Genomic DNA, 72,089 nt, shown 5'->3' on the forward strand with positions numbered 1-72,089 from the left:
CTGACAACAGGAAAGCACTCCCTTTCCAGGGAGACAGGTGTCTGCTGCTGCTGGAAAACTGCCTCTCTCCTCTCCTGCTGACAGTGGTGACAGTGTCTCCAGGGTGTGAAGGCTGCATTCATGTGACACATTGCATCGTGGACTTTCATCAAAAGGCTCTTCCCTGGTCTGCAGCCAAGCACAATTCATGGCAAAGCCTTGTCCCCAGTGAACAGAGTTGGCTTGAGGGGTTTGGAGAGAGCCTTTCAAGGAGCTTAGACAGACAGCTTTTAATGTTTCATGTGTGAAGACTTGGTATGTCTTGGAGTGTTCCATATCAGACATGACATTCCAGTGCAGTGTCTTCTGGGAGCACAGGAATCCCCATGTTGGAAGGACAGGTTCAGAGTCCTCTTCTGGGAGCACAGGAATCCCCATGTTGGAAGGACAGGTTCAGAGTCCTCCTCTGGGAGCACAGGAATCCCCATGTTGGAAGGACAGGTTCAGAGTCCTCCTCTGGGAGCACAGGAATCCCCACACTGGAAGGACAGGTTCAGAGTCCTCCGTGCTGCACATGCAGCCCAGGATGTGCTGTTGGTTTTGAACATCAAAAATAGATATTTTAATTGATTGATTTATTGTATTGGTGCCTCAAGTGAGTCAGCACTTTGAATCTGAGATTGTTATTATTATTATTATTATTATTATTTATTACTAGGCATCATGATTGTAACATAGCCTTTAGGAAGTGGTACATATATATATTTGATATGCCAGTATTCTATCAAGCATAACCAAAGTCCACATATCTGAGTTACTAATATTTAGCACTTCAGTGGTATGTGATTACAATAATTGCAGCAAGAGTAACAAAGACATGTATGGAATTTAGTTAAATAGCACTGTAGTTCCACCACTGAGCTAGTAGTCCTATTCAAGCAAGCTTTTTATTCAGAAAAAAAAAAACAGTAGAAGTGACAGATACCATTGTGTTTAAGATATATTACTTCAGAAGCTATCTGTTTTCAAAGGAAAAGCTAAAATATATTAATCCTTTTTAAAGGATATATAATGTGTAAAATATTTCATGCATTGGCTATATATGGTGGATTGTCATAATACTGTACAATCTTTTCTTTAATAATGATCAATTAATCTGGTGATTTTAACTGAAAACAAGAGATGTCAGAAATATTATAACAGACCTGCTGCCAAATGCCCAGAAACACAAAGCTGCTTTGTTAGCATATGTATTTTTCTCTTTTATTTCTTTTTCAATTTAAACAGGTTTTGGAAAAATGTGGGAATTATTTTTGAACAATATTCCTTTGATTATGTAAGACATTTATTAAAATTTAAGAATTCTAAGGCATTCAATAAACTACTATTTTCTAATTGAGTACGTAAGGGAAAAAGTAAAGCAATTCTAAAGTATATTTTAAGAGAAATAAAAAGAAAGATGACAGTAAAGTACTCTTATTTTTTATGTAACAATGCACTTGACCCTATAAAGCAGTGAGAAGGCTATTTCTGGTCAAACTAAGCATATAAGCATGTAAATTGGCACAAATATAATTTTCTTTGAAGCTAACAGTTCTATTTCTATGCTGAGAATTAAGTACACACTCAACTGTTTTGCAAAATCAGTGTTGAGCTGTCAGCACATTGAGAGGGTTTTTCCCACCATCCACAGTGAGGAAGGAGAGTGTCTTGTTCAATCCCACTGAAGTCAAGGAAAGATGATGCTGCCTAACAAATACAATGTTCTCTTACCTCCTGCTTTTAATCTCTGGGGCCTTTAAGATGCTCTTTTTTTTTTTTTTTTCCTTTTCTTCCCCCAAAGGCCTCTGTGCTTTGCATCTATAGTTCTGCCTGTGTTTAAATTGAATGTACTATAATGGTTTTGTCTTCTTAGTAAAGTATTTGTACTCTCTTCAATTTTGTGTAAATACAGTATTTCAGAAAAAAAAAAAAAAAAGTTGTCTGTGGAATCTTTTCAGTTTAAATGTCTTCCTGTCTCCTCATGCCTCCCCCTCTTCCATGCTGCTAGAAAAACCTGATGTTTCAGTCTCTCATTTCAGCTGTAACATAAGGACCTGATAACTCTGTGGGGAGTGGGAGTGATGCTAAATTTTCAGTAATTTTTTAGTCAGTTTTGTGCCAAAAAGTTTTAATAGCCTACAGTAGCTGTCCATGAATAAACATGAGCTTAATGATACCTACAGTTGTTAGCTTACCCTTGGTTTCCTAAACAAAATGGTTCTTACTTTGGCAAAAGAATATGCTACATACAGTTAAGTGTATTAAATTGTCACCTTCAAGACATGCAAATGAAATAAAGCATTATTATTATTAGAGAAAATGGTAAAGGAGAAAAATAATAATAAACTTTTAAGCTATTAGAGTATTAAACTTCTAAAGCTAATAAGCTATAAGCCACATTTTTAAGGTACAAAACAAAACCTAGTTAAAATGCTACCTCTGCTATTAGGTTAATTAATGATGCTTACATATGCCAGTTGAGGGTGTACACTTTACAATACCTCTCTATCTCACAAAACATTGAGTATTTCTGGAGGTACTCAGATCTAGATGGGGAAAAAAATATTTGAGCCTGCACTAGGTGTTACAGAACATCTTTTAGATTTAATTTCCACATGGAATCAGGAAGCCAAGATCTGCAGTGCTGCAGTCCAGAAACTGAGCAAGGGCAAGGAGAGCTGTAGTGCTCTCAGTCCTGGTTTGCAGTGAAGTTCAACAGCCTTGTTTAGCACCACCAAAAGGCATCTCCCCCTGTGCAGTATACAGGTAAATTTGTCCTTTCTCTCTTCTTCTCACCACCCACTTCCACCAGAAAAGATCTTGCTCTACTTTTCTAACAAAGCTGGAAACATTCAGTGAGAGGTCTCACTTTCATTCCCTTGCCTTCCTGACACAGGCAGAACTCATGAGGTTTGTGCTCCATTCTCCATGCTGGGGGTTATTCAGAGGCAGGAGGAGCTGGAGGAAACCACACTCAGTGCCCACTGCTCTGGAATGCCACAAAACGTATCCAAGGATTTAGTGCTGCATATATCTTACATGATGGGAACATTCAGCACAGGTTGTGGATTCCCTCTTACTGACACACTGACATTTTAGGTAAAACAGGGGGTACACAGTCCTGACAGCAGGGTTTTGTTTGGAGCAGAAGATTTCCAACAAAGCTGAAGTGTGATATCCAAAATGGCCTCTTGCCATTGACACACTCTTGCCAACTCAAAGGTGGTGCTCTAGGAAACTTCATCTGGATTTCCTGCCCAAGGGCCTGGGGCACCTTTGCTAAGAGACAAGAGATTGGCAAATACTCAGTAGGTGTGTTGGGGAGGTGGAAATGCCACAGAGGTGAGCAGGAACTGCCTGAAACTGTGATTTCCTTAGCAGGAGGTGCTGTCTCACCCACTTGTGGCTGAGAGGAAAGGATGGCAAGTTCTTAAGAGTGTACAAGAAAATTTCTCAAAGCACTAGGGCCCCCAGAAATTTCCTGGGCTGTGGGTTTTCAGCTCCTGGCTGCAGTTCAAAGTCACAAAGTCCTCTCCTCTTCTCCAAACTTGTATTTTGTCTGCAAAGACTGGAGCTGAGAACTGCACCTCCCCTGAATGACATCCTCCACCTAACGGTAGGCAGGGTATAAACTGTGCAGCACAAAAAACCTTTAATCAGTCCATGCAAATGAGGAGACACTAAATTTTAATTGTTAACACACGTTCACCAAAATATTTCCAAGCCTGATGATTTGGATATTCTCAGGTAAGATCCAGGATGGCATTTTGAATCTGCCTTTTCAGAGGAGGAAATGGAGTCTGTGTGCCTCATTTTAATAGGTGAGTGCTCTGATATTCATTTATGAAAAAGAGGGTCACCTCTTCAAAAAGAAAATAAAGCTTTTTTTTTTTTTCCATGTAAGCTCTGAGACCGACACACTGAGTTTCTGAGGCAATAAAGTCAAAGTAGTGCTTAGTCTACAGATTCCCAAAAGGTTTAGGTATGATCTGGCTCCCAGTCTGCTAAATCCTGACAGGATGGATGTGCTTCACTACAAAACTAGTTTTCTTGGATGAGAACTTTAGTGTCTCTGAGTTTAGATGGCAGCTGAGCATTGAGGACCTTGAATTCGGTGAATTTTCTCTCCACAAATTCCTTAGCCTCACTGAAAAGCAGACATGTAACTCATCTGGGTAAATCAGCATCTAATAAACTTCTGCAAATAATCTGTGCAGCTCAGTGATTACTGAATACATATTTACCTTGTCTTAACGTGAGTAATGCTGGTCTTGAACTTAAATTTCAGAGCTAATTGCAATGTTAGCCTTGTTACATGGTTAAATCTGTTTACAGCTGCAGTCCATGAGCTCAAAAGTAATTTCCAACTTAAATGGCTCTATGATTTCAAGTGACAATCCAAGTTTCTTAATGCAAGTCCTTGGTTATGACCAGAGACTGATCATGCTCTTTTATAACTGCAGGCTAAAATATGAGCTCTTTGATAAATTTAGCAGCATTGTGCAGCATTGAAAAAAAAAATACCTATAACAAGATATTCAAGTCCCTCTATGTGAAATGCTTAAAAAAAATCAAACACAAAACACAAACTGAAGAGATCTAGTGTGAGTGGGAAAGTTTGATTACATCACTTAGAGGGCATATTTTCTGTTGTATTTGAGGTGCTTTTTCCCCCCAAATAATTACCTGCCCTTGTGCAGATGGAATGAACAAGCAACTGTGTGTCTGTCTCAAAAGCACATAGCATATTTCAGTATTGTGAAGAGCAAATGGCTTGTTCAGTCTGGTTCAGGAGGACACCTGGTTTGTGGGAAGCGTTAATTACACAAGTAAATCAGAGATTCTGGTTTTTATTTTTGGAAAGTAGTCCAATTAATATTTAATGGCTCAGCTGGAGACACAGCAGAGATGACCTTAAGAAAGGCTGTAAATATATGAATATCTTTCAGTAGCAGAAGCCTGGGGGAGCAAAATGTCACCTGGCACAGTATATGCAGGCAGCTCCTTCTCTGAGCTGGAGCTGCTTTTCCCTGTGGCTTATGAATGGGAAACAGGCCAAGTGACTGGTCCCATTTCTGCATATCCCTGATTCTTCTCCCTTTAATGTCAGATTTTCCTTGCCAGGACAGAGGGTGCGTGATGCAAACTTGGTGCTTCTGCTCTTTTCTGTAAGTGAGCAATGCATGAACCACGAGCTGCTCCCAGCCAGGCTTCTCATACATTCTCTATGCAAATGAAACATATTGCAAAGCAGGTATGTTGGATGTCAGAGGATCCATATGGTTTTAAAGGTAGCTTTAAGTGTTGAGAACTACAAATCATTCCAGTCCACTGACATCACTTTTTAACTAGATGCCTTTAGCCATAAGTGAAGCGCCTTCATTTCAGGGTCCAATCCATTATCACAAGACTGCAAATTGTTGAGCAGTCCACTGTTGACAATAAAGATGCCAAAAAACCCCAAAAATATCTCCTTTGGGACAGAACCTAAGTTTTGTAGTGCATGTTTCATGCATCTCACTGCATCTTTCTGTGTCATATACAGGTTTGTATCCAGCAAATTTGGAGCAAATTATCCAATATATCTTTAAGTTTCCAAGTTTCCTTTCCTTTACCAAATGGATTGAAATCTTCAAACACTTTCCAAGAAAGCTCTTCATGCCTAACATTAGAGTGCTTTTACTTAACCCACTTTCCCAATTTGATTTTTTTTCCAGCCAAGGTGTAGCACTCAAATTGTACTTCAATGAAGCCTGACCATAAGTGGCAGACTCATTACCACCTTCTTTTCACTCTTATAATTCCTGTCATTACATATCCAACCTCTCTCTTCTCTTTTCTTGCAGCTGTCAGCTCTGATGCACATTTTCAGAATGTTCTCTGAAACCCATTTAACTGCTCAGTGCCCTTGCTCCATGGCATGGGACTGGAGATTGGGTTTGTGTGGTTTCTGTGTGTGCATCCATGGAAATATTTAAACATGTTTTAGGTCTTATGTTTCATATTTGTCTTTTATCATGGGAAAACAAAATGTTGATTGATGACATGTGGCTTTTGTGTTACAAAAGGCTGCTGATCACTCCTTGCAGTTCTTAGCTCAGACTGGCTTTCAGCTTCAAATCTGGCTTTTCAGCTAATCAGACCCTTATTGTTATCATTGTTAATGAAGCCTGCTTTAGGCATTTAAAATATCTTTTGGGCTTCTCACCCAGAAGTCTGAATACTTCATTATCCTTTTATTCTTAATACCTTGCTGGAAGCCAGATAAGTATTAAAACTGCTAATCTCAGGACACCTGAGGCACAGACAGATGAAAGACCACACAGCCAGGAAAGGATCAAATTGCATGAAATGTGGTTTAGAAGACACCTAAGAATGAAAGACAAGTAAGTTCATCCTGAATCTGTCTGTTGATCTTTTGGTGAAAGTTTCTTAAAAATGCGCTTGTCATAATGGTAAGCATACCTCAGAGCTGACAGTGGAGATGAATTTTTGGGAGAAAGATATTTAGGATCACGAATAGGATGTTCCTCCTCCTCTCATCCTGAGGAGCTTGCTGTGCCAGCACCATGCAAAGAGGGGAGTGGCAGACACCCCTCACTCATAAAACACAGCTGCATGTTGAAGTTACAGCTCCCTTTTGAGCTTTTCGAGATGGAGTGTCAGTGTTCTTCTCTGGGTGTGACAGCTCAGGCTGGGATCTCTCTCTTCTTGGAGAACACCACTTTGGCCAGGCTGGAATTTTGGTAGAAATTTGATCTGCTGTGTATGAGAGAGAGCAGACTCCATGTAGAGGATGGTGAAGTTCAGTGGGTAGGGCATTTATCACAAAGGAGGGAGGATGACTCTGCCTCTCTTCTGAGAGCTGCTTATATCCCATCTGTGTATAACATCCCAAACATTTTGTGGGCAGAAAATAAGTTACCTGAATCAGAAAATAAGTTCAGGGGAAGGTCCTGACTTTACTGACTTCCACTGGAGGTAAACCAAGATTTTTCTTGAAGCTTTTCATCAATAGACTCCAAGTCTAAATTTGCAGAAATCCTTTGAGAAGGTCATGTAAGATCACCTCAGTTATAAAGTCTGCTCACTGAATGAATCACATTAAAGTAAAAAAAATAGTTTGATTCTTGTATACCCTAGTGAACCACCTTAACAGCACTGAAGGGAAAAGTAATCTAAGGTGTACATTTTTCTAAAAGTGACAAAAAAGATGTGAAGCAGACTGAAAACAGAGATGGTGTGGCTGTGGAGGAGCCTGCACTGCAGTGCTCTGACAGCCTCTTACACCCCTGAGCCCTTTTCTCCCTGAGCTTCCTCAGGCTGCTGTGCACATTCCTGCTTTCCCCTCTCTGCTGAGCACCTTGTAAGCTCCTTTCTTCCAGATCCAAAGGAACACAGGGACATCTAAAAAATGATTCAAACCCAGGGTATGTTCCTTCCTTCTTAAACCCCCTGTTTATTCTTCCTATTCATAAATTACCTCCTACTCCATTATTTTAATCTCTGGCCTTAGAGCTGAACAGAGACATGAACAGCATTTGCTCTTTGCATCTCTGCCAGCCTGTCTTCCCTTATCTACTGCTGGAAGCTCAGTCAATTCCCATGCTTCCTCCACCTTCCTCAGCTTGTAAAGTTTCTACCTGCCCTCTGGTTTCTCATGTCAGCTGAAAGGCAAGCTGTTCTTCATCTTCAGACCCTTCTTTCCTTGATGCATCATTCCCTTGGGCTATTGTGATGGTACTCTCACTTTTTCTTTTCTTTTTTTTTTTTCTTTTTCCTGTGGTTTTGGTTTTCTGTGGGGTTTTTTTGTTGTCTTTAATCAGTTTTCCACTGACAGCCTTTTCAGTTTTTAATTTTGGACAGCTGAGCAGGATTGCAAAATGCATATTAAACAAACTAGGAAGAAAGCTGTGCCCCTCACTTTTTTGTGCTCAAGAAAGCAAGCTGATAAAGGAATAAACCCAAGAATCTTACTGAATCTACTTTGTCCCTTGGGATTACAGCCTACCAATTTCTGCAGTCAGTGGTACATAGAGTAATAATATGACTACTGTCACATTCTCAATTTCAGATAAAATTACCAGATATCCATTTATGGCTGAATCAAGGTATTCAGCATGAATTCCTCATAAAAATAAAATTCGTATTGTTAGAGCTTCCATAAATCTTCCCACCTACTGTCCTAATAAGCATAATGAAGGGAAGATTGGCTGGAAATGCAACCTACCCCATGTGGATGCATAGTGGGTTTCTCCAGGCTCTTTCTGCAATGGCTGAACGTCTGTAATTGCCCTGGCACTTCAGAGCCTCTATGACCAAATCTGAAGCTCTCAGGTTCAGCCCTTGAGTGTCAGCCACCTTTGGATTTTCAGTTGATTTTCATATCACGATATGAACCTGCAAAAAACCCAGATAAATGGATCCCAGGACCTTCAGCTTTGTAATTTCCCCCACTGCCATGACATTGATTTGATGAGCCCTGGGGGTGGCTGCTGGAAGCAGAACAGGACCAACATAAGCTGGAGTATGTAAATAGTTTACTCTGAGACCCTGGGTTCCTCACAGAAGTTGGACTTGCCTTCTGGTACCATGCAGTTTGCTCCAGGGAAAAAGAAGTTGAGATTCAAGCTCTGTCTAGCAAAATAATCTGCAAGGAAATAGAAAAACTCAGGAATTTCTTGGGATATCTGTTCTCCAAATTTGTCCTGCTTAGCAGTGCTTTAAAGGAAGGTCCTTACTATTAAAAATTTTGACCACAAAGTTAGTCTTTTTAATGAGACACTAGTTCTTTTTTGTTCTCTAATGATAGTAAAAGATAACTTAGTGATATGAATGGTTGAGGGAAGTTAGAAAAATACAAATTCCCAGTTTTCATAGGGATCTCAGTGTCACAGTAGCTCAGGTTGTTAATGGTGTGACTAGAATGGCCAATGACAGTCTTGGAGCTGCTAAAGGTCTTGTCCTGAAGCCTTGTAGACTGAAGAAATCTCTTCCATAGAGTTCAGTTTGATATGTGGATAAAAAGGCATTTCTCACACTTGTTCAAAATTTATCAGTTCTGGGTCAGCTCTTTAACCAGGGAAACATGATGATATCAGTAGCATTGGATTACTTTACCCTGGCAGAGGTTTTATTCCAGAATGCTGGGTTTTTAGAAAAGCAGAGAGGAGTTTTAGACTAACTGATGGAGCTGTTCCCAGAGTTTAGCCCATGGTATTGTTCTCACAGTTCAGCCTGTGGCTAGTAATTAAGACCTTCTAACTGGTTTTTTTACTCTCCCTACTGCCCTGTGGTGATTCTCTTGACCCTTCATAACTGTGTCTTGGCCTGCTTTACTCGATTTATTTTTTCAGACTCCTGACTATCAAATTATTCATTATTTGGCCAAGAAAAAACCAAATTCAACAGCCCAAATTATTTCTCATGATGAGTCAATGCTTAAGCCCCCATCCACTTTGTTAACTCTCTGCAAATCCTTTCCAATTTGTTCATGCTTTTCCCAAAATGGGAATACTCATGCTTCTCATGTCATTGAATGCACAATAGCCTGACTGAAGGATGGCACATGGCAGTGCTTGCAGGACTCTGTAGCTCTCTGCTGGACCCTGGGACAAGCCAGGAGCAGCCCTGAAAGTGACACAGCACCACCACCCTGCCCTCCCCACACAGGACTCTGTGCAACCTACATTTGCAATAGAAATCTAGAAACCAATGAGTTTCTTACAAAAGGCTTGGAGAGCCAGGATGCTGCACGTGGGTCTGGCATGAGTTATGCCCATGTAGATGAAGCTGAGATAACAGCACTGGGGTCAGCAGGCTGTTTGTGATGGCTCTGTGGGGCTGGGTATTGTGCTGCTGAAAATCCTGGCAGTATGGGGTCCTGCATGAGCTCCATGACAGCCTCCAGCCTGGTCTCTGCCCCTCTGATATCTCTATCCAGTACCTTTAGTGCCCGTGGGCAATTCAGCACATCTTTAATCTGAACATGATGAGTGGAGCATGCCTGAATACCACTGGCTAGAGATATTGTCTTCCAATGATTTTCTTGGGAAAAAAAATGATGGTTTTATATTTGGTCTGAAGTTTCCACTGGTAGATGTTTTGATACTCTAATAGATGTTTTGCAAATTCTTTGAATAAATGCAGAAAATAAAATTTTAACTAAAACCCCTTATCTTTTAAAATATTCTCTGTTTATTTTTTATAGGCTATGCCACTCTGAAGAGTTGGAACCATGTTATAAAAAAAACAAATATTAAGACACATCATCATGGCACAGATATTTAGCGTGATACAGATTCTCAGTATACTGCTATGTAATTTTAAACTGCTTAAATATATTTTTAAACATTTTATATTGACTTATTTAACACCATTTTTCTCCTGGTGTTAAGTCAGACTCATGTCTCAGAAGTGTATTTCTGAAAGATAAGTTAAAATCCTCAGAGCTGTCATGTCAGTATCATCTGAAATGGCTACTGGTTCTTGCTATCTGAGATGAACTACCTGGTTTCTGGGGAGTGCCAGCCTTGGAGGAACTTCATTTTTCTTTGGAAAATGCCAAGGATCTTCTTTGAAAGCATCAGGGTCTCTTAAGTATTTCCCCCATCGGGTATCTACAAACTACAGCACTCCAAATCACTTTTTCAAAACGCTTCCCAGCACCTCTGTGAATGTGAAAAGCAAGCCCCAGAGAACTTCTTTTGAATGTTTTGGCATTAATGTTCTGTGAGACAGGGAGAAGAGATGAAGTGAAATGAGTCTCAAAATAGGACTGTCAAGTTCTTTTCTGGTAGAACTTACATTAATTTTTAATACTCCATCTGTGATCAGAAGAAAAGAAAGATCTTTAGTTCTCAGCACAGATCTTTTTTGAGCTCACATTTTTCCTTGTAGCTGTTATATATTCAGTTCTATGATTCACGAACATATTTGTATTATTTTTCTTGCTTTATGGGAGTCAGGCAGAGTCACCTTTGGGCCTCATCTTGAACAAAAACAGCAAAATGCATCACCAGTAACCCCTCAGCAGCAATCCTGCTTTGCTACTTTACATGTGGGAGTAATAAGAGGCAGGATAACAGGGTCCTTATGTCAGCCCTTTGAGAGGATAACAAGGTCCTTATGTCAGCCCTATCTCTTTAATGATTAAATTTAAATAATATTGTGTGCTTATAGCAGGATCTGGTGATCAGTGCATGCTATTTTGCACATGTTCTGCTGGATATAGAATCATATTTATTACTGTTGTCCCTTTGTGGTCTCGTTCTACCATCTGGTGCCAGGTTCCTTTCCAGTCTTTTGTATCATTGGTGCCTTTGATCATGGATGAATTTTAACTAGATATCATTTTCTCCTGTCATCAAAAGAAACTTTCTGAGCAGCTTCATTTCTTACTGATTAACTGAAACGAGCACAGAGACCACATGAAGGGTAGGCTAAAGGAAAGGTATGTAGCCAGTTGAATCTTTTGGGGATGGTAGGGTCTTCTCCAGTTTTAATTGTGTTCTTCTGCATTATGATAGGATCAGCTCAGTGAATCACCTGGATGTGGTATAAGCAACTAATTTTGTGGGTCAGTGACTTAGTTAATCTGTGACAAGTCAGAAGATAAAACCAGAATTTAATTATCACTGACAGTACTTGTATTGAATTTAAATAATTTAAATATTTTTCAAGAGCTGCATTTTTTAACATGTATTATATGTAATCAGGAAGGAAAGATGTGTCTGTGACTATAATATTAAGTGAGGGAAGTAAACCCACCCACTCATTGCTTGCTTTTGTTTCCAGCTTATGAGGGAAAAACTGGGGGAAAGAAATTGGCAAGACATGTCAAAATAAAATTAAAAAAAAAATTGCAGGAAATTTAATTTTTTTAGTATGGTGAAACTGGTTCACACTGAGGTTTATTGGAGCATTATTCTTTCTCCCTTAGTGACTTGGTACAAATATGTACTTGATCAATAATGATAAAAAATAACTGGTAGAGTCTACAGGGAATTTTGAAGTATTTGAGACATGCAGGCAGTTGCAGTCCATGATCCATTCTAGGTTAAAATTTTAGAGTACAATGTGTGGGAAAACAGGAGAACTTGTTCTTGTGGTCTTTTCTTTGTAGTCTCTCAATCAAATTTCCAGCACTTAATGTTTATGTGTGGCAGTTTCTAAACTGAAGTTTTTAATCCTGTGGGTCATAAGGGGAACAAATTGAAAGTTGAGATAAAAGGTACCACTGAAAAAACTCTCAATGAGAAAGTTAAAAGCTCCCAAGTATAATGTAGATGGTGCCAGAAGGCACAAAGAAATATCCCAAAATATCTGCTTAAGTGCAAAGCTCAGAATAGCCTGTGTATCTTTAGAAGAAATTAGCCATCTCTCTTATCCAGATGCATGTTAATTTGAATTAGAAATCTTTGTTTGGAGAAAAAATTTGTTTTCCTTTTTTAACTTAGCATCTAGAAGCTGAAAGAGAAGCCCTTGTGGGCCTTTTCCAGTTCTCTGCTGTTACATGAAGCTCAATCCATTCATAGGGAGATAAGGTCTTGCAAAGACAGGTAGAACAGGGTTGGATTTTTTGAAATATTGCTATTGCTTTGTAGGAATTTGCTGATTTACTCCCTGTCTGTCCTGAGACCAGTTCCTCTTCTCTGCCCTGTTTTTCAGAAACTGAAACAGGGAGGAAAAAAAACCAAAAATAAACAAAACCCACAGAATGCAATTGGCTGCCTCTGTGCAATTAAAATATCTCCTGGATTAATTTAAACCGCTGTAAAGTCCTGAAACCACAGCTGCTGACTTTGTGCTGGAGCAGATGTGATGTGCTGCCAAACACTTTCTGCCAGCTTCACTAGCACCTAGTAAGGGAGAGAATAACAAGCCATGAAGTAGCATTTTCATCTGGTCTCTGTTTGTCCTTCTGAAAAGTTATCTAGACAACACTGCTTCTGTTTAATGTTCAACCTCCTCTCAACAGAGTCAAAATAAAAAAGAAACAGGTAATGAAAGCCTGTCTAAATCTAAGATATTCCTCTGCTAAATTTATCTTACAAGAATAAGAATCATGAGAATGCAAGCAAGTTAAATGTACTGTATTTAATCCCACTTTGAGTACCTGCCAAGGACATAAACCATTTTTGGTATTTAGTCCAGTCTGAGGATTTCTGGATTGCTGCTGTACTGTGGACTGCAGGCTAACAGAAAGGTCAGATCAGGAAAACACAGTCAGCAACAGCAGCTAGTGAAATTATCAACCTTTATTGATTGCAGTGATTCAAATGCAAATGATGGAACCCCGGTGTTGTTGTTACATCTGCTTAACAGTCTGGGATTCACTGGTTCATTTTTAAGATTCTTTTAGAATTGGGGTGAAAATAGTATATTTAACCCTAAGTCAGAACTTGTTTTCAACTTCCTAAGATGAGAAGATTTACTAAACACAGCAAAGAAAACAGAGAGGTCAAGAAATCCCTCTATTCCCAACCATCCCTGTCCTAGGTGCTTTTAATGCTTTTAGGTTTGGTCATGCAGCTGTGCAATTCCTGCTAGTCCCACAACAAAAATATGAGAAGGGCAAATGATATACACAAACTGCTTACAATGGGCAGAAAAAAACCCACACAAGTTAGAAATGCTGGAAGGCTGGAAATATTGTATAAGTGGTAAGAACAGTATCTGAACTACTGCTCCCCTCAGAAAGGTGCAGGTCTACAGGGGAACCTAGTGGTGACAAACATGCCAAACCTTCACAGAAAGACACACTGGGATCAAATCCCTTGGAAAGGAAGAAAAGAACAGGCAATCTAAGCTAAAAGTGAAATATCCCTTCCAAACCTTCTGTTTTCTGTACCTTAGGGCATGAAAGCATGAAAAAAATTATAGATGGTGGTGACAAACTGATAAATTTACTTTGTTTTTAATTACCTGAATGTCATTCTTAGGCCCCATCTATCCTACTTATGCTCTAAATTTTTTATCCTGGTATCAAATAGACACCCTGATTGAATGTCAATAGTCTCTGAAAGCTGAAGAACAAAGAAGCTTGGAGCTTGCCAGCTACTGACAGCTTTATTTAGTTGATGCAGTGGAGCTTGTGAAGGATGTGACGTTTCTGGTGTCATCCAGGCAATGGGGACATGTGCAAGTTCATACCACAAATGAGGGTGAGTCCCACAGTGGCAAGCACACACACATGACTCCAGACAAGCTGGTTTGCCACCAGCACTCACATAAGTGCACAGAGCCCAGTCCTGCTGTCCCTCTGTGGCTGCTCAGTTTGGAGGCTCACTGGTGAAAGCACAAATGCTCCCACTGGCTTCACAGGCAGGCTCACACTCACAGACTCCTCAAACATCAGCACAAGCTCTCAGGTCATGTCTGCACCCTGGGCCCTTTACCCAGCCACTGAACACACCTCGAGTCTTTTCAGATGAGTCCTTTCCTACTTGCCTGCTAATCCAGACTGAAGTTTGCTGGCAACCTACACATGGACACAGGATTGTGTTCACTTGGGAAATATAAACCCTCCTGGTCTCTCCAGAGGCTGACACCTAGATCTTGCAGCTTACACCTCAGTCTCTCAGCTTGCTGGCATTTTGACCATTCAGCTTGCATACCTAGGTCAGAGAGGGAGATTGCATAGTAGGAGAAAAAAAAAGTTAAGGATTGAATATGAAATAGACTGGATTTCAGTGATCAGGCCCAGGACTCAGACAAGTGTACAGCCCCACAGCCAACCTGCATGCAGCCATGCCTTTTAATCTCCTCCTCTGATTTTCCTGCTCTTGGCCTCCCTGATCCACCTTTTACTCCTTCCCACCATAAGTTTTACATGGTCTGAATTCACTTCTAATATCCAATAATAATGACACTGACCACATTTTAAAACACATGGTCCCAAAGTACGTGGCATCTACATTGGCAATGGTGACTGAAGTGCAGTGGAGGTGAGAAATCACTCACAAGGACGTAGTGCCTATGCTGGAGGGTAGCAAACAGAGAAAATACAGGCAGGAAAACATGCCAACAAAAAAGAAGTGAAAAGCTGACAGGACTATAGATAGTACGGGATTAGTTCTGCAGCAGAGTTCACCACCACAAGCATTGGGATGCATGTGACAGGATCTCCCCTCACACTCCCCCTCCCCTCACACTCTCAAGGGCTGCAGAAAACTGCAGTACAGGCATGAACATTTCCAAGGGCTGATGGTTGGCTTGTTTGTAGGTATAACCTCTGCTGCCTTTTGTTGTTGTAAAAAATTGAGCCATATCCCTTTTAGTTCTGAGCAGCTTCTTTTTCCCCTTTAACACAAAATGCACAGGCTGGGCACACAGCAAGCCTCAGGCTTTAACACACCCTCAGCTGTACCTGAGCACATCAGGTACAAGTGTGGCAGACTGGTACTCAGAGCAGCCAGTTGTTGGGGAACTAGGCAGAAGGTAAAGTATTCCTTCCCTTGGAGGCCACACTTCCAGTGCTTTCTTGTTTTTTGTTTTTTTTGTTTTTTGGTTTTTTTTTCCCTTGAGGGTCCAGCCATACTGCTGTGTGATCAGGACAAAAAATAAGGCAGGTAAATAGTATTCTTGTCCTTGGAAGTGTGTTCTTTAAACCCTGATAGGCTTTGGTACTGTTTAGTCAGTTTAGACAGGGCAGACTCTGCAGTCTCCAGATCTAGAGGGAAATCATGAAGATAAAAAGCCAACCTGCCTTGCCGAGCCTGGAAGCAGAGGACATACTTGACTGCTGAGCTTCTCAATGCATCCCTTTCAAATGAGATGAGACATCAATTACTTTTTGAGACACACACAGCATTCTCCTGCCCTGTCAGCCTCTTTAGTGGTTTCCCTATGGGGGGTTCATTTGATTACATTATCATACAGCACCATAACTCCCTACTGATCTCCAACACTGAGCAGCAGGAGCCAGCATGCTCTGCCTGCAAGGACAAATTCTCTGCTCTTCTGTATAAGCAGGTATATGTTCTCAAAGGAACACGCACTGCCTGAAAAAGATAGGATGCTTTGGTCTGTTTAGGTCTAGATTTTTGAGGAAAAAAATCCCTTTTTTCTGTGATATGGGATGTTTTCTGATGTGTAGGTAAGAAATGAGGAATTTCCATCTTAATTAAGGTACGCTTCTCCACCATACCTGTTGCACAGAAGTTAAAACATACAATACATATTTCTTTAAAATATACTGAAAAAACCCCACAAAAACCAACCAAACAAGAAAATTAAAAGGTCAATTTACTATCAACCTAATGTAGATTTACTGTCCAGTTTAAACCTTATAATGCTGTCCTGGAATCTCTTCTAGTCGTTTGTGAAGTTATTATTTTTTTAAGAATAGACAGAAAACACTGGAATCCCTCCAGACAACTCGATCTTAAGTAAAATGCCCAGGAGGAGCATGCAGAGGGGGATCCTGGTGGCTGTTCTGTGTGTTCCCATTCTCTATGTGCTGGAAGGATGCAGCTCAGAGTCCTTTCACTGTCATGTTTGTTCTAAACTTGCAGTTAAGTATGTGATGAAATACCACAGTTTGAGGAGAGTTGCTTTCAGTTGTTTGCTTTTTCGTCTCTTCCCCCTGCTCTCTCCAGACAGTTCTCTTGGCTTCAGAGAGACACACATTCATGAATGTCCCTTGTCCTTTCGGAAAAGTGTTGCATGAAGATCAAAGGGACCCAGGGGGGCACAACCCTGCAGGATCCCCCCTTTGCTCAAACTGTTTATGGAATTGTAAACCAGCCTGCAGGAGGGAGACGGTCTGGAGGCAGAGGGGAGGGGGAGCTCATTCCTCCTCCCTCTGTGTCTCAAAGCCTTTTGCTTTCCAAGCTGAAATGCAGCTGAAATCTGACGCCTGGACTGCACACACTGTGAGACGTGGGCATGCCCTTGCAGTGCACTGATTTCCTCTGCAGCTCCGAGAGCCAGAGCCGCACTGAGGCTCGGCAGAGGAGTCACTCCATCAGGCACTGAGTGCCACATCACTGTGCTGCTGTGCAAGGGGCTCCAGCATGGTCCTGAGGCTCCTGCTCCTCCTCGCTGGGCTGCTTAGAGCCACCAAGCCAGCACCCCGCTGTGAAACCGGCCAGGAGACCCTAGGTAAGACTAACCACCCCTAAAGTCCTCCTTCTTCTCTTCTGCCTTCTCCTGGATATATGTAAAGAGTTCCAGCTCCAAGGGGAGGGAGATAGGAGCTGTCACTCTCCCCTAGAGATGAGGGGGATCAACTCTTTGGAAATCTGCATACTGCTGGCGGTGAAACTGGGAAGCATGGATGAGAAGGTGGGAAGTGGGTGGCTGTGGAACAGAAAAACAAGGCTGTGATGTCAAGGCTGATAAAGATTCGTCATCACTGTCTTTAGGCTGTCACAGAGGTGTCTTTCTGTCAATCTGTGTAGCTCCCAGTTGTAAGGACCCCCCTCACTCTTATGGGGAATGTAGAAGGTTCACCTCATCTCTGGCCTTGCCTTCTAGGAATGTGGTAGTCAGATTGCAAGAAGGTGACCTTTTGACCCCCTGTATGCTTTTCTGCTTAAGGAAAAAAAATGCTTTTCCTTACATTTAGCTTTAGGTCATTTATTTCAAGTCCAAAGTATGAGATTTATTAGGATCTGACAGCTGTAGGGTGTGTTTTAGCTTGCTATAAGCAATATGGAATTTGTTTGAGTTGATAGGCTGGAAAAGCAGATTTATCCTTTAGAATAAAGGTTAAACACGAACATGCTGCTAAATTAATTGAAAGTTTTGATTCAGTAACAACTTGGCTAATAAAATATATTAACAGTGCCTTTTAAAAATACATGTTTTTTATCAAGTGTGCTTAATTATGTGGGGACAGTGGAGGACATGAATTTCAGTGTAGTGACAAGGTCTATTCCAGGAAAACTATTTTCAGAGACTCTAAACTCAAAATGAGTCAGAAAAATATTTATTTTATGGGATTACAGGAAGAGATAAGGTAACCTGAAACTGACCTTAATGCTACTCAAGGAAATTCAACTGTATTTCAGTGCTTAAATATAAGCCATAGACTGTCACTGGCATTGAACTGCTGTACAGTACAGTCCATGTGCCATGTACTGCATATAATTTGAGAGTGCTGTTCCCATGAACATCAAAGTGAGGTCTACCACAGCCTAAAGGGATTTTATTTTTGGATAAAGCTGCACAAAGAGAAGAGTTGTAGACTATTTACAGCCAATTACAGGAAGAGGCTGTGTGGTTTGCAGCATGACCTTTCTCTGTGAGGTATGATTATGCTCCAGTTCCAGCTGATCAGGGTCTTGCCATGGAATATTAATCCCAGCAACCACAAATGTATGGATCATTGAGGGGTGATTCTGAGAGTGTTCTGTGTGTGTTGGCAGCTGTGGTGCCTTTAGGGCAGGGCTTGCAGAAAGGCAGCTGAAAATGCTGCTGGAGGGATGGCTAGAGGAAGCGAAATAGAGCTGTCAATGGCACCACATTGTGTGCCATGGAGGGGACACACTGCCTACTGCAGGGCTGTTGGGTCAGACAATAAAGAGGCAGCTTGGACATTGAGAAACCTGACAGATTTCTCCAGGGTCTTTCTTTTCTAAAGGGGGGGATAAGATCATGTCAGGCCACATGAAAAGAAAGGGGCCTGCATTGATACACATGTTCACAAATGGACCTTGCAGGGGTCTCCGCTCAGCATTCAGGGCATAGGCTGTATCTTCAGCTGTAGCAGTGGGATTTTCTCTCCTGTTTTGGGATCCATTGTGTAGGTCTTGCTGTATCCCAGTGGGCAGACCTGTAGTGCCCTCTAAGAGGAGACCAGCCTGGAGCTGCTCTTGCAGGAAAGAGCAGCAGGAGCCAGTACAACTGTCTGACTCCCAGCAAGGCTGAAGTTGCTTTCTGCAGGCTTCCTGGTGGTATTTGTTCTGCAGTGACTCATTTTGCTTTTTTTTTTCTTTATAAGAAGCCAAAATGGAACATGATTTACAATACCAAGATCCTTTGAAAATGCTTTGTGCTTTTCTGTTAAGAAAAATAAGGAAATGATTACTGTCATCCAGCTCCACAATATGACAGAGGCATCATACACTGTGTGGTGAGCTTTTTAGTCAGCATTTGGGAGCTGTGGCACTGAGAGAGGCCAGATGCCTTCTCCATGGCTGTGTCCTGTATTCCTGGGCAGTCAGTAAGCTCTGTCTCTCTCAGATGAGATGCTATGAGGTCCCATTGTCAGACCCTTATGAGTTTAACCAGCTTCTTAGCCTATAGTTTGGGTGAGAAAAATACAGTTTAGCATGGAAATGGCCAAACATTTTCAGAGGGAGCTAATAAAACAGGTTCCTCTTTATCCAAGTTGTGCATCTCTGCTACTGACTGATGTAGTCCAGTGGTAATTAGTTAAATGAAGTGCTTTATAAATATTGACAACAAAACTAAAAACCCACAGAGGCAGACTGAAGTGATATATCTTCAAATAGGTGACTTTCCTGGCAGCTAGGGACAACTCTACAATTGTGATGCCACTGAGGTCAGGCTGAGGCTTTATAATAGAATGATAGAATGGTTTGGGTTGGATGGGACCTTAAAAGTCATCTCGCTCCAGCCCCCCTGCCTTGAACAGAGACATCTCCCACTAGATCAGATTGCTCCAGCCCTCATCCAGCCTGGCCTTGAACACTTCCAGAATGGGGCAAAACAGCGAAAAACCCTTTATCCATAGTGATGCTAAAAGCAGCAATTCCTTTCCGTTCCTGTTACTTGTATTCAGGGAGCGCTTTTCTGTGGAATTCCAGGGGTACAGGGGTGTTGCAGTGGGGTTGCGAAGCCCCGGCTCTCAGAGGGTGTGCGGGGAGCCCAACCCGGTTCGGCCCCGGCCCCGGGCTGGGCCCCGCCGCCGCCTGTGGTGCCCCCGTGCGGCCCCTGCTCGGCCCGTCCGCACGGCTGAGGCGGCACCGGCCGGGCCCGCCTCAGGGCCAGCGGGGCTGCCCGACCCTTCTGCCGCCCGCCGGGGCCTTTTGCCGCCCGCCCGGGCCTTCTGCCGCCCGCCCGACCCTTCTGCCGCCCGCCCGCGCCTTCTGCCGCCCGCCCGGGCCTTCTGCCGCCCGCCGGGGCCTTCTGCCGCCCGCCCGGGCCTTCTGCCGCCCGCCCGCGCCTTCTGCCGCCCGCCCGCGCCTTCTGCCGCCCGCCAGGGCCTTCTGCCGCCCTCCCCCGCCCTGCCCCAGCGCCTGAAGGGTGTTCGGGCAGGGGCACAGCCTGGCAGATGGAGCCATGGAATTGCTACTGGAAACGGCCGCTGTGATCCTCGAGTTAAACCATGAGCCCAGCACTGCCAGGTTCAGCGCCACACCAGGTCCCTGGGCAGCACATTTACACATCTTCTAAATCCTTCCAGGGATGCTGACTCAACCAGTCCCCTGGGCAGCCTGCTACAAAGATTGACGACCTTTCTGTGAAGAAATCTTTCCTAATATCCAACTTAAACTTCCCCTAGAGCAACATGAGGCTGTTTCCTCCCATCCTTTCACTTGTTACCTGGGAGGAGACTGACCCCAGCCTCACTACAACCCCTCTCCAGGCAGTTGTAGAGAAGGAGAAGGTCCCCCTGAGCCTCCTACTCTCCTGTCCAGAGGAGTGGCGCTGTTTAACCTGAAGCTGTGGAGGTAGGAGAGCAGCCAGAGTGCTCTCTCAGCCAGTGTGACAGGTTGGTACACCTGTCACTTGTGGGTCTCCTCCTCTTCCAAACACCTTGTTGTTTTCATCATTTTGGCTTTCTCCTGAGACAGACATTGTCCCATCCTGAGGATCTCTGGCCTCTTCTAGCCAGTGGACATGAGAGAGTGGGGAGGTACAAGGAAGAGAGATGAGGAGGGAGAAACCACCAGGGCAGGGAGCAGGGGACAATTACAGTATATATTCTGGAGCCCAGGACAGATTTTGTGCCACTGGCTCTTCTCTGAGCTATAACACTAAATAAGACTGACAGAAAAAGTGTGTTCACATAGAGATGTTATACCTTTCCTCTCTTCTTTGCAGCTCCAAACTCCGCAATGTGCCACAGCTTTTGCTAAGCAAAAGGCAAAAAAAATGGGGAAGTTATTTCCTCCTATGACCTTCACACTGGCCCCAGTCCATGAGACCTGAGCAAATTCGTTCACCTGCTGTGGATGTTTCTCATGTTGGTTTCCTGCTGAAACCTGTGCACACACAGAGGCAGAGCCTCTCCAGCTGCTGCTGCTCCTGTGCTTGCACTGAGTGACCTGGCAGTGGGCTGGGGTCTTCCCCCTGCCCCGGTGGGGTGGTCCCTTATCCTGCTGTGGCTGGCACTGGCAGGTGCTGACATGGAGCATGGCCACAGGACTGTGCTGCCACGTGTGGGAAAGCCCAGGCTGCAGGAATCTCACTGGCTGGACCTGAGATGGATGTGTCCAAGTTGTGTCAAAACAAAAAAATGCACAACTAGCATCTGCATCATGCTCACTCACAAGATGAGAAATTCCTGCTCTTTGTGAAGCCAGTTGTCATCACTGAATCATGTGAGCTCTGCTGAATTCCTGCCAGTGGCTCTAGGATTTCTACACAATTATTATTTTAGCAACACTGGCCTTCAGCTCCTTTTAACATAGGAAATGGGATCAGAAACAGACACTTATGAGGGAAAAGTTTATATTGAAAATAAAATACACAGGTATCTCCTTATACTGCTGAAATGATTTATACATGATTTTAATCTGAAGGCAAAGTTTTCTTCAGAATACTTGTACAGACATCTTTAAAGTGTGGGGGTGTGCATACATAGTCAAAACTTGAACAAAACCCCACTGCTCTTAGTCACAGCTAGGCTTTTAGCAAGACTTAATAACACTAATGGTTGATCTCCTATAACATTTCTAGACAATACCTCTCCCTTCACACAGTCACAGTGTTTGAGGATGCTCGCTGGCTGACAGCTGCCATGGTCCCCTTTGGGCTGCTGGTGCCTTGTGAGAGCCAATCCCTTCTGAAGCCTGGGCCAAATGCTGGATGAATGTCATGTGTTATTGCCTGATGCAGGGCTGGGCATGGAGGTACCATCAGAAGTTACCTATCATGTTGTGAGCATGGTGTTTGAGGCTGGTGGGCCACGTCCTGGTCTCTTTGCTGGGCTTTTATGACCCAGGGCTTTTATCACTGCTGAATCCTCACAGCTAGATGCATCTGTCACAGATCAGTGGAATTTAGGACTTGAGGTTACTTTGTCCACTTAAAAAATAAAGCTGAAATTTCAATCCCTTAATTTATACTCTTGTAACTCCACTGATATAATTGACACCCAATTTTTAGGGTTATAATAGGATACATTTATCTAAGAGACAATACGATATTAAAGCACAGATTTAAGTCAAGGTTGTTAAATTAACTGTCAATCTTTTGTAACATAAAAGTACCACATTTGGTTAAAACTCTACTTACAGAAGAATCAAATGTGGTGTTAATTATAATAGTCCTCATACTTCTAAACTAAAGAAAAGACAGAGTTGATCTAGGGGGATGGATTCACTGTTTAAAGAGGATGGGATGATATTCTGGCAAATGTTTTGGAAAGATTGTGGCAGAAAAGATAAAGCCCTCAATTTTTCAGACATGATCCTTTGTCCCATGGCATTCAACAGAGTTGGGCTTGCTTAAAGGAAAGCTTTTAACTGTGGTAGGTTGTTGGCCAAAGCACTTGGAGAGTACTGCATCCTTAAACCATGGGAACTGAGCTGTAAGGAGTGCATGGTCACAAAGTAAAGCTATGGGGGCATCACAGACCCAGATTACCTGATTGATAGGTGTTTTCATCCTTCACCAGGCAACCTGGCAAAAAAAAAAATGATCCTTTAGGTGATAGTTGTAGAGAATTCCTGACCTATTCCACTTTCTTACCCCAGCTGATTTTAATGCCTCATCCCCCAGATTTGAGCTTTTTTCCTCTTCCTTCACTGACCAGACCCTGAGAGATGATTTCCCTGTGTCTCCAGACCATCCTGGTGCACAGGAAATCCTTGTTCAGCAGCAGCCCTGTCACATGTGAAGCTGACTAAACCTTCAACCAATTTGGCAACTGCTGGCCCACTTTGTTGTCATCACCTTTGTTGCATTTTGTTCTCCCAGTGGGTAATTTTTCCCTTGCAACTTGGAAAATATCTCAACTGAGGTCAGAAAAAGGCATTTAGTAGGTTTTGGTTAGGGAACTGTGTTTATATTCAGGATTTTCAACTCCTGAAGGACTCCTTGGAGCAGCACTTACCAGCCAGAGACACAGCTGGGGTGATATCAGAGTCACTAGAGGCACCGAGGCAGTGGTGGAGACAGACAGACAGATAGAAATACTCTTCATCAGTTCTTTTAGGCACCACCTACAACTGCAGACATGTTTAAGTTACATCTGAACTAGAAACAAGGGTGCCCACTAAGGCTGTCTTTGTGCCCTTGCCATGTGGCAGGTCTTGGTGTGCATCTGCACAGATTTTGACCTGTGGTCTGCAGGCTGTGACCTTACATCACCCATGGAAAAGCTGCAGCACCTTCTCACTGGCTCCAGAGCAGTCCTGAGAGAGAAACAATCCCAAAAGAGCTGATTGCAGTGTCATTGCAGTGTCAGCTGTGGGCACACCTTCAGTAATTCAATAAAAATGGATGTTTAACCAAATGCCAGGCAGCAGGTGGGTTAGAAAGGAGGGTGATAGGCAATGAACACTGGCTTGGATCTTCCTGCTGTGATCTTGCTCTGCAAAATAAAGGCAGAGGAGGCATTAATCTCTTTCAGGTGCTTTCAGGCTTCTTCAAATGAGGGAGCAGGGTTAAAGGAGGGCTGCACAGAGCTCTTAGGTACTGCTTCTCCCTGTTTTGAACACATCCCTCCCCCAGGCAGTTACTGCAATTACTGGAGGGTTAATAACATCTATTCAGTCCTCTTCTCACAAAACATTTGATGTATTCAGAAAATAGAGTGAACCACGTGGCTGCTTATTTCAAGCACTCCTCTCTCCTCCAGCTTTCCTGGAATTTCTTCTCTGTGGCTGGGAATCTTCCCCACTTCTGCCTCTGCATGTGTGCCTTGGGTGTGTGGCTGCCCTTTCTTCTGGGCTTTCTGCTCAATCATTTTCCCCCTGCCTGAGCTGCTCAGCTCTCTCATTACTCTGCCCCTAGTCCCCTTACATCTCCACTTCTTCCACACCCTTCTCCTGATGTTTCTGATCCATTTAAGTGTTATATAATGGATCTTGTCCTGCCCTTGGTCTTTTTGCTGTAGCTAGGAGCTGCTCTGGAAGGTTATGCTTTGCCATTTGAGTGCTTTTCCCGTGTTTGTATCTTTCTACTGATACTAAGTTTTGTCTCTTTAGTGAAAAAGGCAAAATATCACTGAAAGACTGACTTGAACCATGTGAAACAGCCAGGAGAGTAATAGTAATGTGATAAGGAACTGAACTGCTTTGTTTGGAAGTGTAAAGTGGAGGCGTTCACTATAAACAGACTAAAATGAATACATATGTTCTTCTAGTTTATAAAAGATTTATAAGAAGTCCAGAAAGCTGTGAGGGTGTATGCTGGTCTTTGCAATATAAATTATCTGATCTATTTTGATCTGTACTGACCAACACCCCCCCCCCCCACCCATCTGCCTCACTGGATGACTTAGATATTTCAGATTAAAACTTGCCCTTGGGCTTATTCCAGATCATCAATTGCACAAGTCTCCTGTTGGCTTTGCTCTTGAAAAGGCAACTGGCCAGCCCATGGTACTAGAAGTAGCTGTTGAGCTCTGTTGTCTGGGTTAGGGTTAATCACAGCAGCTTTCTTCCTTTGGTGCTGAGTCATCAAGGGGAAAAAATGTAAGCTTGGCAGTAAAATATGTATGTGCTGCATTGTAGATTTTCAAGCTTGCCTTTGCAAATTAAAACCAGAAGCGTATTTTATAGAGAGAGCTCAGAAAGCTTGAAATGGCTTTTCTCCTCTTCAATAAGCTATTTTATCCATAATCTTAAATAGAAGCTGTGCTACTGAAAGGACTTTTGTAGCTCTAGTGGAATAGTTAGAGTACAAAAATAAACATAAAAAATTGAAAAGGCTGTTCTGGGTCAGGAAGAAAAAGGTCCCTCTGTACCAACCTGTCGGTGGATGGGACTTTGAGAGGAGGTGACACTGTCTTCCTTTGAGCCCAGGGAAACCTTTACACAAAAAAATTGAAAAATTTTGGATTCTTTCAAGCACAGAAGAAGCAGCAATTGAAGCCTGCCAAGTGAATTGGGAAACCTGAGAAACTCTTTGTATATCAGCCCCTGTCATTTCTCTTATGAAAATGAAGAAAGGAGTGGCTGAACTCTTCTGGCATTGCCAGAGCTTAGAGAAAATGAGCTGTCATGGGCAGGGATGGGGATTTTCTGGTGATTTCTCTGTGCAGACCCAGGCCAGTGGGTGCAAGGTTGCAGGAACAGATCGTACAGCTGCAGCCTGGAGCTGGCCTTGGGAGCTTCCTGCTGCTGGCTCTCCAGGCAGGCAGGCTCTGGCCCAGCTACGTGTATCCACACTTATTTATGTAAGCACACATTCTGCAGAATTATCCTTGGCCCCTGCAGAGCTGCACCCTCCAAAACATATGTAAGCATTGGTGTTAGGAAACACTGGGAAGGTCCAAACACCACATCAGCACACATATTTAAGGCTGGCTATAAAGCAAGGTTTGGTATAAACCAGACCTTTTCTCTCTTGATTTATGTATACTGACTCCTGATGACCTGCAATCTCAAGCTGTTTCAGTCCTGGGTGTTTATATATATACATGGGTCATGTTTATATGTATACATGGGTCATACAGCAGCTTGCATGATGGGGAGAGGTGGCCAGAAGAATGGCCACCTCTCCCCATCATGGAGATGGGGATGTCTTTAATAAGGAGAGACAGAGAGAAAATGCCACAGTATGCTGCAATAGTGTGAGGCTTAAATCTAATTTTAGCTTAGATCTAGATGTAGGTTTAGATCCATGTCACTATAGGACACGAAACAAAACTACGCGGACACTGGAATCTCCAAAGTAAAAAGAAGGACGTTTAATTTCTGACTCCAGCATTTATAGATTTTCAAAAGTGACAGTGGCTTGGAGGATGACAGTGCCACCTCTCCAATGACACTGGACAAACCATCAGTCCATCAAATTTCTCCTTCTCCAGAAAAGATTGCAAAACAATAATTATTTAGAGAAAAGTGTATGAGAAAGTTCATTACAAGAACATCAGAAAGCTTAGAAGAACTTAGAAGAACAGGGTGACAGATCCAGGTTTAGGATCCAGCAGCAAGGAGCTGCTTTTGCTAATCAGTGAGTGAGTCTTGGTAGCTTTGAGTTTGTAAGGGGGATCCTGGATCACAGGTAGTGGAAAAGCTTTACCCACTAAGCAGAGGTGTTGCAGAATTACCTCTGCTTATTACATACTGAGATGAATGATTTCAGTTGCAATGGAAAAGATTTATATGGATTTGGTACCTCATCTAAAAAATAGATTTATCCTCTTCAGTCAGCATCTTTGTTAATGAGCACTGGCCATGTTGCTTAATAGATTTCCTCTCCCTATATAGATATAATAAAAATATCAAAGTGTGGATGACATGTAGCACAGTCTGAAACCAGAGCTGTCTTTCCCTTTCCTGTGCTACCATCTCCTCCTGTTCACAAAAGGAGCCAGTCCTCAGGTGAACCCTGGGACAGCATATCAGTGGAATTTCACATCTCTTCCATCAGCTATCCATTGCTTCCTGATGCCTCTCCTGGCCAGCTGGGCAGAAAGAGGCATCAGCTGAAGGCAGTAAGTCTGCTGCTGCTTGGGGAGCTGGGGCAGGCAGAGGCAGCACCACCTCCAGACCCTGCCTGCTGCATTTTCCCTTTGGTTTCCTCTGCTTGCTCCTGTGTGTTGCCAGAACACCTTTTTGCCCCAGCTGAATAGGCAGAATTCTGAGATGCATTGAGAACAGGGCTATGCCACATCTCAAACTGACTGATGGCTAATAGCACTCCTGCACAGTCAAAGTATTTGGGGAGACTGTGTGTGCCTCAGTTTCATTATTTGATCATTGCAGGTCAGAGACAGAAACTAACAGGACATTTGTAGGTTGGTCCTGGAGCCAGCAGAGGGGGAAATACCTCTTACCTTTGAGGAAATGTGAGCAGCTGTAGAAAGACCATTCATACTCCCCAAATACCCCACAAAGAACTGTGCTCAGCACATACAACCCTCTAATCTAAAATAATAGCTACAATACATTAATTTTCTGCTCAGAAGAGGAAAAAAAAGGTGTAAAATATTTCTCATCCACCCCTCAAGGTAACAAAGGGGATTCATTGCTAATAACCCTGGTGATAAATGGAGATAGTGTCACTGTTACTCCCCTCGTTGGGACGTGGCTAAACTCAAGCCAGTCCTCCCCACACTACATTTTCCCCTCTGTAAGGAATGTTTGGCTGGCTCCAGACTTGTGTCCAAGGTCTCTCAAATGTGAGTGTGTTGATGTTAGTATATAAGACCATCCAGATTCAGGGGGCAGTAACATCCAATTTTATCAGCAGGATTAATTGCTGGAACAAGAGATCATTTCTTTCTCTCTCCGAACTGGCATTGTACGAAATGCTATTCCTTGATTATCCCCAGATGTAGCACTGTATGCAGTATCTGGCTGAGATGAAGCTTTTTTAGAAATGCCTTGACCTTAATAACTAACTCACAGAGGGGATTGTGTCTAGCTAGGGGAAACAATGAAATCCTATAATGGATTCATCACTGTTGATGAACCAGGTATTATTTAATGCAATTATCATAATGTACTGAGCCAGGAAAGGAGTTTGTATGGATATAATTTTTTCTAGCTTGCTGCTTAACAGAACTTGTTGGTGTTGGGGATGGGCTACTTCTGCTAGTTCTGATGCCTCATTTATTTTATGAGGTAATGTGGTTCAATTACAATCCATAATATAGAACCAGACTGATTTCCAATTAAATGTCTCCCTCCAATATAAAATCCCAGGGTTAATTTTGTTCTCATTACAATGACTTTATTTTGGCTTAAGAATGATCAACTCATTAGCAACACATATGCAGATGATTACGTTTAAACAAATATGCCGGGAGTAGAAGTTTAACCTCTTTAGCAGGAAAAAAGGAAAACGTAATTAATTTGGTCTTGTGAGGATAAATGCTCAATTTACTGACCAAGAAGCTGGGATGCCCGTCCCCCCAGTGAGAGCAAGAAGAAATAGCAACAGAAGAGATCCCCAGTACACCTCAAGAAGGGTGAACCTGGTGGTGTTCAGGCTGGCACAGAGTGATTTAGCTCCTATGAGGCACTGGTGAAACCAGCTCAAATACCTTGGCAGAAATGTTTCTTTAGCTGCCAGTATTGGAGAAGGACAGGACAGAATTATTGGCTACAGGAGCAAAAGAAGCAACTGATGACCAATTGATGGTCACCAAACCATGCTCCTTCAAAATCAAGAGAGCATCATTTATTTGACCCAGTAAACAGAAGGCAGAGGAGATCTGTTGGCTCTTTGCTAACACAGTGTGAAGGAATGCACCAGGGAATGAGAGAGCTACTTAAGCTAAAGGACAATGCTGGCACAACAACAATGGAAATAAACTGGCCACAATTACTTTTAAACAGGAAATTAAAAGGCAATTTCTGGTCGTTAGAAGAGTGATCTTTTGGAAAAGCTTTCCTGTGAGAATAGTTGGGGAGGGAAATAATTAGCTTTAAGATATTATTAAAAGTGTGACAAAACCCAACTGCTAGAGATACAATTAAGTAGGATGAGGAATGAATGAAGTCCCCTCATATCTACCAAATGCTGAATTGCTTTAACATGAAAGGTATCCACGGCATTACAAGGGACAAACATATCTTTTAGAGGAGATTGATAAAACACCTTGATATGTACAGGACTCATATGGATTTTTAGACTAACCAGATTAAAAAATACCTAGGTTTTGATTAGTGAAATTTCCTAGGCACCTAACTGTGTGTGGATGAGGGGCAATGGGGTTTCTCAACTCAGCCTATTTTGTGATTCTGTGATATGTGCCTGCTGGGAATATGTGCTTGTTCCTGGTATGGCTGGTATGGCTCAGTCTGAGCTGCAGCAGATACCAGATCAGACAACTCTTAACACAAAGGAGGAACCATGTGTACCCACTCTGTAATGATTTTTCTTTTCCTCTTAATTTACAGGTCAATGTCAAACTGTACAGAAAGGTATGAAGTGTCTTGCTGTTCTTGGAGAACCTCAAAACCATAAGTATTCCTTCATAATTTCCTGATAAGTATACTCATTTTGGTGCTACGGTGGGCTTGCTCACAAGAAAAATGTGCTCTTTCATGCAGTGCAGTATTTTGCTGCTGTGACAACAGTGTTTCTTACCAGCCAGAATCATTACCAAGAGAAGGACACTCAAATGTAGACCCATTACTTTAACAGCCAGTAATTTTATGAAGAGATGTCTTTCTATTACTCTTTTCCACTTCTAAGTGGATTGAGGGTCTTATCAACACTTATCTTTCCTAAGACCTCCTAACCCGATTCATTAAAATGTATTGGGTTTATGAGAATATACATGTAATCATATTATGGGTCTGCTTGCCTGTGAGTTAAGCACCAGAATGACTTTTTATTTCTGGGCAATTTCAATCAAACTTCGTGGAGGGTCTGTAATTTCAGAGATATTAAACTCTACAAATTTTGTGGGGCCAAGCAGAGAAAAGAGGTAACTTCATGGTACATTCCCCACTAAAGAAGAAAACCTATAGGATCTCACGCCTACTCAGGGAATCCATATGACTATTCAAGGGCGGGGAGAGAGTCATATCACAAATACACTTTTATTCAGGAATCTAAGTTTTTCTCACCAGCAAATTCCCACCTTTCTCTTAGTAATTCTCTGGTCAAATTTCTAAGCTCAACTTATATCTCCAGAACTAAGCATGCTTCTCATCATCTTTCTATAAGTGGTTTTAAACATGCAGTTCAGTTTGCAAACTATTCCCAGCCTACTTGACAGCTAAAGAAATAAGTTCATTTGACACGGTATTTGTTATGTTCTCTTTGTCTACTCAGAATATCAGTGAAGAAAGTTATTTTTCCTGTGTTCACCTCCTTTTCATAGCAAAGTGCGTGGATATTGCCCTGAGTTCTTGTACTGATGTTGCCTACACTCAAATGGTGTATCCCAACTTTCTGGATCAGAAGTCTCGAGAAGTGATTGAGTACAGCTCTGAGTACCTGCTCATCAGCGTGCTGCACAACCTGCTCCAGGGGGAATGCAACCCCGACCTGAGGCTCCTGGGCTGCTCAGTGCTGGCCCCACAGTGTGAAAAGGACAAAGTCATAAAGCCCTGCAGGCACGTCTGTGAAAACCTCAAAAAGAATTGCCTCCCTGCCTTTGATGCAATAGACATGGCCTGGCCCTACTTCTTGGACTGTGACCGCTTCTTCGCTGGGGAGGAAGAGGGATGCTTTGACCCACTGGCCAAGCTGAGAGGTGAGGGAGACAGGGAGGGAGACAGGGAGGGAGACAGGGAGGGAGACAGGGAGGGAGGGAGGGAGACAGGGAGGGAAGGAAGGAAGGAAGGAAGGAAGGAAGGAAGGAAGGAAGGAAGGAAGGAAGGAAGGAAGGAAGGAAGGAAGGAAGGAAGGAAGGAAGGAAGGAAGGAAGGAAGGAAGGAAGGAAGGAAGGAAGGAAGGAAGGAAGGAAGGAAGGAAGGAAGGAAGGAAGGAAGGAAGGAAGGAAGGAAGGAAGGAAGGAAGGAAGGAAGGAAGGAAGGAAGGAAGGAAGGAAGGAAGGAAGGAAGGAAGGAAGGAAGGAAGGAAGGAAGGAAGGAAGGAAGGAAGGAAGGAAGGAAGGAAGGAAGGAAGGAAGGAAGGAAGGAAGGAAGGAAGGAAGGAAGGAAGGAAGGAAGGAAGGGTCGGTCTGCTGGCACACCTTGTCTGCATGGAGAGGGTCTTGTCTCACTCAGCTTGACTTATCCATGGCACACAACCTCTTCGCTTGTCGTGTCAGCCTGCTGTCTTTGTAGAGATCTCTAATGTGTCATTAATTTTGCTCAACCTCTTTTAAAGACTTAATTAAACTGTGCTGAAGAAGTATCTATTTCTCCCCCTCATTTAAAAAGAGCATCAGGACAGGCAGCTCAGAGCAAGATATTTGGATGCATTTAGATAATCCCTGTCCTGTGTGATAGCTGTCTATATATTTGAAATATTTTACTTAAAAACTGAAACTTTAGTGCACTTATAAATCTATGACTACCTGTCAAGCTTAACAGCTCATTAAAATATTCTCATTAATGATTGTCACAGATTTTTGTTTGGATGAAGATATAGATAGCTGAAGATAGATGAATCTCATTAAAAAAAAGATTCACCAAATTTAAAGGGAAAAATCTGCACAATTTGTTACTGAAGTGAGCTAGCATGCCAAAGGTCAAATTTAACGGGAGATTGCACAAATATTTGTTAGTGTGCATATGCATTAGTGGAATTAAAAAAAAAACATGTCACAATAAAGTGTAGGATGTACCACATACATTTAAGGTTTTGATTGCAGCTTTATTTTCTATGATTCTTTTACTTATAAAGATAATTTGAGAAAAAGTGCAGGTTTCCTTACAATCCTCTGAGCACTATGGTTTTAAACACTGTTATGATTTTTCATTGCAGGAGAAGTAGATGCTGAGGAAGATTTGCCTTCAGACTTGCCAGCAACTTTTATTCAGTTCAAACACCACTCCTATTCCCAAATGGTGAGCACGCTGAAGAAGACAGCCTCGAGGTGCTCCCACATTGCCACCACTTACAGCATCGGCCGCAGCTTTGAGGGGAAGGATCTTTTTGTGATTGAGTTTTCAACCAAGCCTGGACACCACGAACTGCGTGAGTTTGATCAGTGCTGCTGCAGGGGAGAGCAGATTATCCAAGTGAAAACAGGCCCTGTTACTGGGACATCTCCTAAACTGTAAAAAGCCTTGACTCCAAAATATTTCTCCTCCCTTGGGTTCCTGAGTTGCACCGATAGCTGATGATTCCTTGTAGCAATTACAACCCAGCAGTAATTTCTTACTGTTATGGGCTCTCTCTGTGCAGGACCATACTTGGTAATGCTGTTCCTTGTATCACTGTGTATTTGGTTGCAGTGATATCACTGTTATTTATTTGTGCCCAATGCACAAATTTGGGATACATTGACTTGCCCTCCGTATCATCTACCACTTCCTCACTCTCCTACACATCCTAAAATACACAAATCTTCTGAGAAGACCTCAGATAGAGAAGGACATTGACACTAAAAAGGGATGATTCAGCACAGAAAACAATCCACCTGAACAGAGATTCAGTCAGTACTATACCTGTCAGTTGGTGATAACTGGAATTTATGTTATCATAGCCCCTGAACAGATGTTATTATACCATTTATAGGTGCTAATATATAAATTAGGACATGAGTCCTCACGAATTTTCTGTAGAGGGGAACTCTACAAATCTCTATTTTGTAGTTTTGTCACTAAGAGAGCAAGGGCCAGATTTTTAAGTGTTTTAAATTCTTCACAAAGCAGATAACTTTGTAGGGCAGAATTAGGTATTGTTTTCCAGTTACCAGCTCCCAGGTCAAAAATTATACTTGTCTAGATTTGGTGGATTGCTATGGCCATTGCTGAGAGCCTCAGATTGCTTCTCATCAGAAGAGTTCCAGCATCAGCATAGCCTCAGCAGTGTGGCTGAACTGAACTACATCTGACCTAATACTTTATTGAGATTATGGTCTCAGGTCAGACTGCTGTGTCCTCTGTGTGCTGTGCTGCCCACAGAGGGGACTCAGAGAGGACAGAAAAGACTGGTCACTTTGTTTACTCTCAGCTGTGCTGCCCTGTGTGGTCTAGAGGTATTTTGAGGTGCCTTTAAACTTAATCAGGTCCCAGTAGATGTCATTAACAGAGCAAAGATCTATGTTACATTTTCCTTGCCTATCACCCTTTGTCTCTTTTTCAAAGATAATAAGTTGCAGGTGTCTTTTTAATCTTGTACTCCATTTTCTAGGAAAACACAAAGCCTATGATCAGACTTTTAAATGAAAACTGTGATATGGCATGATAAAAGATGGTAGTTTAACACATTTCCTAGCATTTTTCTCTAAATCTATTGCTTTATGCTGCTCGGGACACCATAAAAGGAGGTAGAAATAGGTCCAGAGCTGGAGATTTTACCAGCCTGAGCAAGTGGCATAATAGCTCTGTGCCAAGCTCCCTCCAGTGTCTAGTGCTCATGGCTGGCCAGGATCAAAGACAAAGATGAAGGGACAGACAGGAAAGGATGTCTCCAAAGTGCACCTATTTTCTACTTTCCATTAGTCTCTAAGGAAGGATGGAAATTGAGAGAATAACTACAGGGAATTGCAAAGTTATGTGTTTCTAATGGGCTTATTCCAGGGCTATTTAGCCTGAAAGCCCCTTTTTATGCATAACCCAACTTCTTTCCTAAATAAAGGGGTAATATATTACATATCTGCAGGTGGTTTCTAGGATCTGTGACAAAATAAGGCATTGAAGCCCCCCAAGGTAGGTCAGAGTGCCAGAGTTGTGTTTTGTTCCTCCCCAGCCATGGCTTGATGTTTTTGTTTTCAGCATCCTTTGCACACAATTAATGATGACTCTAGCAAAAGCTCAGAGCAATGATCACCTCTTATGGTATGGAATCCTAATAGTTTGGAGTTAACTTTATTTCACACTACTTAAACTGTTGCTGAACTGATGTTTAATGGAGAGAAACTCACCTAGAACTGCTGTGCTGTTTGCAGGAACCTGTGCATGTATTTAGCGTAAATAAAACTTTGACTAATCAGTAAGCAAACTGGATTAGTCTGATTTTGGAAGCCACTCATGTATAATCAAATTAAAGCATCTCATTATTTGACATTCCACAGTCAAGCCAGAATTTAAGTACATTGGCAACATGCACGGAAATGAAGTTGTGGGGAAGGAGCTGCTGATATACCTTGCACAGTATCTGTGCTCAGAATATCTTCTTGGGAACCCTCGCATCCAGGCCCTGATCAACAACACCAGAATTCATCTCCTGCCCTCACTCAATCCTGATGGCTATGAACTGGCTGCAGAAGAGGTAAAAGTTTTATTATAAGGAGATGTTCAGGCCTTCGTGTTTCTATAATTCTCCATGGGAAAGAACAAACTGGGAGGGGATGTCATGTAAAGGGGGAACACTAATAATTGACTGCCAGAATCCCAGGTAGCATTGGTGGTGCATTGCTTTCCAAAGATGATGTGAACAGAACTAAGAGGAAATCAGAGCCATATTTGTCAGTTTTGCTGCCTGCATGTGATGATGTAGGAATGACTGTGTTACTTTTTCACACACTTAGCACTCTCTGCTATCAGTTCTAGAACAAAATGCCTGACTCACTATAATGACTTACATTGTTTTATAAGGAAATGCAGTCTAATAACATACTCATGTTCCCCCTCTTTTAAATCTGTAGGCATAATGAAATGTGAATGTTTTCTGTACTGTCAAAGTTTCATAATGGATGGCAGTTTTCAGAGATCAGCTCATGTCTGATGGAGACCTGTGAAAACTAAGATTCTATTATTTGTTACCTGACATTCTCATTTCCCCCTCTCTGTTTTCTCTACCACCACTAGCATGAAATTAGACCTTTTTTCTCTGTTTTTGCTCATGTGGTGAGCTCTGTCCATTGTATGAGTCTGGGGTTATTGCACTCTGCCTCATCCTGTCTTGGGGCATCAGCTGTATTTTCTTTTTCTCCTCTAACCGACTCTGCATGCTGCTCTGAGCAAGAGGCTCCTGTGTTCCTCTCATGAGTCACATCACTGGTGAGTGAAACACTTCCTGAATGCTAGTTAGTGCATTAATATTCATGGGACAAAATGTGATTAATTAATAAGCGTGGGTTTTTTAACAGTACAGACATTTTCAGTTTATTTCTTTTAAAACTTCCCTTTGATTAATCAATTTCCACAAAGTGCTATTTTGAGACAGGGAGTTATTCTGAAATTGGCTTCTGTGTGACAAAATAGGGGGCTGGTTACAATGGATGGGTCATCGGCCGACAGACAGCTCAGAACTTGGACCTGAACAGAAATTTCCCAGATTTGACATCTGAGGCTTACAGAAGAGCTGGGATTCGTGGGGCCCGTCTGGACCACATCCCCATTCCACAGTCCTACTGGTGGGGTAAGGTATGAATTACACATTTTATAAATCATTTCTACTGCAGAGCAACTCAGGAGTTAAGAGACTGAGATTGCTTGTTCTCAAGTTATTTGCTTGTAATCAGATTTTATAAGTAGGACTGAAGTGGACAGGCTCAGAATTGGCATGAAAATCATGGTGTAGGTCTGGCCAAAGAGGCAGGTGTCACAAATAATTTGGAAAATTTGTGGACAATTTGAACTTTGCTGGTTTAGATTAAGAATAATGACTGTTATGAGGGGGTCACAAGTGTGTAATAATTCATCATTAGTGCTTTAAACTGTGGTGCCTGTTAAAGCCTTTGTGGATTTGGTTGTCATTACACCAAGCCCTGCACAGGTCTGATGCAATAGGAGTTTCTGCCACAGAAAATGTACCAAGGCTGCATGTAAAGCTGTGTGGTGTCATCTTCCATTAAGAGAGGATGTTTATAAATGACTGTAACCATATGGAGCAGTGGAAACAGCCAGTTGAGCTGCAGAGGTGCTGGGAGGGAAAGTTGCTGCTGCAGAGGTCAGAGCAGGATGGAGGCAGCACTACAGGGCCTCACAGTCATCATCACTAAGCTCTGTGTGATGTTATGTCAGGAGTGCAAAGCTCAGCCCTACCTGTGTTGCTGGCAGACCAGCAGCCCCCAGCACAACTCTAAGTGGACCTTAGCTGCCCTTGAAAGAAGAATCACGGGAAGCTAAATCAGTAGTTCAGATATTGGGAGCTCTGCTTTTCTTCTACTTTAAACTAATTATATTCTGATTCAATATTTTTTGCTGGCACAAAGCCTCAGACAGGTGGGGAACAGGATTGCTTCATCTGGTGTCAGCAGAAGATTTGAGAGATCATACTCCATGTTCCTACTCTGCTGCAGGTGGTCTTATGTAAAGCCAGGTCTGAATCCCAAAGGCATCCCTGATGCTACCCCAGTGTTCTGGTACCCCATTTCACAGTACTAAAATCTAGATAAAAGCACCTCACTTCATCAAGATAATGTGCAGATGAAGACCCAAGGCTGTAAGAGGCTCAGTAATGCAGTGTATTAGACCACTAATTTCTGCCCTAATTAAGCTCAAGTAGTTTATTTTTGCATGTAATCACAGATTCCAGATTATGGCATTGAATTTCTGCAGATTATGGCACTGAATTTCTGGCACAAGCTTAGAAGTTTTCAACTTATGACTGAATAATAACAGATAACAGCAAGCTGTGTAAATGTAAGTGGAGTTCAAAGCCTCAGATGGTAAAGAAAGGTTGAGAGCTGTGGAACAGACCCTGAGGCCAAATGAAAATAACTGAGAGGGAAAAAAAAAAATTCAGAGAGATTTTGATTTATCCCTGTGGTGAGTTTCCCTAGTGGGATGCCAGGTGCCCACCAAAGCCACTCTATCACTCTCCTCCTCAGATGGACAGGGGACAGAAAATATAACTGAAAGTTCATTGGTCAAGATAAAGACAGGGAGAGATTAGTCACTAATTAACATCAGAAGCAAACCAGACTCAACTTGAGGAAAATTATTCATATCTATTTTATTTATTATGAGTCAAATCAGAGTAGAATAATGAGAAATCTTAAAAACACTTTGCCCCCACCTTTGCCATCTTCCTAGGCTTAATTTTGCACCTGAATTCCATACCTGCTTCCCCACTGTGGTGCAGAGGAACTGGAAATGGGGGCTGTGGTCAGTTCATCCCACATTATCTGTGGTACTCCTTCCATCTGAGGGAGTACCTTCCCCTGCTCCAACATGGGAAGGAAAGGATGGAGATCTTTCTTCAGCCATGTGCTCCCTCTCTCTCTCTGTACAGAGGTGATGGGTTGAGGACCTAGGCAGCACTGAGGAAGGACAAACCTGTCTTTGACCCCCATTTTTTTGCCAGTGCCAGGTGCAAACTGTGAGCTTGTCCCTGTAACTCTGCATTTCCAGCTCTAACCTCCTCCCTCTCCAAGTCCTGCTTCTGCCCTGGTTCTTCTGCTGACCTGTGAGAGAGGTGGTAGTGGCAGGCAGCCACTTGCAGAAGCCATCTTTACAACCATGTATTTATCTTTCTTTAACACTGTGTAACATCGTAGCAGCTTACAGAGGGAAGGGTGGAGGCAGCCCAACAGTGCTCTCACAGCTACCACCACAGCTCTGCCCCAGCTGCAGCATCACCCTGGGTTATCTGTCACAGACAAGGGAGGGACAGCCTTGGCACACCACCACCCCACCTCTGCTTCAGTGGGTTTGTAACCTGGGGTTACAAATACGTCACTTCTCCTGAAAAGCTTTTGTTTTTAAAGAAGAAATAAGATGGTCATCCAAGGTACCCCTCAGAATACCAAAACTCAGGGAACTTGTAGGTGCTCTCCTGGCCCCAAAGCTGGTCCTCACATAAACTACACTAAAAACATCTCCAAATCCACATGCTTTACAGAACATATGAGGGAACCAGGCCTGTGGCCTTAGTGGCACCACAAAATCTCCTTTCTGACTGTAGTTTCCTATGGTTCACAAACCTGGCAGAAAGTGCTCTCCCAGCCCTGTGTCTCCTCTGCTGATTGGTACCATGGGACTGCCAAATCAGCTGTCCCTTCAGTTTTGACCTTCAGTTTTGTCAGGCAGATGAGCCCATGGCTCTTTCAGTGGTGCTTTGTGCATGCAGGAGCATTAGGTTGAATGTTTCAACACCAGCCTCTCCTCTTTCATTTACTTAACAGTGTTTGTTACCTGCCTTATTAAAGTAATTACCTGAGTGCTGCAGGGCATTGTGTAAAGATCAGGAAGCAGAAAGTGAGCTCTCAGCCAGGGCTCCTGCTCCCCAAAAGCCTGGCATCATTCAGAGTGTTTTGTTCCCCTCTTTTATGAATGATTGTAATAAGTGGTCTGAGGGCTCAGACAGACAGACCTCAGGCTACATCTCAAGTATAGCTCAATTGTCTTGGTTCAAACAGAATTCGGAAGTCTATGCCAGTGGAGGCTGGCATACTCTTTAAGAAAATTAGTCTGGCTGCTTTTTAAAGGGAGAAAAAAAATCTTTGAAAGCCATGGAGACAGTGACTAATTGCAGTATAATTGAAGAAATGAGATTCAGGTTTAGAAAGGGTAGTAGCTCTTCTCTGTGCTCATGCAGAAATAATTTCCCTGTTTTCTAGTTGTGCTCTGAATTGTTCTTGTGAGATGGATACTTTAAAATTTATCTCATCTAACTTAAAAGCAAAAGCTCTGGTGGAAAAAAAAATTACACTCCACAAAACCCACATTAAAGGAAAAGTCAAAGGCCAGAGTGGCAGAGATAACACCTGCTATCATGCAGTGGAGCTGAACCAGAATATACTAATTTCATGTCACTGAAATGTTATTAGCATAAAAATAGTGTCATTGAAAGTCCTGGTTTTTCACAAAATTCACTTCAGCAAGACACTGGCTCTGTGAGACAGCACTGTCTTGGGGCTTATGCAGGTATCTGCTTAGCCAGTTGGCTGATCAGGCTGAAGGACTGAAGCCAGGAGCTCTCAAATAAAATTGTGTGTTTTTTACCCTTGTTCACTGAATTGCAGAAGCAACTTAGAAATCCTGTCAAGGCCCAAGGCTGCAGTTTGAAAGCAGGGCTGATGCTGTGTCAGGCATGGCCTCTCTGGCTGAGCAGCAGGAGCTGGGGCAGCTGCAGAAGGGCAGGGAGCTGATGGGATTTTGGGACAGCAACCTCCTCAGAAGGGCTGGTGCTATGGACTTGGAAGGTGTGAGCTTGTTCCAGGTGCCCAACCACCCTGAGAAACTCCCAAACTGCCCAGTCCATGGGGCAGGCAGTGACACAGCCTCTTACAAGCCCTCTGGGGTCTTCTCTTCAGAAGAGATGGGCTCAGAGGATGAACTTCCAGGGTGCAGATGGAAGTGGCAGGTTCAGTCCAAAGCACTGCTGGGATAAAGGTCATGATCAGCTCATCCCAGGGCACTGTGCAAAGGCCAGAAAAACAAATCCTTTGGTGCAGATAGCATTCTTTAGACACTGACATGTTTCTTGTCAGGAAGCCTGGGGGCTGCTTTCTTCTCCCACTTCTGTATTGTGTGAGTGGGTGTGTGAGACTGCTAAAAGTCCTTTCCTTTTGGAGTGCCCTTTATCTGCATTTTTTAATAATTTTTTTTTCCATGTCATGCCCTTCCTGGAAACTCTGTATTTAATCTTCCATATTATGTAAAAAAACTTTGATTAGGCTTCTGGTGTGGAAAGTGCATTCTGTGTTCCTTAGTTGATCAGACTTTACCTGTTACATCCCATTTTTTAAATTGCCTCTTTAAAATGCCAAAGTTGAAATCAACAGAGTAGCATTTATCTCAATAGCTACAGAAGGGCATTTTAAGGGAACCCAAACACTAGAAGGACTAATTTAAAAACCATGGCATCTATAGGGAAGTAATCTCCTACTTTGGTCAGGAGCAGACAGGGCAATATCTTCTTAAATCATTCCAGTAAAGCTATGTTTAGACATGGCTTTTTCCCTGGCTTTCTGCCTCGTTGATGGAACTATAATACATGTATTGTGCACCTTCACAGTGTTTTTCTGTGCTCCACACCTGGGTTTGTAGATCCCCAAAGGTTTTTTAACAACAGTAGATTAGGGACTGATCCAAAGAAAACAGGAATTACTATTGTTGAAACACAAGTATATAGGTCTTTAGGGGCTTTATTCAGTTGGTTGGTAGTTTTTTTCTTGTTTGTTTTGGATGTTTTTTCCCTGCACACTGTTAGTCACTAGTGCTCTGGAGCCCTGGCTGCCTGGTTTTCTGACAGCTGAGTCAAAGCAAAGGCTGATAAGCAATCTCTAAAGCAGCCCTAAATAGATGCTGGATTAACTTCATCATCACAGGTATATCTCATTTTTATGAAACCCGCATACCTGCAGTGGTGCGGGGTCCAGATAAGCAGCCTGTGCCCTCCTCAGGCTTTCCCCAGGTAATTTCCCCCAGCTGCCAGGAAAGGAACCTCAGCTCTCCAGGGCACTGGCGTCAGTCTGGGCTTGCAGGGACCGGCCACCAGATGCCACTGTTATCCCTAAGAATGAACGAACACCGGAGCAGGTCCCGGAAATCACTCAGAAACGGGGTGAAGGAGCCTCCTGCATGCCGGCTGCCTGAACATCTCCTGGAGTCTGCTGCCCTCTCCCTTGGCCGCTGTTACTGAGGGGGGACTGTCAAAAACACCTGCATTTGGTGACTTATCTGCCACAGTTCACTGCAGGCAAACTGCAGGCATTGCTGTGCTTTAGACATATTAGTTTTCGTTTATTTACAGATTAACCTGCACCTAAGGATAGCAAATGCTTTTCAACAAGTGATGAGAATTGCAAATTTGTCCCCCTATTCCAGTTTATCAATTCAAAGTCAATCCTGCTGATTCAGAAATGAAATTAGATAGGGAGTTAGGTAAGTAGTGATAAATGCCACAAGTTTTCCAGCCTAAAGTACTGCCATCATCATCTGAAAATGTCACTGTAATGAAAAGTTTCTTCTTCTGTCAAATGTTCTTTTCCCTTTTTTGTTCCAGTTTTTCCACAGTGAACAATGTGTATCATCCATTCCCTGGAGAAAACTGATTTTCTTCCCCCAGTATCTTTTAGGCTGGAAGAGCCAAAGAGCTTCAACATTCTCTTTTTGACACAGTCTCTTCTCCATGGGGCTTCATCCTGCAGAGGACCAAATCCCTTTGGAATTGTGTTTTTTTTACCCTTGGAATTGCATGGCTAGTCACAGCTTTTTTTTTTTTTTTTTTTTCTCTCCTGGATTTCAGGTGGCCCCTGAGACAAAAGCAGTCATGAAGTGGTTGAGGTCTATCCCATTTGTGCTCTCTGCCAGCCTGCATGGGGGTGAGCTGGTGGTGACCTATCCTTATGACTATTCAAGGCATCCTATGGAAGAAAAAATGTTCTCTCCTACACCTGATGAGAAGGTAATGTTGCTTTTGCAGGATGTTGATTCCATTTGTGAAACTATGGAAACATTTACTTTTAATAAATAACAAACTTTAATTAATTTAGATCATGTACATATGTGGGTATATGTATGCATTTATGTATTAAATATGTATAAATAACATATTTATATACATAACCCAAGTGTGTGTATATATATATAAATATGTATATATGTATGTATGTATACAACATGATACAGCTCATTTGGGTAGAGCTGATGCTAATAATGCCAAGGTCAAGTGCTCAATTCTCAAAGAGGCCTTTCACTTAAGATTTGAACTTGATGATCCTTGTGGATTCCTACCAACTCAGAATATTGTGTGACTTTAATTTATACACTTACTTAATGTACTTTCAAATATAGGATTGTTAATACTCTATCAGCTTAGTCTGGAAAGATTGACCTATCTTTTGTGAGGCCAGATAAGGTTTCATAAAGCACAGATTAGGAAAATCCAGGTTTTAATTTTTAAAGGGAGTAGGCTGTGATATTTTTACCAGTGGTTTCCAGAAGAAAAGGAACGAGCCTGACCAGCAGTGTTATTTTCCTGTGGAATCCATAAGGAGTGAGGGGAAAAAAAGACTTGTTGCCATATGGTGGCAGCCTTGTAACATTTATTCCAGGTCAGATGAATGGGATTGGTTTCCCCCTCTTGTCCCTGGAAAGTTCCTCATTTGGGACTCACTGTAAATCTTCTGTGAAATTTTTTGCCATCTTTCCTATTTCCCTTTGGTTTCCTCAATCTAGTATTCATTGCTGACATGCCCACCAGGAGAACAGCTAGCTTTTCAGCCTTCTAGCTGAGCTAAAAATGTCTGTGGCCTCTGAAGAATAGTGGTTCTTTATATAAACAAAGAACAGTTGAAAATAGTCAGAAGTTGATCTTTGACTTGAAGCATCCTTTATCTTTGAGCATATCTCTAGGCTGACATCTTCTGAAATGGCAGTTCTCACTAACACATATTAAAGATGTATGGTTGTTAAACATTTTCTGTATCAATCCATTTCTTCTGAGCTGTACAATGCCTAATGACTATGTGTGTATGAAAATGATTTAGCAGTATAATTAACCAGGCACTGCACAGCAACAAGCCTGTGTAAGAAATATCTGTTGGGTGCTAATGCAAGCTGCAGAACCTCTTGCTGAGGACTGGGGGAAATCATCAAATTGTGCTTTTACATCCCACTGCCTGGGCTAGGGCTATCCTATGCAGAGGTGGTGAAGGCATATTGCCATGTGTGCTTTATCAAGCAGTTCACCCCTGGAATGGAAGTACAGCAGTACTTCTATCATTTCCACTCAGGCACAGCACGTGTATTTTGAGTGGAAGTATGCAGCCACACAGACAAGGTCTCTATCCCGGTGTAGTGCACAGCTGGACAAACCCTAATGGCACTCCTGGCTTGCAGCACAGGGACAGGGAACCCTATACAGGTGACTGCTGCATAGTCTGTGACTGCGAAATCTGGGAATTTGGCTGCAAATCTGGAAGTTTAGAACATGCAGGGGAGGGCTGGGGATGTCTTCAGTGAAAAACCGATTTTTCAAATTACTCAGCACAAGAAACTTTAACAGCCCTGCTAGCATCACTTGAAATTTTTCACAGATATATATAAAACTGCACCAGTGAAGTGATCTGCATTTAAGTAATGTGAATACAGCTGCTGTTGTCAGGGAACCTTCATCCCAAAATACAGCAGTTTGGTTATCTGCCATACATTGGCCATAACCATTGTTCTGAATGCTGATCTGCTACATTTGCTCTGCAAGGGGAAACTTGCAGACCAGGGTGAAATGCTGCAGAGCAGATGAAAGCCAGATATTAAAAAAATCAAATTTTGGGAAATATATTCAAACCACATTTCCCTATTTGAAAAAGCATCTGTGCTTCCACCTCCCCGTGTCCATCATGGTGCATGCATGGAAGCACAAGGATCCTCTCCTCTGCTCCAAGATGATGCAGATTTCAAGTCTCTTTTTGGCCTGCACCACATCCTGGGGCAGTACTGGCTGAGAGCAAGGAGTCTCAAAGCTGGACCATGTCCTTACACTCATATTCTTGCATGTGGTTCAGCCCACCTAAAAACTTTCCCATATTTCGGGGTTTGTGGAGATGGATGTTTTAACTTTTTTTTTTTTAACAAGAAACTGAATTGATGACTCTGCTTACCAGAGCACAAAGGTCCACACCAAGTCAAGTTCACTCCCTTTGGTGAACTGAAATACTCCCTTCCCTCCCCCTGAAAAACCCAACCTGTGATGGTCAGTGGGGTAAAAGTGCTGGCTGAGGTAACAGCACTGACCTCACTTTACTGAGTGAAACCTCACACTGCCAAAGTCACAAGGATTCCTCTGTTTTTCCCCTTTTTGTTCCTCTATATTATACCTAAAAATCACTTGCTTCTAAGTGATAACAAATGTATTGTTATCCAGGAACTTTTTTCCTCTTCTCACTACCACTGGCCTTCCTTCACTTGAACTATTGGCCAGACAAAAGCCTTATGCCTCTTGGTGTGAAACAAGAGGAGGCTTGGTCACTGGAAATAGGACATCTGCAGATGTCTTTGTAACTCACATAGGCACCTTCTAAACTTTCTATCAAATACCTTCCATGGAACATTCAGAACTGGGACCCAAATTCCTGTAGAAATTAAAGATATTGTGCCTGGCACTGAACTATTGGCAGTGAAAGTTCTTCTTAACCTATATAATTAACATCTATTTCTTTTCAGCAAAACTTTGAAGAACACAATTTTCTGGTCTGAGCAATATTTAAACACATAGAAACATTAGGGAGTTGCAAAAGCATTGTATATTAAGTCTAAATTTTTAGTTTCTGGTCATCAGAAGTATTTCAGCAATGTGTCTACACTTACATTAAACTGTCTTTCCACCTTTCTTTGCTCGCCTACCTGATCCCATAATTGGCTCAGCCATGTGATTATTAGAAACAATCACAAATATCAATCAATGTTGTATGCTTGGTCATTTGGGTCTGTATCCTTGATGACAACACTAGGATAAAGCTTTAGGATCACTTCTAAAACTAGGATTTTAGCCACCAAACTTCTTGCACACACTGTCTTAAGCAATATGGAATGAAACTCATGATGATGAATAGTAGTATCAAGTAGCACCTGATAACTGCTGTAATTTCAGTGTTGAAATCTGAGAGTCTTAGCAGATAAGGTCCAAATAGACAAAAAGGGGAGGGAGGATTTTTATACAAAGTTGGAATAACTATTGGAGAAGAAGGGCAGGAACATGATTCAAATAAATGGTTTCTTCAGATAACTGCTCTTTCTTCTGTCTTCACTACATGTTCTGCCACTGTTCCTTTCTGCATGGTGACTGCTCTGCTCTTCATCAGTGTCAACACTCTTTGGAAATCAGTGGTGACATCCTGCATCATCACATCCTATCATTCACTTTTTGGAATGGTTTCTGCCCCACACAGAAGGAGCTCTCTCTGAGATCAAACTGGCAGGTTTTCCTGTGTGAGTGATAAGTGCAAAGCAAATTGGCACTGACTATTTTAAACAGCAGCGTTCAGTGTGAAGATTTAGTTGGGGTGAAGGGTAAAAAAAATCAAAAACTAAAACAAAACATAAAAAAGGCCTAAATTTCAACTTTAAAACCTGGGACTTGAAGTACAACCAAAAATGTCCTTTGCTCTTGCCCCAGGTGGTAGATTGAAGCCAAGTAACAAAAAATCCGCTGTTATTTAATATGTTGTCCCTGGATAAATATATTGGATTGAAGAGAACTCTAGAGAAGAAGACAAATCAAAATTTCTTAGCAACAAGCAAAACTTCCTTGTAGAGCAGTTCATCCCCTCCTTCAGTCTCGAGGACACAGGGTGGCTCATTGTCTGGACTGACAACAGCAATAATTAATAACAGCAATGGCAAAGTTTTCAGTTTGTAAAAGCAAACATATTCCAATCATGTCTGTTACAGGTGTTCAAGATGCTGGCTAAAGCCTATGCAGATGCACACCCTGTCATCTCAGACCGGTCTGAGCTCCGCTGTGGTGGGAATTTTGTGAAACGTGGAGGTATTATAAATGGTGCTGAGTGGTACAGCTTCACTGGAGGTAAAACCACTTTACCATCATATCAAGTGAGGTAAAACCTCTATGTGACCTTTATAAGACACCAGGGTTTGAACAAAATGGTTTTATTCATTTCAGTTTGGTTAAGGTCCTACCCATGCAAAACATAATTTTTAGGGGATTTAAGTAGTAAAATCTATGTTAGTAATGTTTTTATGCAGATAACATGGGATGCATTCAACCCCAATGGGACTTGAGGAAAATTAACAAGTTATGCAAGGGTCAAATTTGTTATACCATATAATATAATATTTTTATTTTCAAATCTGACATGTAGAAGTAAATTCTTAATTCTATACTCTCATTCCTTAGCCTCATGAGTCTGAATCCATCTTGTAGACAATGCATGTGCTGCTTTCTCATCTGTTTAAATAAATTCTTTTTTCAGGGAAAACATCCAGTTCATTTGTGCTTCTGCTGTTAATTTGATTTCCCCAATAATAGTATTTTGTTTTCTTTAGAATTCCTTCAATACTGACATGGATAAAATATCAGTGTTCATAAATTTTCAGCAGCGCTTCACTTGTGTTTTCCAATGGGACTCAGCTGGATGCCCAAATAATTATGTTGAAACTAGACATTTGGAATGCTTTAGGGCATGTGTGAGAATTAGGTTTAGATCTCTTTGGCTTACTTTCTTCCCAAAATTAAATCCAATGTCTTTGGTACAGAAACAATTTTGAACATAATAATGGCAAAAGGTCATTTCTGTTCTGGTGACCCTTGGCAATCACCTCTGATACAGTTGATTATACAGTTATTGTGATTAACCAATCTTTATTGTTCTATTGCTACTTCTTGGCCAGGTGAATAATATAAAATTATGGTTTTTTGCCTGAAAGGAGTGTCATTGTCATTAGCTCTTATCGTTGAAACAAGTTATGGAATTCTGAATTTGTTGAACACTTTTTGTATATTTGCAAGCACTTTTTACAGTATAATAAGCCACACCCATGGGAACAGCATTCAGCTGACTGCAGCAACAAAGCTCCAGCTAAAAGCTACATGGCTGTTCATGAGCTGTCCTCTTTCTTTTTAAACCTGTAGGTATGGCAGATTTTAATTACCTTCACACAAATTGCTTTGAAGTTACCGTGGAGGTAGGATGTGAAAAGTTTCCTTTGGAGGAAGAACTGTTTACAATCTGGCATGAAAACAAAGGTGCCCTTCTGAATTACATGGAAATGGTACTGCTCTGCTTTTACATACCTTTTTGCTTTCTGTTTTTCTTTTTCATTCTTTGTCAAATTAATTTCTTTGCTGTTTTCCTGGTTAACTCTCGAGACGATGCTGAATCAAACACCCCACTCCTCCAGAGGCCCCAGTGCCTCAGTTTATCTGGCAGGACACACAGGTGGTATTTTATCTATGCTGCAGAAGGGATTGAGATTGAGGACTGCAAAGGCCTTGAAAATAGTGAGAAAGGGCATTATCTGTGAATACTTTGGGCAGCATTATTCATCAACTGTCCAAAATTTTAGCACTAGAGAAAACCTTAATATTCAGAAAAGTATGAATCAACTTTCCTTTTGAAAACTAAAGCAACAAGATCTGCTCTCCAGAGAGCTTCCTGAAATTTTCCTTTCCATATTCCATGTTTGTGTCCCAAACTCTACTCTCCCACAGCAAGAAATTTAGATTCAGCTAAAATCTTGCTAGAAATACCATTTACACACTTTCCATCTTGATTTCTTTATGAAAGTAGTTATTAAAAACCTCAAGCCAAATCTTCTAAAGGAAGAATTGTGTGTCTCTGAGCATTAAAACGTGCCACTTAAATGTCATTTTTAATAATAAGTTTAAGCTCAGCAAAAACAAATACCTCACTGACAATAAGTAAGTGAGCACAGAAACAGAACGAAGTTGCTCATCTTTCTCTCAGCCATTAGTAGATTAGCTTTCTGTCATGCCTTATTTTGATAGAGTATGCAGTAATTTAAAATTGTTAGGAGTGTTTTTATGGCCTTTCTAAGCAACCTCTTGCTACTTGTGGTAAGTATTATCATTCAATAAAGTCTACAGTGCAGACCACCAAACTCATTTCGTTTTACAGCTGTCTGATGAAAATGAGTTTTAGTGAATCCAAATGGAGCTGGGTTAAATCCATATATATTACAATTGAAGTCTTCAAGATGTAAAGATTTTATAGTGTGAGATACTGTAGAAGTCTGTGCTGGAAAAGCTTTTTGAGTAAATGCAGGACAGTAAGCAAAACAACTTTGCAGATAAGGATGACTGAATTACCCACGATAAGGATTAAGTCTGCCATAACCAATTCAAACTTTTCTTATTCTGATATATACCAGGCTGTTTGGTGTGTGTACAAATATACTTGGCTCAACACACAGAAGTAGAATTCATTTTCCTAAACACTGATCTCTTCTCTCCATCAGAAGCAATATCAAAATACCCTGCCACACTCATGTGACACCGATTTGAGGAAAAATGAAAAATAGTACATTTACTAAAGAAAACCAAAGCAAGACTGAGAAAGAAATTTCAGTTTTTTCATTTTTATCCTGTCATGTTATAATTGCAAAATTAGTATTGAAGCTGGATGAGGTCATACTACTTTGAGTATGTCTACACTGTAAATTGAATTTGAGTCCAAGATGACTCTTCTGACCATATTTACTCTCTATCCATATGATAAATCCCCAAGTTCATGCTGCAAAGCAAACTGAAGTGCTTTATTATAAGGGATAGTTTTCAAATCCTTATATTGAGTTGCTCCTAAACTTTCCAGTGAGTAGCTTAACTCAGTATATGGAACAGCTGCTTAACAAGAGCAGTGACAACACAGTCTCACCCTAAATTAAAAACTGCTCTCACTAGACTAGACTTTTTTTCAAACTTTGTATAATCAACTACTGTAAATTTGGATAGTTTAATGGTTATTTTTAAATATCTTTATATTCCAACAGAAAAGCAAATGTGCTTTTTCTATTGTTTTGATGCTTTGTGGGGTTTTTTATTCTTCTCTTGTGACAAGGGTGATGGGAAAGGGAAAGTGAGTGAAAGAGAAAAGAGAAGGTGGGGAAGTAAAGAACAACTTAAGCTGTTCAGAGAAAAAATAAAAATGGAATTATTTTTATTTAAAAAGGTCATATACATTTCCCAATGCAAAATATTTTAAATTTGGAATGTTGTAAAAAGAGAACCTTAATAGGCCTAATGTTTAAATACTTGGAACTATTTTCTGTTTTATTTTATTTTGTTGAGCTTCCAGTATAGCTGTTATTGCACCTCCTTGTATGAAAAAATTCACATTGCTCTTTAGTTTGTCACCAAGCACATTTCTCAACAGCTCAAGCATCTCAGTTCTGTGCTTGTAGAGAAGGGGAAATAGCTGTCATACACACTGCTGTCATGACATTCTGACAGGCAGTGAAGTGTAGGCAGCAGAGTGATGATGAGTCACAAGTACCTGAAGTGATGCCTTCTCATTGTGTTCAGGGCACCAGATTGGTTTTGAAAGCCTTAACTTTCCATTTCCTTATGGTTCTGTGTCTAGGGCAGACATTCAGAACAGTCCTTAAATACTGTGGTCACACCACAAGGTGCCAGTGATTTGTGCAGAGAAGGGTCTCTCCAAGCAGAGCCACATACCTATCCCAAAAAAGCTCTGGTTCCATTTTCCCTTTCCCTCGGTCCCCTTGGACCTCCCTAAAGAGGCAATGTGATCTGAAGGGGCATTATCTCCTGAAAGCCTCTGAGTGGGGTGAACTTTTTGACAATTGTTTCCTCTCTACAAAGGTTTCCTTGTGATGAGGAGATGGCATTGCAGTGTCTACCATCTAACTCTGCTTTGCTTTGCCAGGTTCATCGGGGGATAAAAGGAATTGTGTCTGATAAGTTTGGCAACCCAATAAAAAATGCTCGTATTTCAGTCAGGGGCATTCAGCATGATGTCACCACAGGTAATATTTTTAGTTTAAGATTTTTCCTGGGGTAGATTGAAAGTACTGGGAGCTTAACCTGCAAAAGTATTGCCATGTTTGGTAGAAATGACACCTTAATGGAAAACTGAAGGCTCAGGTGGGGGTTCTCTTCTGGAATAACAAGAGAGAAGACATGTTAAGCTGACTGCTAAGTCTGTTCTGTCTCTGGGATGATGGAGTTCTTGATGTGAAAAATTTCACCTGGAGCAGTCTGCTGTTCACCAAAGCCAGTGTTTGGGGAAATATGGCAACAGCTCTGTTCAGAGGCTGTAACTCAGCATGAGGAGATGTGGAACCTTGATGGAATAAGTTAGTTGAGATATTGTGAACATGTTGTAAGTAGTGCAGTAGGATCCCCTCTGATTTTCACAACTAGAATAATTGCAGAAATTGAAGGGTCCACAACCTTTCCTGTTCATGTGGAAACACATAAACATGTGCAATTTTTGGAACTATTATTATTAGAACATTGAATTATGTCCACTTTATACCTGTCATCCGCTGATAAACATATATTGGGGCATATACAACTGTTATTTTTCACAGTCATAAAGTTCTGAGCTCTTAGGCTGTCACTGAAATCAATGCTTTCTTTTTATTATTGATTTCAGTGAGAACAGGGTAGGCCATAGAAGTGCAAAATAGAAGATATGAATGGTTACATTTTGGTCTAATGGTCGTTGTTGAATCAATTTGGAAAGCCAGAATGGCTTATAATGTAGTGGATGTTTTCCAGCTTTCAAAAAACTAGTACTAGAGGGGATACAATAGTGGAGATGATGCAGATTATTGAGGCTAGTGGGAGACTCTGGCATGAATTAGGGTCTTTTTCAAACTTCTTCCCAGACAATGGCTTTCCATATATAATCCTTTAAAGGATTAAGAATTAAAGAAAAATATGTTTACACTGTAGGAAAGAGAGTATTTGCTCTGAGTTAGGTGGGGTTAAAAATGTCATATGGTTAAAATGGTTTTTGATTTTAGTGTTAAAAAGAACTAGGAAATTCCATGAGAAAATAGTATTAATGCAACACTAACTGAGCTAAGAGACTTGCCATTCAAAATAAAGGAAATATAAAATGAGGAATAAATTTTTCAGTTTTAAAGCCCCCTGCTTTTGCCTGCAGGGTCTAACCTTCAGCTGGAGGAAATTTACACCCATTTTACACTAATGGCAATTTATACCAGCTGCAGCTCCAAGTCCATAGTCTTACATGCAAGAATGTCTGCAAAGGAATTGAATGTAATTTAATTAAAAGAGGGATTTCTTAGCTCCTTAGACATTCTAAATATATATATGTGTATATATTGCAGCCTGGATTCTGATTTCGCTTTCTTAAGTTTCACTTAGTTTTAAATTGATTTCTTTGGGAGTTATTCCTTGTACCCTTGGGAAAAGCAGCATGAAGGAAAGCATCTCTTCCCTGTGATACAGAAACAGCAGGTAGCGACATTTTGTATGTGAATTTTACTCCATTACTTCCCAAGGGCCAAGTTTTCTTAAGTTTCACTTAGTTTTAAATTGATTTCTTTGGGAATTATTCCTTGTACCCTTGAGAAAAGCGGCATCTCTTCCCTGTGATATAGAAACAGCAGGTAGCGACGTTTTGTATGTGACTTTTACTCCATGACCTCCCAAGGGCCAAGTTTTCACAGGCAAAGTCTCTTTTGTGTCATCTAGAGTTTGCCTTCAAACATTTTCCAAAATCTGAGCTGCTTCCATGGCCTACCCCTTAGCTGCCATCTAAGGTAGTGCGTGCAGCTACAGGGGATGCGAGGCGAAAAACTGAGCTGGGTTTTGTTGTGCCTGTCCCTTTCCCAAGCTGCTGATGGCGACTACTGGCGACTCCTGCCTCCGGGGACGTTCATCATCAGCGCCCAGGCGCCGGGCTACAGCCGGGTGATGAAGAGGGTCACCATCCCCACCAGGATGAAGCAGGCCGGCCGTGTGGATTTCGTGCTGCGGCCCGCCGAGGCCTGGCCCAGCAAGCTGCTCCGGCGCTCCATGGAGGACGCCTACGACCCTCAGGACCCGCTGGAACTTTTTGACCCTCACGCCCAGCACGGGCAGGCCGAGGCTCGGGGAGGGACCGCGGCAGGCAGGGAGAAGCCGTGGTGGTGGTCGTACTTCAGCTCCCTGGACCTGCACAAACCTCTGTGGCTGCTCAAGCAGCGCTGAGGGACGGCGCCGCGCTCCGCTCGGCTCGCTCCGCTGCCCTTCCAGACACCCGCGGTGCTCTTGGCAATATTTAAATGTTTCATTTGAAAATATAATATTAATTCAAGCACGCTTGCTTCTTTTGTTTTCTCTTCACACACAACTGAGTATATTCAAGTGGGCTTTTAAGTATTAAAAACAACGGTGCACATCCATTCAAAGGGCAGATTTTATGCAGGTTTTTTCTTGGTAATGCTCTGTACTTCTGCCCATGTAGTTAATCATCACATTCATTATTTATTAGGTTCTAAGTACCTGCAGGAAAATATTCCTGATCCTTTAATGCATTTTTGTACATGTTTTAATACATTAATGATAACATACTAAAAACAACATTCAGAAACACTCAGAAAAATCTTTTCTTTTCCCTTTTTACTTTAGCATATTAAGTTCATTACCTCTTCTAATAACAGCTCAAAATATAGGGTCTTTTTTTAAATTTTAAATTTTTTTACAAATTTAAAAATAAGCTTTTAATGTATTTAGCAAAATACTGGAAAATGCTTTTACATACTGTAAATGTGTGTAGACGTAGAGAAACACATGAGATAATTAATGAGGAATTTAGGTTCAAGTGTGACATATTACACTGAAGTTTTTAACATCATGCACTATTTTGAGCCTATGTACACGTTAATGAAACTTGTAGACATCAAAGAAATCAAACCTTTTTTCAAGATACTTGAGTAAAGCTCAGTGAATAGTGGTCTTGCAGGATGCTGTCCTCTCTCAAATATCAGATGTAATGTATTTTTAAGGTGATATATATTAAAGAAAAGTCCTTGATTTTGATGAAACACACAGGCCCACACCTCCTTTTAGCCTGGACTGTTAATGAACTCCCTATACAGACTGTATTTCCTCCTCTAAATGCCACAGTGCTTGAATGGTGTGATTGTTGGAGCTGATTTACTTTCTGCAGCAGCTGCTGGATTCGCTGTGTGGATTGCGCTATGAATTCTAAAAACTTTTTTTGCTCATCTTAGGTAAAGCAGCCCCATTGCATGAGCCCCATAGTCCACATGCACCTATCTCGTTCTGTAGCTTCCTAGGAAGACCCAAGAGATGAATGATCTTAATTCTGCAACCAGATGCTGCACATGGCTAAGTACTTTATTCCCAGTTGTAATCTGATTGAAGTTAGGAGTCTGTTATTCATGTGCTTGGATGTCTGCAGGACTGGAGACTATGTTAAAATGAAAGAAAATTATTTCAGAGCATTAACAAAAAGTAATTATATGGGAGTGAATGTACTGCATGCACATGGATAAGTGTTCCTTGCCCAGGCTTGCCAAGTTAAAGGAACTCTGAACCCTAACTATGCCAAAGAAAATTGAACAGGAGATACACTTCCAGACTTTGTTTCCAGTAATAGGTATTACTACTGTTTTCTTTGGTCATTTTTTTCAAAGCCAGCTTCCTGTGAAAACAGTGGTGAAGCTAACAAAATCAGAACAATATGCTAAATTGCTAAGTATTATCTGCGTTTATTAAGCACATAATTTGTTGCATGCTTAGAAAGATGTTTTCTCTGAGTACTGCCTAGGTTCTCACAGACCTATTTAGAAATTTTTTCAAGTGATCACAGTAAACCCAAGCCTGCTGAAATGCCAAACAGGATGACTGTGCAGAAAATCTGCTTCTTTCTGCAGTCCTGAGTTGAAAAAGTAGATGAGACTCAAAACTTGGGAAATATGATTTCTGAGTAGATTGTAAAGACATTTTATGTTTGAAAAAGTAGTTTGCTGTACTGTGCCACTCATGGTATAGCAGTGAAAAGAGAGAGAGCAAGAATAGCCTCTCTCCCCACCTCAATCATAAGAAGAGGTGTCCAGCAGAGAAAAAGTTAAGATCAGAACCTTCTGCAGGTTCACACTCAACAGCCTGTATAGAAGGGATGTATTAAACTGCATTGAAGTAACTGTGAGGCTCTTGGGAAAAGGTGTGCTTCAGTCTTCTGGAGCTATTTAATCTTTTTCATAATAGCAATTCTTCAGTTTTCAGTTCCCTTGGAGGTGGAAAAGACTGGTAGAATGACTAAGTAGGTCCAAAAAAACATTTTACTGTAGATAAGATTTAGGACTTATTTATTGGTGCTTTCAGAAAGAAAAGAAAAGGAAAGAAGTGAGGGAAAGAAAGAGGAAGAATTTTCTTCCTCTTTCTTTCCTTTACTTCTTTTCTTTTCTTTCTTTTCTTTCTTTCTTACTTTCTTTCTTTCTTTCTTTCTTTCTTTCTTTCTTTCTTTCTTTCTTTCTTTCTTTCTGAAAGAAAGAAAGAAAGAAAGAAAGAAAGAAAGAAAGAAAGAAAGAAAGAAGGAAAGAAAGAAAGAAAGAAAAGGAAAGAAGAAAGGAAAGAAAGGGAAAGAAAGAATTGGTCAAAGCCAGCCAAGTAACAATGCAATCAAAATTACTATCACCATTCTATTTATATTTGAGATTAACACAGACTTAGTTCTGTATATATGTGAGAGAAAATATTGGCTTGGATATATATCCTGAACTGGGTTACAAAAATTGTCTCCAATATTTATTTAAATCAAGCAATGTGTGTTTAATATCAGACAGTTTTGTTAAAAAAAAAAAGAAGAAAAAAAAAGACATAACCCAAAATAACCCACTCCATGACTATAATATGGTTCAAAGGATTTTTAAGTGATGGTGAAATTTAAGCATCTGTAGGCAGCTCTGTAACTAATATGTGGAAATGAACACAGTGATCACCTCCCTCATGCACCTCTGTAAGAGGCTCATATACAGAGTTTAATGGAACATAAATTTAGGAGAATATTAAATACTTTTTAAATAGAAAGAGGGATTAAAATGCTTCAATGAAACATGCCCTCCTACAAGTGAAGTGAAAGTAACATAGGGAAGAAGTGAGAAATAACCAAAGCTCTCTGGCAGTCTCCTTCATGCTTGAGCCCTGCCTTGGAGACTGGGCTTGGCTTTTTTCCAGTGCTGCTTTGGATCCTGACAGGTTCAGCAGCCAGACGGTGCTGTCAGAAATTATAGTGTGTGTTCATCAGACTCCCTCTCCTTTTAACTCAGAGTCTACATAATTTTTTTCAATTACCTTCCAACCACATATTGAACAGTATTGATGTATGTTTTTGCAACATCCTCCTTAATAATTAATTTCCCAGTCTCCATATTTATTTCAGAGGGATCTTCTCTACCATGGAGCCAAACTTTTCTGCACAATCACACTAATAAATGTTTTGACCTGCCAACTGTCCAGACCTCACTGCTCTGCCAGCAATGAATCTTCCCAAGTCAAAGCATGCAAATCTAACTAACAGCATTACAAGCGTAAAGAGCAAAGAGAAAGCTCTGATTATGTCATATGTGCAATTTCTCTTTCATTCACATGCCAGAAAAAAGCCAGGAACACATTAAAAAAATATCAGCAGTTAAATCAAAAGCTGTGTGCATGCATTCTACAAAAGAAGATTTCGGTCTGTTTGTTCCATTCATAAAAACTTCTGAGATCAAAAATATCAATAATAAACAAAGGCATAAAATTTGCAGCTGTTTACATCTTCATCTCCTGTAAGAAAATTGTATTCCAGTCTTGGGCCTCCCACATATAGGAAGGAGCGTATTTGTTTTCCTAAAGACAGGAAAGAAGAGAAAGGTGTCCTAAGCAAACTGCTGAAAACAGAACTTTAAGTGTCAAAACCACTGAGTATTAGAAGCTCTTCCTGCTATCATTTTTCACAGTGTTCATGCAGTTTTTCTCCCTTTCATGCCTCAGTTTATCAGCTAAAGGGAAGCGCTCCAAAACAATATTGCAGTCTGTTCTGAAGTACTGTGAACCAGCTGTCGAGCAGAGTTTGCCAAGCCAGTGCCATTTCTCTGTGTCCATCACTCTAGTATTGCTCTGCAATTCAAAAACAAGCCAGAGATGTCTTTAGAGGTTACAAAAGCATCCATCAAAATGAGACAGGTCTGTGTGTCTCTGAGGTGATGCTTGCAGACAGGCTGGGAGATCTCTGTCATGGGTGGGCATTCACCCCACAGCAGTGAAGCACTGCAGATTCAACCTTTGGGAGAGGAGGAACAACAGGGACTGGAGCTGTTTGAGTGTCTTGGATGGAAATGTGAGCTGAAGCTGATACACCTCTTTACAAAGCTCCTGTCAGAGGTACTCTCATGCTGTTTTCCTTCACTGTAAGATGCACCTTTGAAGCTTCCACAGAGTAAAAGGAGTGGATGGGGAGGTTGCATTATACTTCCCCTGCTGTCTTTGTCTTCACAGCATCTTGGAAGAGAGATTCTCTTTGACATTTGTCTTTTCTGACATCATGCAGTCTCAAGTTGTGTATATGAATGCACAAAGCTTTGAAGCAGGCAAAGGGCTTCTCATTGACCTGCTTGGTGGGGCAGCCAGACCTCTGTGAGGAGGCTCCAGCCATCCCTCATGCTTAGGTAACACTAGAAGGGCTTCTCTGTAGTGGCTCTTTAGTGACATTTTTGATCTTGGGTCCAGGTCTGCTGACATCAGAGTGTGAGAGCCTGGAAAAAGGAGTGGGGATGGTGGTTTTAGTTTGGTTTGCTTTCTCACTATGCTACTCAGTTTTTGATGAACAATAAAATCTTCACCAATTCAAGTCTGCTTTGCCTACAACAATAACTGGGGTTTGAATTTCTCTAGGCATCAGTGTTTTCAATAAAAAATATTATAATGATGAGGACAACATTTTTTGCCTATTTCATAACCAGGTGTGAGATATCGACTAAGGAGCTGCTCGCAGTCCTATCAGCAAAAGCTGCTGAAAAAGATAAGAGATTGTTTTGCAGGGAGCTGATGATATAACTTTATCAAGAAAACCCATCTAATGCGGATTATCAGACATGAATAGTTGTATTATGGCTTTATTATCCCTTCTCATCAGCCTTTCTTACAAGAACCCAGCTGGCACAGACTTGTTACCCAGGCCTGCTCACATTGACCATAAGAAGTCTGGGCAGCTCATCAGGAGATCAGGGACATGGGGGTCATTTGAGGGCAGGAAGATGCTGAGGACTTTTACTGGCACAGCTGCCACCCAAGGGAAATAAACAAACCAGCCCAAGTACTAACATCACTATTTCCCTGGGGAAAGAAGAAAAAAATGCACTTCTGAGGTGATATGACTGTGTTCACGGGTAAATTCTTGCTGGACTAACTGCAAATTGCTCCTTTGGCTGAGACACTCAGAGCAGCAGAGTGGAATGCAGGAAATTCTGGTCTGGATCAGACCAGTGGCCACCTCCATGTAGTGCTGGTACATCACAAGCTCTTTTTGGGAAGGAGAGTAAAGCCAGTGGTTGTGTCTGTCAACAAATATAGCAACCTCTTGCCAGGGCTTAGTTCTGGGATGTCATCATGTCCTGTACCAGGGCTAGGATAGCACTGAGGGAGGTCCCCACGTGTCTCTGCATCCCTGTGCCCATGATGTGAGTTCTCCTGGGTTTTTAAGAAATGCCATGAGCCTTTATTAACCCACAATACAGTTTACTCTTTTTCTCACTCATGCAGACAATCCTCTAAGTGAACTCTATATTGGAAAAGGGCTTTTATATTTATTAAATTTGAAATGTTGCCAACCAGAACTCCAAAAATTAGAGTGTTCATTTGGAACATCTCTTAATTTATACACACACACTTGTGCATTCATATACACAAACACAGATGCACATCCACATACATGGAGGCATATTTTTATAGAGTGTGTATATAAACAATTATGGATTATAAATTATGTCATATACTAATTATTATTTTGCATTGCAATCAGAAACATATTCAAGCCATTAGGAATAAAAAAGTCATATTGTCTTTATATAATTTGGTTATTATTTCCGGAGACTTAATAAATTGTTTCAAATCAAATATCTTCAAAATTCATCTTCAAAAGCAGAGTCACAAAACCTAAGGTATTTTTCTTCATTAATTTTTTATCAGTTAAACTGAATGAAATGCTGATATTACCAAAATATGAATATATAATTTTTCTGCCAAAAATTAGCACTTGTACATTAATTCAAGTGATTTAGTTAATTCTTCTGTTTTTATTAATGTGAAATACCAGACTTAGGCAGTTCACAAGGTGCAAACCTTCAGTAACAGTATTACTAATGAAATAAAAGGCAAAATCTGAGCAAGTTAAAGCAGCAGTAAGCTTAGTGGTTAGGACTACCAGGAATCAAACAAAAGGAGAGACATGGCAGCTAAAACATTGTTTTGTGACTAATGCCATGCTCAAGGCAACTCTTCTGCCCTCCAGTAGGTAATCAGAAAATGAGAAGTTTGTTTTAACAAAATTTTTATTTTTTCACTAATGTTAAAATATGAATGGAGAACAGAGAAACTAACTTTAAAAACTGAATGCAGACCCATCTGTCTATAGGAAATAAATCACTGCAGTCAGTTGAAATCACTAACAAAACATTTGTCCCATTTGTGTAGAGGACTCATGAAAACCTATTTTTCACCAGAAGGCTATTTCATCTTAGGCAAAAGAATTGGACAAGTCCAAATTTTAAATCTCAGAGCCCCTGCTCAGTTATTCCAATTTGTGCACCAAAAGAATGCAGGATACCTTTCTTCTGATGTTAATAACACTCACTTAAATGTCTACTTGTCAGCTTGCTCAAAATCATCAGTCATGGCTTGCTCAGGGGTACAGCTCCTATTTCATTCTCTGCTGGGATTCACAAACTGGATTTTCCTCTGGCTACCTCCCCTGAAAGGCTTGGTCCAGTCAGCACTCATGTTGCTCATCTGAAAGACTGCAGTATCTGTGTCAATTTGCATTTAAAACCCAGCTAGAGAAGGCAGAGCCTTCAATATCCCTCTGTTTAAAGTATAGCTGATACATCCTCAGCTCTTCCCTCCATAAAAAGTGCTTTGGAACCACATATTCTCTCTTACTGGGCTATTTTCTAGTGATTAGGCCCTTCTGGGTAAGCTATTTGATATTTCTTAGGTTGCTTTTTTTTTTTAATAAATCATAGTATCAGAGAATCCTGGAGTGGTTTGGGTTGGACAGGACCCTAAATTTCATCTTGTTCCAGCCACCTGTCAAGGGCAAGGACACCTTCCAACAGAACTGATTCTTCAAAGCCCCAACCAACATGGCCTTGAACACATCCATTTCTAAAGATGAAATAAAAAATATGCCATAGTTATTCTCCCTGTTTTCAAGGGTTTCTTACAACTACTAAAGTGTATTAAATAAATTTATCAGACTGGACATGTGAAGAGACCTGTGGAAGTCATCAACTCACTAGACTTTAATGCAAATATACACAACCAAGATATTAGCTCTAAGATCAGTTTGTAGTTAATGCAGATAATGATGCACTACCTTAGATGGAATCATTTTCATACCAACTCTAGCCAGGCCCCAAGTTTCCAAAATAGTGGCAATTTCTGCTGCAATTCTTGGTACACGCAGAAACATGAGTGTAGCTAATTGGAGAAATTCATTGACAAAATAGATAAATCTCTAGTCTTTACAGACACTGAGGTGAATTTTGAGGATCTCATCCTTTAAAGGTACTAGCAAATTCTACCAAGGACCATTTCAAGTCCTTTTCATATCACTTTATAATGTAGAAATATATGTTTGTTTATAAAACTTCTGCCAAAACCCTATTGCCAGTATGAAGATTGCAGGAACGTGCAAGAGAGCACAGCTCCATCTGGTTTCACTCAAAAAAAGAAATAAGAGAATGAACCTAAGTCTCTGTGACTTACAACGATAATTTTTGACTGGCACTCAGTCTGAATCCCGTAAATTTTACATATTAGGAAGTATGTCTTCAAATGTCTCATGAGGATCCTGAAGAACTGTTCGGAAAACTGACAGGTAGAAAAGTTCTAAGGACACAGGGAAGGAGCTGTAAAAAACAATCTTTCCATTGCATTGCTAGTGTTTGCAAAACCAAGTTATCTTTTAGCAGAGTTACAGTGGTTGCTGTTTTTGCAACTCTTCTTTGACAGAATCCTGAAGATGCTTAGCTTTCTTCACAGAAATATGATCATTGTAGACTGAAAAATCAGATAAGTGAATCTGTTAGATACAGGGACAATAATCTGACCTAAAATATCTGCTCTGTAGATCTTAGCCTTTAAGTTTGTGGGAACAATCATGAACACCAGTGTAACTTTCTACATATCCCAGCAGTCCAATCCCCAGTGTATCTTACTACTGGTGGAATATGGTTAAAGGAAGAGGAGAGACTTCCCAATAGGTATAAGTTGCTGTCCAGTAATGCCACCCCCATATTCTTCCAGACAGGTCCACACTGCTTCTACTCTCTCCACCCTCCTTTTATTCAGATTCTGCCCACTTCATTGATGGGAAACAACAGCAGCATGATACCACACATTCATTCCTCAGAAAGACCTGTCTGTTCAGGGATGTCTCAGAATTTCTCCATTACACAAAGAAATGCAGTTTAAGCATACTGGTGGAAATCTCAGCTTGTGATCTTATGTAGAGGCATATGGTTCTGATGCTCAAAAACCAGTGTCTCCTTTAAAATAACCCATAAAACTATTATATAGCAGTGGATGTCTTCATGAGTTATTTAATGTCAATTTTCATGTTAAACTCTTGTCAAGTACTTTGCTCCAATTCTACCTTGAGAGAGTGACTTTCATAGTTTGCAGATATTTTAATGTTTGCTTTCTTAAGATGATGTTATAATTTACTACTTAAATGAAGCTAAGCCCCACTGCTGAGTCTAGGGACAGCTTTCAGAAACTGTGATGCAGAAATCTTTCCAGTGGGAACTGGCCATTTGCCTGTCACTGAGTGTCAGTTTGAATGCTTTCTTGAGTAGGGATGGGATCCTGGATTTTGGCAAAAGGTGGACACGAAGCAGGTATGGCATCTTGGCCCCAAGACTGTGAGAAAGCTTTCAGGCTATACAAGACTATGTGATAACTCTTAAGTCTTACATTTCTTTGAAGATGCATCTTCAGTAAAGGTCAGGGACTCCTCTGCTTTCCTCCTGCTGCTGCTAATATCCATCCAGCTCTTCAGCTGCTGCAAAATTGAGAAACTTGTGGCATGTCAAAGAGTGAAGGGGAATGAAAACTTTGAAGAACACAGTGCAGCTTTGCTAGACAATTTCCAGTGTTCACATGTACTTGGACTTAAAGGTAATTTGGGTGACTCATGACCACTTGGCATAGTAGCCATTAAATACATCCTCCACCCTTAACCATGACTGATAATCTATTTGAATAGGGATGTAAATGCAAGATTTGAAGCTGGAATAGTACAAGACTGTTTTCTTCTATTTAATCCATGCTAAAAATGCAAAAGGGTGGTGCAGGCATGCTCTTGACAGTTTGGTTTATAAAAATCAATGTTGTGGTTAAGTGGGTGGGAAATACAATGAGGAACTGAGGACCAAAAGGGAAATGTCTCCTTGTTGAGGAATGCTTTTGCAATCTTGATTTTGTCTGTGTAAAGCTAACCTTGGAGTGTGCAGACTGAGAGAAGAGACCACACAACCCTCAGGAGCATATGGGAGTAGTCATATGTGGACTCAGGAGTATTTGCTAAGATGCCCTAATAATCAAATGAAGTAGCTAAGCTGCCTTGTCTTGCTGGAGAATAGATTGGTTTCTTATGCCATTTACAAAAACAACACTGAACACATTTTTTATTGTAATCATTTGAAGTCAAATTCCTCCATCTTTCATCACTTTATGCATTTTATTTCTCTGTAGACAATTCCACCCAGATATACTCTGGAATACTCAAAGATATTGTACGCATTCCTGGAGCTTTTCAAGTATCTGACTGTCTATATCAACACTGGCCTTGGAGTGGTGGGCCAAGATATCGGCTCAGTTCCTATTTCCTTAGGCAGTGGTGTTGAGACTGGGATGCCTACCCTGGCTCAATGTTGTTGGATGTGTTACACCAGAAAAACCACACAAATATGAATGCTCTCATCTTAACTAGCAACATCAGTAGAAATAAGCCAGGAGAGAGATTTGTGGTGAAAGACACCTTTCAGAAGGAACTATACACCACCATGACTACACAGCTACCCCTGATCTGCCTTGTCTTTAAAAGTGACATAGCTCTAAGTATGAAGTCTGGTTCAAATTGGGTTTCCTTTGAAACTGCTATCTTCTTTAAGTAAATGAAAAATGTAAAAGGACTCCCAGATCAGTATGAGCAAAGCAAATATCCTGGTGGCAGCAGAAAGTTGTGACAGCACAGAGGAGCAGTGGTGAGTACACATAAATCTGTGAGCACTGGAACCAAGGATGCTTGGTGTCCTATTGGTTTGTGACTCAAGGTAGAATTCCCAAGAAGATTCCCCCATGTCCAAGCAGGGATAAACTTACTGTGAAGTCACCTTCTCAGTAGGAGCCTTAGCAGGATTTCTTCCTTTTGAGATCTTTCTCCATCTCTCAGATTTTGATTGCAATTGACTGAAAGTCAAGTGGCAAGCAGAGATATGTGAGCATATATGCACACACAAACTCCCACAAATTCATGTGTATCAAAGACTTTTACTGCAGAAACCAGCCTAATACTCTTGGAAATGCAAATACATCTGCCCCAGAATACTGGGATGGAGTGCTGCTCCCTCCTGGGCACAAGAGTGCTCAGTTGCTGGGAATCTAAAACTCATCTAGAAGTGATGAATCATTTGTTTCAAACTGCATTGCCAGTGTTACAAATAAAAAGTCAAAATGAGCTCCTTCACTTTACAAGCAGTGATAAATGCAGTAGAAGCCACTTAATTAGTCTATGATAAATTGCGTGCCCAATTAATTGTGATGATTGCCTAGGGGACAAAACCCAACTCGAGGCAGTTTGATGACTCCACAGTAATGGCACATTTAGTGAACACTGGAGTCTCTTTCCATACACTTTCTGCAGATGTGAGAAGCTAAATCATAACATTTTAACTGCCAGGGATGTGTTTCCTTGCACTAGCTTTGCCCCAATTTGACCTTTTCTTAATTTTATTCTAGTTAACTGAATCAATATTATCTTAATACAGTGTTTCCATTTGTCCTCCCAGTAGCAGTGCATGGCTATGCTGCAGATTTAAAGTGCAATCAATGAAATATTAAATGAGTGGAATGGGATTCCTTATCCCTCAGAGCAGTGGGTGGGAACTGGGAGGAAACACATTAAAGGTGAAGAAGTTACCTGAATGTTAAATCAGTGCAAATCTGAAGGCAGTGCTTCATAAATTTATGCAGAGAGCCTGGGAAGCATGACCATGACAAACAGGCTTGTACCTGTTTGAGTGAAAAGGTAGTTTTAAAATGTTTGTTGCTAAACTGGTGACAAAGACCATGCAGACATTGCTCTTTCAGTTTCAAAACAGCAAACGACTTCACAGGGCACTGTCAGGTCCCAAATGTGCCATCTGCCAGGTTGTGGTTTGTTTATTTTATACATGATTGAGTGTAGTGCTCATCTTGGTTCCTTTTACATAATCATGTTATGATAACCACATAATTAATGTTTTCGGTATTTAGCAGATAAATGAGATGAAAAAAGAGAGAGAGAAATATCTAATGCTTAGAAATTCTTCTCAAGTGCTCAGTAGAAGCCCAGATTTATTCTAGTATATTTAATCTATAATTTGTCATTTATAATATTTAGAATTAGCTTACCAATTCTAAATAATTCTTACTATAATTCAAAATAATTATTACTATGACTCTAATTCTGAATAAAATTTAGAATTAGAGTTATAGTAAAGTTTGTTTATGAGCCTTTAATGGGATGTTAGTGCATGGGTGAAACAAACATTTTTGGCTTTTTTTCCCTCCCACATTGTCTTTTCCTCCCAGATGTTAATTTCCATGACTTCCCAAAATTTCATCCAGAAGTAGAAGAAAGTAACACATTTCCATATAGGCAAAAATATTTCACTTTATTTTGGGAGCTGATGAATCCCTGGAAATCTCATGAAATGTGTGTTCTAGAAAGTATATTTGGTTTTTTTCAGACCTTCTACTCCTGCAAGCATCTGAATGCTTATACTCTTGCCCGTTATTTCTTATACAAATGTGGAGTTTAAAACTCTTGTCCCTTCTTATTTGGAAAGTTAACCTCTCCACAAATGGAACTAGATTTTGAGCAGAAACATATGGAGAAAATACTTCTTGTTCTTCTGGGTCCATGAAAAGTTATGAAGTGGAGGTGAAGAATGTGAGCTTAGTGGGGTAAGAGGAGGTCAATGAGAAATTTGTCCCTGTTTCAAATATTTTCTCATCACAGACTATATTAGACAATGTTCTTCCTAGGTCAGGATCATAGAAATGTGTCTCCTGTGATTTCACTTTAACCTCTTGGGATGGACCTCTGGTGGGAATTCTCATATTTCCTAGTGATGTTTTAAACTAAAATATTCAGGTAAAGAACTCCATACATTCACAAATGTTCTGCAGACTTCTGTAGCAATGAACAAAGCTGAGGTCTCCTATTAAGAAAGTTCTTTACAAGAATAATTTTGAAGTGCCGTTATACATTATTAATGGAGACAGATCTGATGATGAAGAAAACTACATTTGGCAGAAAGAACATTTACTAAAAATGTCATTAAAGAGTTTAGGCTGTGTGCTACCGAGTATTTTGTAACTCCCTTCAATGACTTCTTGGCCTCTTTATTTCTTTCATGTCTGGTAAGTAGCTTGAGGTGGTTGATGAACACTGGAACTGAGGAAGTCTGGCTTCTCACTGCTGTTTGTCTAAAGGTTTTTTGGCTTTGACACATAAGAAGGAGGAAGCTCTAACCCAGTCCATGCCTCATTTTGTACACTTAGAGTTTTCCTAAGGCTTGTCTTTCATGCAGGTTTTGTGGAGTCTAAAACAAGTAGGGGTTTTACCATAACTAATTCCTCAGTGGAGATAAATTTATGGTTTTTTTCTTTCAAACAATGAGTGCCCATTACCAGAATTTATAAAATTTGAGATGTCTTCCAACCTTCCTCTGACAAATTTACATGAATACAAGTGGATACATTTTGCTTAAATCTTCCAATAAATGATAAAGAAAAATAGAACGTACAATAGGCTGTAATATTCACTTAGAATGACAGGACCCATTTCTTAGAAACACCACCTTTAAAAAGAGAAGCATTTTGAGATATATCAAACACTGCATTCAATGTCATCTTTGTGAAAAAGTACAACTTAACTGCTGCATCTCTTCTTTCTGAAATGTTGAGGCAGTGAAATGAAATAGCTACCTTTGAAATGAAATGCAGCCTCAAAGACTGGTTTACTAGGACAAAAAGTTACTGCCCAGGTGATCCTTGGCACAGACTGGAATAATCAGAAATATAAGTCTTGCTTATACAGAGCTCATTTTTATTTAAAAGTAGGCAAGGTGATCTTATTGTCCTTTCAAAATTTACTGATATCACAACATAATGTAAGTATCTAGGGATTTTTTTCTGCCTTATCAATGAGTATTGTATATAAATAAATAGCCCACAGAGATGGAACAGAAAATGAGGAAGTATTTCAAATTAGGGGGATATTTACCTTTGGCATTTGAAATCAAAGAGGCGGAAGTAAAAAAAAAAAAGAAAAAAAAGTGTGAGTGCATATATATATATATATACACAGATATAAACAAGGGGGGGTTTCCACTACATTTTTCTATGCAGTGGATATTTGATGGCTCTGCAAGGCCAGGCACCGAGCTCTCTAGCCATTGAACTTAGGTCAAGAGCCTATAAAGACTGTACTGTCTGAAGCTGGACATGGACTATCGCCTGGCATTCATGATCTGTAGATTCTATGACCTCAATTGCCAAAAGTAAGAAAGTTTTAATCATGGACTCTTCCAACTGCTTTGGGAGTGATCAAGGCACAAGATATTTGTTCCAGCAGCTCCATGATTTTCCCAGGTAGATGAAGTTCCTCCCTTTCCTTATGGCTTACAAGCAGCCCTTTCCTTACAAGTCAGTCCCTCTTTTTTCAGTTTTACTGGGATTTGGTGTTGGCTTTACCTAAACCCCCCCTGGAGCTGAATGAAGCCATTGAGCACTACCCTGCATTGAGCACCACCCTGTCCCCAGTGAAGTTTCATATAGGATTTGAAGGGATATTCTAGGGATATGAAGGAGTGGGTGAAACTTTTGTGTAAGAGTCTTCCTGAGGCAGGGTTCAGTTTGATCTACTTTTCATGGAAGTACTTCAATATCTCTTATGCCAAAATGAGAAATAAGGGACATGGCATTGCTCAAGTAAGGACAAGCTGGAATCTGCTCCACGGGCTGTCCACCTGGACTGGGGAAGCCCAGTTACTGGTAGCTGTTTGCTGGGAAATGGCACCTGTAGAGCCCAGGCTCATGTTCTCCATCTTCCCAGCAGGACTGCCAGACCCCCACCCTGAGGAGGGGGGATTTGGGGGTTGGCAGGAGCAGAACTCGTGGGGCATTAGACATGCTGACAGAATGTAAATGTTTCCAGTGGCAGATGAAAAGAGAGTGGTAGTTTTGAAGAGTGAAATTTGAGCAAATGCACTCCAACCCTCCAGTCTATTCAGGGATTTAAATCCCTCTGTGGATATTGGCCTATATAGAGAGCTGCTGGACTATGCTTTTACATAAGATCCTAAGTGACTTTGTAAACCTTCGAGCACTTTCAAATCCTCCACTTTCAACAACAGTGCTCTTTGTACTGAAAATTTAGTATATAAAGCCATATCATATACTGGGGTTTAAATATACTCAGAAAAGTTCCACATAATGGCATCTTAATGCCTAGACAAATGCAAAATTAATATACTGGAAATCTCTGGCAGCAGTTAAGAGTAAGAGCAGTACAATTTTTTAATATTTTGTTGGGATTTTTTTAATAGCAAGCCCTACTTCTGAGACAGGCAGAGGAAAATCTTCTCAAGCTGTAAGCTCAGCATCCCCAGAGTGAATAGGGTTCAATGTAGCATGAATAATTTGTTTGCTTTGCAATTATTTTCCGTCAGTGGAGACAAATTGATTTGTACAATAAAATTGACGGTCACTGCAAGGCAGCTGGCTTTCTAAACTGTAAAAGAATTTGACTAGGTTAAGTGAGTACCAAATTTTTGGAGTGCTGGGATGTCCTTTTGTACTGGTAAAACTTGCAACAATTTTAGGGCTTGCCAGTGATTGCTATGTGAAATTCAATATCAGAGAATGCCAGAATAGTTATTCTTAATACTACTGTGAGCAGGCCCTTTGCCAGTTTATTAGCAGGCTGCTCTGAAAATTATTTCCACCAAAACAAAAATCAAAATGCAGTAAAAGAAACTGATAGTAGAACAGATGAATAGGTGATTCTATTCTTGGAGCAATAATTGCCTCCAAGCCACCATCTTATTTATTAGGAGGAAATGGGATATTTAACATGATTCAGAGTCAGGAATGTTTGGCAACAATCAAGTTTCTAGCAGAGAAAAACAGGTAACAGAGGCTTATCTAGAAAATAGGACTATGATCAGACAGTGAGGTGTATTTCCAGAAAATGCTGGCAGTGGAAACAGCGAACAAATAACCAATACGTTCTGCAACTAGAGTATTTGCATAATTGTCCAAATAAAATTATTTAACTCTCATAAAAAATAAATGGCTATTGACATCCACCCTTTCACTTTTGTTTTTAAAAACCAAAGAATTGTTTTGGCATCTCAAAAGGCCTGGCAAAATTTTAGTGCATGCATGATCAAATGCTGTGTGTGATTAGGAATGCTGTAGTACCTGGTAGCAGCCTGAAATGAGGCTTTGATTCCACTTTTCACAACACTGAGCTAATCAGGACATTCTGTCATATTCAATTTAAAAGCTGGATATGCCCCAGAAAAATGTTGGACCTAAAAGCTCAGCAAATAGCTCCGGTTAAACTTCACTTGGATGTTTCAAGTGTTAAACCTCATTGCAGACATCAGGATTAGATTAGTGATACTGTCAGTTTTGCAAAAGTCCAAGATCAGCACTAAGTAAAGTAGAAGTTTGCTAAGACGGGCTAGTTTCTCTTTGCCCAAATTGAAAAGACCTGGGAAAAGTTGATACTGTACAGTTCAAGGACATTTGATTGGGCTCAATACATACGGTAAACAAAGCGCTCTGAGCCCCCATCAAAGTGCACTTCTGGAGGCCAGTGGCATGATCTTGAGGTGTGAGAAAAAAAGTTTTGAGGAAGAAGGTCACATGTTTGAAGGTCCAGACAATCAGGCTTTGGCTTGACCTCTCTGCCTATCTGGGAGCAGCTCCCCCCAGCTACTCATGTGAGCGGGGTTCAGAGGTTACCAATTACTTAGGGAGGCTGAGAAAGTTGTATGGAGCTGCTCTCAGCTGCCATTTCACATTAGCTTCAGGCCACTTGCAGGTAGGCTGTGGCTCTTAATGCTTCACTGGCAGTCAGGGATGTTTTTCAGCTCTCGGTCGCTGTGGCACTGACAAACCATCTCCTGTCCTGCCAGGCAGCACTTGGTGCCTGCCCTGCAGCACAGCTCCCCAGCCCCACACATTTGTGCATCACAACCACATGGTGGTTGTTTTAATTGCTTAACTGCTAACCAGGAAACATTTTTCTGTCCTTTTAAAAAATTTAATTTTTTTTTTTCCTTTTGCCCTCTCTGAATATTTCAGAGCCAGCAGTAAAAATGAGTGAAATGCTTTGATTGGTTGCAGATAGAGATGATCAGAGTAATTTGTGGCAACTTTTTCTTGCAAAACTTAAAATAATGTATGTGTCTTCACACACTTGACTACTAACAAATGAAGCAAAGGTGACTTACAACCTTATGGTAGCAGAGGTATAAAAAAACCACCTTCAGTATAAGTCTTGCAAATACAGTAAAAAATTCTATCTTTAAAAAAGGTCTTAATTTAGGAGCTTATTTTCAAGTTCCAACTTTAGAAGTTAGAATTACCCTTAGAAATTAACTGAGAGTGGATATATTGTGTGAAATGTGCTCCCTGGGGGAGTGCTCCTGCTTTCTTTTGAGGCTGCTCTCTTGGATATTGACAAACAGGATATTGAGCTACCCAGGATTCTGGTTTCATCCAGTATGGAATGTCCCATTCTTTCCATTTCACAAATAAGATTTGGGAGTTTGGAGTGTTTGCTTTGTGGAAGTCACAAACTTGAGAGTGATCACACTTCCCTAATGCAAGGCATATTTTCAGTCTATAAACAAGCCAGTTTCCTTTCAGAAATACGTCTGGGTTTTATTACACATCCTTTAACTTTCCCTGGAAAATCGTACATTTGTGTTTGGAAATATTCACATAAGTGAAGAAATTTTCTAGGAAATTAAGTGAGCCACTTTGAGTTTACAGTGAAAAGCAAGAGCAGCTCTGCCTTAGTTTGTGAATATCTTATTTCACATACACTGCTATGATATATATATATACAGTTGCTGTGGATTCATTTGGAGATTTTTTTAATGGGTGGTTTGTTGGTTTTGGTTTGGGGTTGGGAGTTCTTTTGGGGGTTTTTGTTTTTGTTTGTTTGTTGTTTTGGGGGAGTTTTTTAATTCAAAAAAATCACAAAATATAACAGGCTATTTTAGTGTTGATTTACACTCATTTTATTCTTCTCTTGCTCTTACCAGTTAATTTACCTTTAGGTTGAAAAGTGGTGTCTGTTAAATGTTTCACAAAGTAAATATGTGCTGCTCATAACTTCCTGTGTGACATGTACTGCTAAGTGCTTACTGGAAGTCTGCTTTCCATGGAGCAAACAGGCAAGTAGGAGGACTGGGACTTTGAAATCTGGACAATAGGGTTGGAATATCCTGGTCACATGGCAAGTCATGCTACGCAGCACAGACATTGACATATCTGGAGAAACATTTGCTACATCCTGGGTTTTTTCAAAAGCATCTTGACTCTGACTTGTGTCACTATAGAGACTCTTATTTGATATACAGATGCATTACAAATGTTCCAATTTTTCCTTGTTTTGCATTTTTGTTGCCTCTTACCATGTGAAGTTGAATAGGGCAGCAATTACTTTTCATTTAATTCCATTTCATTTTCTATCAAAAAAAAATTCCACTATTAAGAAAACCTTAACTGGATAATCTTTTTGAGAATTTAATGCTGTCACTATGAGTTTAATAGGAGAAGTGAATTTACAACTTGAACTAAATGGAATTGTCACCTCTTACCTAATCTGTGGCTAGGAAAATTCAATTATTTTCACAGAAGAAAAAAAATACCAAGCATGGAATACTCAGAAAGGTAAGGGTATGATATGCAATAGAGTTTTTAGGGGTGATGGGTTTTTAATTGTCCAGATTGTAATGTCTATAGCCTTTTTGTTGTATAATATAATAGATATCTTGAATAGGATTATTGATAAGAGAGGAAGGAAATGTAAGTATGATGTTTGCAGTGTTTTGACCTCATGTTGTGCAGATTTGTCCCTCTTCAGAAACATTTTTGTGTTTCAATCCCCGCTATCAAAAGGCACTTCAAAACCTTGCATAGATTTCAGGAAGAAGACTGCATGGAACGCTAGGGAGTGGAATGGCTGGGAAAAGATTCCTGGACAAAAAGGGAATGCAGACGGGATTTTACAGCTCATTGCTCACTTGGGTTAAAGTCAGAGCAGGCAGATTACTGCAGAGAAGGAGAATGGGTGAAAATTGGCTGAAGATGAGGAGAAAAAGACTGGAGGACTGGAGGGAAGAGGAAGAAATCTCTAGGAAGAAAAGAGAAAGTAATTAAACATGAGATGTGTTTTTGAGGAACACAGACCCTAAAATATAAAACCAAGTAGACATCCAATTTAAATGTTTGACAATAGGCAGAAGATATAATTTCTACCTGTTTTACATTAACCTATGTTAAACAAAACCTTTATTACATTATATATCCTCTTTAGCATGAACTAAATATTGAATGTAATACTACTGTAAAACATATTTAACATGGGAACATTTTTTTAGTCCTTTATTTCAAGTTATTTCATATAAAAGAGAGAAACTGCAGTCCAGGTTTTCATGAGTAATATATGGAAAACCAATACAAAACCAGGAAACAAAACAATGTGACATTCCAAATGCTTTAATGTATAAGTTTGACACCACCACCATTAACTTAATGGAAAATCCCTTATGCCATATGTGAAATTCAGTTTGCTTTTGATACTATGTTTCAAAGACACATGTATTGCAGAGAGAAAGATTTCTAGGAGAAATGTCAGGAGTATTAATTAGAGAAAGATTTTAAAATTTAGTATAGGTGACAAGGATCTCATGAATGTAACTACTTAGCAATGAAAAACCCCCAAATATACAAAGAGTTTTTAAACTGGCTGATGTAAATGTAAATATTAGACCCAGTTTGGAGGTCTTGCAGAGATTCTTCAGTGATGTTCTAGATGGCTGAAGAAAAGCCATAGAGTCCAGGGAGAACAGAAAAGTACATTTACTTTATACTAGGGAAAATTAAATAAATTATTAATGAAAAAAATATATTTTTAAAAATTATTACTTATTAATACTATTTTGAAAGATACATATTGATGTGTCCACTATACCCCTTCTTTTCATCAGCACCCTCACCATGTCAGCTGATTCTGCTTAAGCTAATTCAAGGAAAACAGATAATCACAGTGGGCAGAGCACAGCCAAAAGGGTCCAAGGCTGTTACTGTGGTGCAGACTCCTGTCTTGGATGAGTAGCTGAATGGCATTGGCAGCGTCAAATAAAGTTTTATTTGATTTATCAGGCATCAAGCTTGAGATCTGATGAAGTTTTTGAAATATTAGCTCTACCAAATTTGCTACATTTCACTGAGACATGCTGGTAGCAGCCAGCCCATATATGACTGCATTTCAGTACAGAGGGGCTCATTTTCAAATACCCCAGTGAGCCACAGGAAGAGAGCAGCAGGAAAAGTGAAGAAAAGTTGAGCAGACTGAAGCTCTCATCTAAGTTTATGTCAAGTGGAGATGGAGTGAGAAATGGTGCCATGAACACTCTGGGCTATTCAGTCACCCTGGTGCACAGAAAACATGACAGACTACAATATCTACCATGAATCTGAAGGTCAATGCACCAAAAATTTCATAGAAACTTCCAGCTCCTGGACAACAACATAGATGTGATTTCTGTTAATTCTCAGGAACATTATAGTGACAGAAAATCTTATTAAAAGCGATAAACAGATACAAAATAAAGCATGTTTCCATCACAAGATCTGAAATCAAGACTTCTGGGTTCGGTTCCCAAGCCTGCTGTAATACTGAGTGAATTACAAATGTCTCAGATCCTCATCCATCCAAATGGTTAGTGTTTCCTCACTTGCTGCTTTTTTTGTCAATTGATTTTAGCTAAAATATTTTTGTCTACTATCAGACCTTTAACAGCAGAGTTCTATTTAACTGCACTATAATGCATAAAATAAATTGTAAAAGATCAATATCTTTATTTTTTTTCTGTGTTTTGAACATATATAAAGTTTTACCCTGATAATTAACTTGACAAAAGGAAATATCAAGTTCTTCCACTATATTTACCACCCTAAAGAAAGGTTGAAAATCATTCAGGTCAATAGTATCATTCAGGTCAATAGTACTCCTCTTCATGATGAAA

General features: G+C 40.8%; 2 protein-coding genes across 2 annotated transcripts in view; both read left to right on the forward strand.

The window, feature by feature from the left end:
* Positions 1-1,946, forward strand: part of GPR78 (G protein-coupled receptor 78) — an 8,152-nt gene extending 6,206 nt beyond the window's left edge. Inside the window, exon 3 of the mRNA XM_036382644.2 lies at positions 1-1,946. This exon is cut by the window's left edge and continues 234 nt beyond it. Within this exon, the coding sequence (XP_036238537.1) occupies positions 1-4 (4 nt within the window). The 3' untranslated portion in view covers positions 5-1,946.
* Positions 1,947-17,020: 15,074 nt separating this feature from the next.
* On the forward strand, positions 17,021-51,577 carry CPZ (carboxypeptidase Z). The gene is made up of 11 exons (XM_036382244.2): positions 17,021-17,127; positions 29,241-29,264; positions 30,173-30,547; positions 31,726-31,938; positions 33,983-34,179; positions 35,115-35,276; positions 41,050-41,208; positions 45,195-45,330; positions 46,396-46,535; positions 49,169-49,268; positions 51,113-51,577. The coding sequence occupies exons 1-11, from the start codon at positions 17,040-17,042 to the stop codon at positions 51,466-51,468; spliced, it is 1,950 nt and encodes a 649-aa protein (XP_036238137.1). The 5' UTR covers positions 17,021-17,039; the 3' UTR covers positions 51,469-51,577.
* Positions 51,578-72,089: the final 20,512 nt, after the last annotated feature.

Source organism: Molothrus ater, chromosome 4 (assembly GCF_012460135.2).
Source record: "Molothrus ater isolate BHLD 08-10-18 breed brown headed cowbird chromosome 4, BPBGC_Mater_1.1, whole genome shotgun sequence".
NCBI classification, from domain to species: Eukaryota; Metazoa; Chordata; class Aves; order Passeriformes; family Icteridae; genus Molothrus; species Molothrus ater.

Coding starts and splice junctions, on each gene's coding strand:
- CPZ (XM_036382244.2), top strand. CDS start 17,040: ATGGTCCTGAGGCTCCTGCTCCTCCTCGCTGGGCTGCTTAGAGCCACC. Junction 17,128..29,240: donor AACCGGCCAGGAGACCCTAG/GTAAGACTAACC, acceptor CTTAATTTACAG/GTCAATGTCAAACTGTACAG. Junction 31,939..33,982: donor GCCTGGACACCACGAACTGC/GTGAGTTTGATC, acceptor GACATTCCACAG/TCAAGCCAGAATTTAAGTAC.